General features: G+C 33.7%; 2 protein-coding genes and 1 long non-coding RNA gene across 6 annotated transcripts in view; 1 reads left to right on the forward strand and 2 right to left on the reverse strand.

Moving 5' to 3' along the window:
* On the forward strand, positions 337-32,550 carry LOC105158630. Its single transcript, XM_011075442.2, has 4 exons — positions 337-875; positions 27,266-27,370; positions 27,517-27,573; positions 31,938-32,550. Exons 1-4 carry the CDS (start codon positions 531-533, stop codon positions 32,265-32,267), a joined length of 837 nt encoding a protein of 278 aa, XP_011073744.1. The 5' UTR covers positions 337-530; the 3' UTR covers positions 32,268-32,550.
* LOC105158629 lies at positions 29,251-31,993 on the reverse strand. 4 transcript variants are annotated; one of them, XR_847528.2, is made up of 3 exons: positions 30,682-31,940; positions 30,348-30,593; positions 29,251-30,202 (listed from the first exon to the last, which is right to left on the reverse strand). It is a non-coding gene; the product is annotated as an uncharacterized LOC105158629 (long non-coding RNA). The 4 variants fall into 4 exon arrangements; XR_847526.2 differs by having other exon boundaries at positions 29,269-30,593; positions 30,682-31,607; positions 31,868-31,993; XR_847527.2 differs by having other exon boundaries at positions 29,272-30,593; positions 30,682-30,950; positions 31,389-31,940.
* LOC105158723 (probable leucine-rich repeat receptor-like protein kinase At2g33170) overlaps positions 47,752-51,067 on the reverse strand; it is a 5,300-nt gene continuing 1,984 nt past the window's right edge. The window contains exons 2-3 of the mRNA XM_020692465.1: positions 49,012-51,067; positions 47,752-48,359 (exon numbers count right to left, since the gene is read on the reverse strand). The exon at positions 49,012-51,067 is cut by the window's right edge and continues 1,116 nt beyond it. Of these exons, the coding sequence (XP_020548124.1) occupies positions 47,980-48,359; positions 49,012-51,067 (2,436 nt within the window). The 3' untranslated portion in view covers positions 47,752-47,979. The remainder of the gene's footprint in view (positions 48,360-49,011) is intronic.

The raw sequence follows: 51,067 nt of genomic DNA on the forward strand, positions 1-51,067 counted from the left end.
TTATTCTTTAATTAGTTTTTTAATAATATAAAATTAAATACTAGTTTTTTTCTTAAATGTTTAGAAATAATATTAGATAACAAATTTTAACCCGCGTAAAACAGAGAAACGGCCAAGTATTATCTACGATCGGCTCTCGTGGCGGATGGTGTGTAGGACACGTTTCGTTCTGTAGTTGGTCTTTGAGGAGCCAGCGCACACACATTGTCCATGTTTGGCTGCCACGGCATAAACTTTTGTGTGGCTAAGTTTCCTCTTACGTAAGGATGGGGTGGTGGGGTGCGTTGCATAGTAATACATGATACCTCGGAGATTCAAATGCAAGCTCACAGCTACCGGGGGGGCGGGGGTGGGGTATTTATATAGACGATGAAAATGGGCTTCTGTTGGTTGTTTCGTAAACTTTCTCCCTTAAGTTTCTCTCTCTAGCGTACAGAGACAAGAGTGGGGGCCAGTGAGATCAGATGAAAAGTCGTTAAAAAATTTCACAGCCACTTCTGCTGAACTCTGTTTTTGGTTTTTTGGGCTCGATGTCTGATGCCAAAATTCAAGAGTTGGGTAAACGTGGCAAGAGAAAGGCGAGCGGTGGGGAAGAGGAAGATGGGCCGTCGAGTTTTCTTTTGTTTTCCTCTTCTTCTGGAGGGAAATGGCGTACGGCTGGCGGGCATACTGATGACGACGAAACCAGACGCGAGGAGGAGGTGGAGATGGCGGAGGCGGAGGAGGAGGAGAAGCAGGACCCATTGGGGTTGTTTGGTTCAGGAATCATGACAATGATACTGAGCAAACTCGACGCACGCAGCGTGGCACTAGGTCGTTTGGTCTCGCGAGGATGGCTTGCTGTTGCTTCCAGTGATGACATTTGGGCTCCCAAGGTTCCTAATTCTATTGTTCTCCTCAATTGCTTATTTAATTTGTTTATATATATGTTCAGCAAATTAGTTTAGCATGCCTGTTTTCTTGTGGATTTCTTACTGCTTTGCAATTTGATGTTTGGAGTTCAACAGTTGTCTCTGTTCTGTTCTTGAATCAGTTCATTAACCATGATAAAACGTAGAAAATGAACAGGAAAAGAAGAAATCACTCCATTAGGCTGGAGATGTCCCATTTTTACTGAATGCTTGATCTCCGTCATGCGCTGTTTCTGCATTCTACTCATAAATATCAACATAGACATTTGCATATTTTTCATAACTTCTCCCTTGATCGTCATGTCTTAGTACCCTACAAGTTGGAGTTGCTATTACTAGGCAAATCTTCTCACCTTGAAGAGGTAGGATCTTGTCTCTATGAGAGTAGACATCCCCACCGAAGCGAACTTTTCTATTAATGAGGATGAGGATGGTGAGGATTATACCATTCATGTAATTGAATATTCCAATGAAATTATGCTTCAGAGCTTTGTGGCCAAGGTTTCGTTATTTATCTTACAAATAAATCTCAGATGGGAACTAGCACTTTTAATTATTTGCAGGCAACTTTTAAGTTCTAAGAAGCATGTGATCTTATTGGATATGTGATTGGAGGTATTGCATTTACATAGTAAGCTTTAGGGATATTCGTGCTAAACATGAGAGGCCGAGCAACTTCCCTAGTAACGCTTATGTGTCCTCTTCGATAAACATTTGTGTGAAGCAGTATTGAGACTACTAGTCTGAAGGATAACCTATGATTATTGGATGCTTTTTGACATCTTCTGGACTATTATATATGGTTCTTAACACTTCAACTTTAGCATGACATTAGGTATGCATCATTTGCATAGCAACAATTAATGTTGAGAGCGAAATGCACTATTTATGAATGAGGAAACTGTTGGACTAATCCAAACCAATGAATGGTCTTAGAAATATAAACACTTTTACTATGGATTAGATGATAAGGAGTTTTCTTATGCCTGGCAGATTCACAAACATCACAAAACATTAGTGTTTTCATTGTTGAAATAATCTTGGATTACTTTCTAACATAAAGAATTCAAGATTTTCTAATCCCTTATGACATGTAACTCTTTTGTTGGTAGACAGACGTAGGATCAACTAACAGTGTGTGACTCACAAGCAGAGATGAGATGATAACACTTCTTGCCAATGGTTATAGCCATATTTCATGGTACTGTAGCCAACGTTTTCCTAGTATGAACTGCAACTAGGAAAATTTGGAAATGAAGACTAGAAGGAAGAGAATAATGAAAATGCAATTTATCAATTTCTTTTTTTGGGTTTCTGAGATATCCTGTCTGCTGTATAGACACAAGGAAAATGAATCATGATAATTATTAGAGATCTATGCTCAATCGGGGTTCTCTTAAATAGTGGTGAAAGTTGTCTGTATTTGGACGTACATAAAATGCGGATGATGACGTGGGGAACCATAGAATATCCAGAATGAAATTTTGCCATAAGGCATATAAGAGATTGTAACTTCTCAGTGGTAAGTCTACCATGCATTGTAAATTTACAATGAAGTCAACCCATGGTAGTATTTTCTTTTAATAGATTGGTTTTATGGTTTTTGAGATACAAACCTGTAATTGAAAATGTTGTGTTCTTTTACTACTTCTTCGCCTTGATTGGTCAAGTACGGAGTTTCCAAAGAGTTTTTAATGTGACTTTTGACTTCATGCGTGCTTCATACTGTCTTTTTCTTTTATTGTAACTATTTTGATTTCCTTTCCATAATCGTAAGGGTGAGTCGGCCTTCAAGTCAACTTGTTAATGAGAATAGTATGCAACATAGCTTTTAAGGTATCTAGATCTCCTTATCGCATATGTAACATATAGTCACATATGTATAGTTGTGTTGGTGAGTTTTTGCAGGGAATAGAAATGCGCATCAGGTCAATGAGGCAAAGATGGATTTTGATTGCATTACTTGGTCTTGATGCTTGGAAAGCCTTAGAGCAATCGAGCTCATTATCTGTTGAGTTTTGGATATTTTGAACACTTTATCATCGTATCCCAAGTGGGAGCAAGTTCGCTAAAGACGTTTGAGATATGTGTAGCTGTGTTAAGAAGGAGGTATCCATAAGCGATCTTTGATTATTTTGGGACATGTAAGAGAATTCTCTATGCAATTGATTAAAAAATAGATCGAAGGTTCTGTAGTATATGTACTCCTTGGGCTTAAATAAACAACAAAAAGGATTGTGTCTTTGTAAAGTAGCTTGTCTCATCTGAACTTAGTAGTTCAAAATTGAAGGAATTATTACAATAATTACTAATGGAATGCTTTTACTAATGGCGCTAAAAAACAAGCCCTACATTTGTGGTTGGGTCGAGAGTAAAACAAGGGAAGTTAAGGTTATGTGACAGTCGAATCCAGGGTCTAGGGAGATGCCTCGTGAGTCTGGGCATGTGAAGGCTGCGCTAAAGAAAAAATGGGGAAGCGAAGTGAATGCTACAGTTGATCAAAGGATACATGAGCTACATAGTGATGCAAACAGAAGCACTGCATGGAATTTTGCGTGCGGCGCACTACACAAAGTGGTGTAGCAGGGAGATGAAGAGGTTTGTGGGTGTGTGTAATAAGGTAGTGGATGGGTGTGTAATAAGGTAGTGGATGGCAGAGGCTAGCAGTGGGAAGGGGTGGAAGTTAGTGGGGTGAGATGGGTACCATGTTGCAACGGTATAGATATGATTGATATATCTACAAAAAATGTCGAGTACAAATATACTGATATATACATATAGCTTAATCAATCTTTTAACAATATTTAATTGTTTTTGCATTATTGATGTTAAAAGATAATGATAAATAGAATATATGATTTATTTTTGTAAATATGAGTTGTGCTTTGAAAAGGCACGAACTGTATTGTGCACTTTAACAACTATGTTGCAAAAAGATGTGGCCCATGTGCTGCCACCATTTGACATTTAGAGGCCCAAACAAGTCTAGAGCCGAAGATTAGTTTTTTACTGAAGGCAGCATCGTAGAGACTAGCAAATAAAATGTATCTATGAGCTATGCCATTAAGATTACCTTGATCTAGACAATATAGCGGGGTTTTAGGTCATAACGTTCGTAGAATAATTAGTTTGTACTTATGATATGAACATTGTTAAAGAAATTCTAATATAGATAGACCTATAGTGCAACACCGCGTACAACATTATACCTAACTAGCACTAGTTATCATATACTCTCTTAAGATAATCATCAATATAATATATAATGTTTCATGAGATAATAGGCATATTTGAATTTACTTTCATCAGATGTCCTCCTTATAAAATCCCAACGGAAAATAACGCAACAATCAGTTGCACAAGATTTTAAATACAAACCGGCTCGAGATTGGCATATTGTTATTTTCATAACAAAAATATTGGCTTCAAATATCATTGTTGATCCACTTATTCATAATAATGGCATAGCCCAAATCCAATGACTAGTCGATATGATTTATTTCCTGAAAATTATGTCGCAAAGTGTAAGTGTCCTACTCAGTATATATGTAGTTGCAAATCAAATAACTCATATTAGCCAACCTATATTCAAATAATACCAATAAATATATGAAATCGCAAATGCGTATAATCATATATCTATTTCTAACATAATAGTGACATGTTAGTTTATTTAATTGGAGTACTTTACTCAATTGCTTTGCCGGCTATTATTTTCATCTTAGTCACAATATTTTTTTTATTTGATATCGCACGACATACAGTTTCTATGATATCCTCATTATCAGTTATATCATATAACAGTTTGCAGCTTGTATGATTATGTCACATCATCTCAACTGATCAATGACAACATATAGCTTGTCATTAATTATATCCTCATAAGATATAGCTATTTTTTACTCCAATTCACCACAACAATATCAATATCTTCATTGTCGAATTCTATTCAATAATTATCTTCTTGTCAATAACTTTCCCACTCGATTTCATTCATCAATCAACTATATGATCATATAATTATTTATGTAACGTCCTTATGATACAATCACATTTAACACGTGATAATAATTTCAGCGAGGTCAAGGTAATCCAATAAATAGTCTACAGTTAAATATATAAATAACCAATATATTATATTCACATATATAGATATAAGTATAAGTTCAATATCAAATATATAAAGAACCAATATAAATAATGCTACACATAACTAAGAATACATATACAATCAATTAGCTATATTTAGTTCAAATCTTAAAATGATTCAATAAACACAAGTAACTGTCTATTTTCTGGTCACGTCCTGTAATAAAATATTATACGAATAATAGATATATTGAGAATATCATAAATTCTAAATAAAATATTATATAATATTCGTAATACTGAAGTTAAAATGTATTTTTTATTTTCTTTTAAATAGCTACACTTTTTAAAATTATCAAGTATATATTTAATTTATCAATCAATTCATTAAAATTTATTAAATAGATCACTTGTATCTTTACAACTATCGTTCTTAATAACATTCATAAATCAAATTATTAGGAGAACCTCATTTTTCTTTTTAACATACCATAATATTTCTTGAATATAATTTTTTAATATTTCTTAAATATAATTTTTGAATATTTATATAATTCAACTAAACACTAATACATGTAATTATCTATTTGGTTAATAGGTTTCATGAAAATGAATAAATTAACTATAATAATGGTTAAATCTAGCAGATGTAATAATTTAATTAACCAACTATAACATATTTTTAAGTCAAATGGGATACTTATTTCAAAACCAATTAGATAGTCAAATTTATAAAATTCTCTGGTATATCGAGAAATATAAATAACATTTAGTTAGACTAATTTAGTTTTATAATTACATAAATAAATTAAAATCAAAATTTCATACTTGCTTTCAGTTCTGCAATTGTCTGTGTAGATGTGGATGGGCGTGTGTGTTTGAGTGTGAGTGTGAATTGTGTTTTTGTGTAAGGTGTGCGGTGTGGCGTGGGTGGCAGCATGTGCTGCCCCCTACCCCCCTACTATTTTAATTTTAATTTTTTTATTTTATTTAATTTTGTAGAGGACTATCATTACCTTTTGTCTAATTATTTAATTAATATAATTTATTTTTAAATATTATAATGTGCTCCGATTTACTCCATTTGAGTTTTATTATATTTCAATTGTGTCCTGTAATTTTATTTAAAGTTAAATTTAAATTTTTTTAATAGTTATCAATTAGTCTATGCTCCTAATAAATTTTATACCTGAAATTTAATTGACTTACCTGATTAATAGATAGTGATAGTTTTGTCATACACCTCAACCTCCCAAGTCGCTTCTCCAAGAATGACGATTCCATTCTATTTTTACTATTGGTGTTTTTTTATTTTTTAATTTTTTTATGCTTTTGTCCAAAATTTCTGTTGGCTCTCAAGATATACTCACTTCTTAGAGATCCCTATCTCTGCTTGACGGATAATATGACCAGGATCAAATTGATATCGTTGTAGCATCGAAACATGAGATATCATGTATTTATGACAACTCTGTTAATAATGCTAGTAGGTACACTAGTGGTATTCTTTCAATAATTTCATACGACTCAATAGGTCTCGGGTTCATTTTTTCTTACTTGCCAAATCTCATTTCTTTCATGGAGATACTTTCAGGAAAATCTTATCATATTCCATCTACTTATGGTGCTTATCAATATAACTTTTCGGTTGATCTTGGACTGCTTTCAAACACTTCTTAGCTACTTATATCTTCTCTATTGTTTGCGGCACCAATTTAGAAACCTTCTAGTTGACGAAATCCCTGAATATCCCAATGGGTTGAACTGCGACCTCTCTATATAAAGTTTCGTATGGGGCGATATTGACACTAGAATGAGAATTATTATTACATGCAAACTCCATTAGAGGTAAGTGATGATCCCAGTTGCCTTTAAACTCCATGATACAAGCTCTTATCTTATTTTTCGAGGTTTGATTCATTTTTTCTTGCTGCTCGTCTGTCTAAGGATGAAATGCAGATTTAAATGTAATTTTGTGCTATATGACACAATAGATATAGGCGCACATGTAATCCCACAATTTCGAAAACATACAACTCAGCTAATTTATCGAGAGAATCATAGTTGTGTGGGCAAGAAATGAGCAGATTTCGCCAATTTATCCACAATTATTCAAATAGCGTAATGCTTCTTGAGTGTACGTGGTAACCCTACACCAAAATCTGTAGTGATTTTTTCTCACTTTCATTCTATTTGTAGATAAAGGTCGAAGTTTACCTGTTGGTGCATAATGTTCTACTTTTACTTGCTGACATGTAATACATTTAGCTACAAATTCAACCACATTCTTCTTCATTGTCTGTCACTAGTAGTAAGGTCTTAAATTTTTAGACATCTTTACAGTATCAGGATGCATCACATATTATAAGCTTCTCGCAAAATCTCTTCTCGTAATACCATCGGGGAGTGAAATAGAACATGAAACCGTAAGCTCTCAAGCAGTGGGAGGATCTATGTTAATTGAGGACCGCGTGTCTGTTGAAGAATGAGGCTGCGACTCATAGGCAGTGGCTTAAGGGAACCCACCGGAGCCGTAGCGAAAGCGAGTCTTCATAGGGCAATTGTCACTGCTTATGGATCCAAACCTGGGTGATCTATCCATGACCAGGATGAAGCTTGGGTGAAACTAAGTGGAGTCGGGGATACAAACTCGTTTCCCATTTACCATCATTCCATTACCACTTGTTGGAAAATTTGATCTCTTACGCTGTTTCATTCTTTCCATCATTCGTAACAAGAAAGGATCTCAAGCCTGTGCTTATCTGATCTAATTTACAAAGTCTGACTTAAGTTGCAAGGCTGCTAACAAACCTGTTACCTGATCAATCTCCAATTTTTTATTCATAGATTTCATTTCCAATAGTAATATTTGATTGTTGACTCCTCAAATTGGAGAATATATTGAACTCTTTCTAGTCAAAGCATCTGTTATCACGTGTATTGTCTCCAGATGAAAATCAATAGTGTAACCATTATCCTTTAATAACTTCTATCCATCTCGTTTGTCTTAAATTCAATTCCTTCCTCATTAAGATATATTTCAAATTTTTATGGTGAGTGGAGATCTGAAATTTTTCTCCATACAAAATAATGTCTCTAAATCTTTAATACATGCATCGTCGACGACTCCAGATCATGTGTGGGATAGTTCTTAGCTTGCGAGATGCATAAGCAATTACCTTTCCATTTGCATTAATATACATTCCAAAGCCTGTTGAGAGGCATTTGTATAAACCACATATCCACTGCCACAGATGGCAAAAACAAACATTTAGTGGAGGTCAATCTTTTCTTCAAGTTATGAAAGCTTTGTTTTTGGCGTTGTTCAGTCCATTGAAATGATATTCCCTTCATCATTATTTTATCAAAGGACCAACAATTATGGAAAACCCCCTCAATAGAACTCGTGTAATATCGAGCCAATCCTAAGGTCACTAGGAGCTTATAGTGACCTTAATAGGTATGAAAAGCTGTATTGGCATATCTTTCTCTGCTATACTCAACTGCCAATACGTTGATCGCAAATCGATCTTTGAAAATGTTGTAGCTTCCTTTAAATGGTCAAGTAGGTCATTAATTCTTGGCAATGGATATTTATTCCTTACTGTACCTGATTTAATTGGCATTGATCGACTCAAAATCCTATACTATCATCTTTCGTTTTCAAAAATAGTAAAAGTGCTCGCCACAGTGAAGTAGTGATAAATCTTTTTTTCAACAATTCTTCTATTTGCTTTTTAAGCTTGTGTAATTCCACTGTGGTTATTCTATACAGTGCAATAGAAATCGGGGCACCTCTTAGGAGAGTTTTATAGGCGAAGTTTCAGGGAAGTCTCTCATTATAGGGATCTCTTCCCACGTGGAATTAACCTTTTCGGGATCTATCACAAGGGTTAGATATGCTTGATATCTTTTTGGTATCAATCGTCTGGTATCTACTGTTGGTATATACGAACCGTCATTACCTGACGATGCCTACAAACATTACTTTTGATTTTTTAGGAGACTCAATCATCATTTCCTTTTCATAACAGTCAACTTCACTAACGTCCTCAAAATTACACCAACTCCTTCATATCCATCACTTTCAATTCACACTAACCTCCTTTTCTAGCACTATGCACTACAAAAACGCTTCTCACAGAAAAATAACCATCAAATTATTTTCTAAAGGACTATTCTCGTCCGTATTTTAGATGCAAGTTCTGATGAGTAGAGCCAGGATCAATGGAAACATTAGCTTCAGTGTCAAATAACAAGATTGTACTTCATATCACGGAAGTTAGGGCTTCCTCCCTAGTCATGTTATATATCCTTGTTTAGGTATGCCCTTGAGTGACTTGTGCTCAGCCTCAGCCTCAGCCTCAGCCTCAGCCTCTGCCTGTATCAGCTCTTTTGCCACCTCTTCCAACACTACTTTGGCTTTAGGTTCCATTGAAAGCATTGCTACCTAAATTTGCAGTCTTAACTAGGACATCCATGGACATGTGTCCCCTACCTCCGCAATCATAATAAATTTTGGGTATAGGACCTGGTTCCCAATATTATCCCAAATGTCATTTCCTACAAATAGAATAACTCGAAGTGAAAGCTGACTTCCTGCTATAACGTTGTCCCACTCCTATGGTAGATGAACTGTGGTAAATTGAATCTCTAATGAAGCTCATTGGTCGCCTAAACCTTGGCTTGCTACTTCCTCGAAAGGCAGTCGAAAAGTTGCCACTTTTTGCAGAAAATGGACGATCGGTTCCTCTCTTAGTCGACCTACTCATCTCCCCTATTGTATGTGCTGACTTACTCTTTTCTTCCCATTTCTTCTTGTCTATGGTCACCTTATTCCCGTTCGTAGGGCTGACTCAACAAGAGTTTTGAAATTCATAGTTCTAACGTCAAGACCCTAGTATCTGGTCGTTGTCCCAGCTCAAAACAATAACAATGATCCTTCTGTGCCGCACTTGCTTCTGGTGCATAGTTGGCGAGCTTGTGTAGGTAGATGTTGCCTTGGTAGGGCCGATAGTAATACACTGTGTGGGACGGAGTAAGGGCCCTTCTCACCTCCTACGAGTCGTCCGACGGAAAAGACCTTTTGAATGGAGTAAAAGAACTTGGGATCGTCGATCTCTTCTTTAAAGTAATGCGACAAAATGATGTTGATATTCTGCCACTAATTAAATTTAGGAATTCCATCCTTCTTATCTCGGTACATCTTAGGTATGTATATGCCATCAAATTTTTATTGAAATTCAGCCAAGTTATCTCTCTTGGCTCATATCTCTTCTCTACTAACCTCCACCCAATCAGTGCATTCACCATAGATGAAGAGACTACATACTTAAGTCGATTCTTTGGGGTGCGATCTACTAAGTTCGTCGTGTTCTTGGCCTTTTTCCACCATACCTCAGTAATCTCTGAGTTTATGGTACTTTCAAATTTAATAGATCCCATCTTTCTGATTCTTTCGTAATTACGGCCAATCATAGAAATTACTGGTGCCAGCACTGGGGCTGGAGTAGGTTCATGCGCTTGTGCAAGTAACTGTGTTTGTGCCTGAAAGATCACTGCATACTTTGGTGGCATCCTCTCGGCCAACAAACCCCCCCTCCCCAACTGCATCCACAGGTGCCATTGAGCCTTTTATGGAATCTGTTGACTCTAAGTATTGGGTCAGCACTTGCACCTTGAGAATTCATTCTACATTAACCAATTTGTCATTAGACACATCTTATAGTCAACCCTAGAAACGTAGACTTGCTCTAGAACCACCTAATTGCAACATCCCCTACATCATTGTACCTAATTATCATATACTTTTCGTATTACAATCCCTTTTATAAGATAATTTTGATTATTAATGTAACATATAAACGTCTCATGAGATAATAGGTATATTCAAAAGATAATATTTATTGTCCCCAGACCTCCTCGTTTATAAAATCTTGGAAGAAAACAACGCAATAACCAGTTGTACAAGATTTTATTGCGAATCGATCCGAGATTAGCATATTTAATATTCTCATAGTATGGTTGACCCATCTATTCACAATAAGGGTACGGATCAAACTCCAAGAGCTAGTAAGAGTTATTTATTTCTTGAAAAGTGCGTGGCCAAGGGTGAGCTTCCTACTCTGTAAATAAAGCCAAGCAATCTATATATACAAATACATGTTGCGAGTCAAACATAATATGATCATATAGACTAACCAATATTCATCAAATAATACAAGTGGATATAAGAAATCACAAACGCTCATAATCATATATCAGTTTTTTGATATAATAGTGACATTTTAGTTTATTTTTTTAGGGTCCTGCTTAATAAAACTGGAGTGCATCACTCTGGCTTTATCGGTTGTCATTCTCATCTGAATCATAATACTTTTTCTTACTTGGTATCACACGACATAACTCGTATGATGCACCAACAATATTAATATTGCACAGGACACAACTTGTATGATGCCCCAGCAACATTAATATTACACAGGACACAGTTTGTATGATAAATTCCATCACCGATCATATTACATAACGTACAGCTTGTATGATATGCCAAATCGTTACTGATCAATGAAAACACGCAGCTTGTCATGGATCATATCATCATAAGCTATTGTAGTATACCTCCTTCCAGTTAGGTAAGCCATTTTTATTACGATTCACAACAATAATATTATTTGTTTTCACCATTCAATTCTATTTTAATAATTATTTTCTCATCAGTAAATTTTTCATTCGATTTCATTCACTAATTAATTATACGACCACTTAATCAATTATCTTACGTCCTTATAATATAACCACGTATAATACGTAATAACAATTTCATCGATATTAAGGTAACATAATAAATAGTCCATAATAAAATATATAAAAAATGACTATACTATATCCACATATATAGATATAATTTCAAATTCACTATCAAATATATAAGCAATCAATATATTTAATACCACAAATGTAAATATATTTATATGTATAAATCATTTAGTTATACTTTTCTCAAATATCAAAATGCTTCAATAGACATAAGGAACTATTTAACCCTCTATTTTGTCCGCATGTCCTATAATAAAATATTATATGTATAATCAATATGTTGAGAATATCATAAATTCTAAATAAAATATTATATAATATTTGTACGTTTATCACCAATGTTTTAACATTTCATTTCAAACCTTTGTTTCATTTTCTTTTAAATAGCCATACTTTCTAAAATTCTCAAGTATATATTTAATTTATCAACTAACTCATAAGAATTTATTAAATTAAACCCCATATATTTTTAAAACTATCATTTTTAATAACATTCCTAAATAAAATTATCACAATATCTCATTTTTTTTATTTTAACAACCATATTATTTGTCTAATATAATCTTCTAGTATTTCTTAAATATAATTTTTGAATATTTTTATTAATTTTTTATCAATCCTTGGCTGTTATATAATTTAAGTAAATACCAATTCATATAACTAAGCATTTGGTTAATAGGTTTGATGGAATTGAATAAATTGACCATAATAATGATTAAATCTAACAAATTTAATAATTTAATTAACCCACCATAACATTTTATTTAAGTCAAATGGGATACTTGATTCAACACCAATTTAAAATAATCAAACTCATAAAATTCTTCGGTTAAATATACATCGGACAATATAAATAGTATCTAGCAAATAGATTAATTTAATTATATAATTATATAAATTAAAATAAAAATTTCATACTTGCTTTCGGTTCCGCAATTCTCTATGTGTAAATGTGTGTGGGCGTGTGTGTTTGAGTGTGTTTGTGTAAAGTGTATGTGTGCGAGTGAATAGGTATAGGTAGATGAGATGGTGGGCGACAGAACGTGTTGCTTTCACAAAAAAATTTACAGTTTTAATCCTCATATATTGCTTCTAATTCGTTTTCAGTCTCTAAATATGAAGTTCTATGTTAGTCCTTCAATTTTTAAAAGATTAACAATTTTTGTCCTTAGGCCTGGTTGATGATCATTTTGCCATTTGAAAGAAAATATGTAGTCCAACTATCTTTTCTCAATACTTATAATCAAACCCAACATGCTTTTGAAAAAAAATATTATTGTCTACAATATTAATGGTCAGAGTAAATGACTACTATTAACTATTACTAAACAAAATTGAGCTTTTCCATCATTAATTATTTGTCATGATTGAGAACCGTGGTCAAAACATTCAGCCATGTTAAATGTTTTAGCCACTTTTGTAATAACCATGGCCAACAATCGTTGTGTGGCTAGTCAATAATTATTTATTTCAGCTATTGTGATTAACCATAATAATTACTCGTAGTTAAATATTATAATTCTTTTAGTGATATTTTTTCTTTGTTTCTGGGGTATTTCGAATTTTTGATTTTACGGACTTTTTTCAGCCATATTTTCGGGAGCATGTTGGGTCTGATCATGAGTATAGGCAAAAGATAGTTGAATGATATGTTTTTTTTGAAAGGGCAAAATGGTCATTAATTAGGTCTAAGGATCGAAGTTATTAATGTTTTAAAAGTTGAAAAATCAAAATAGAACTTCAATATGTTTAAGGATTGAAAACGGAATAGCGGCAATATATGAGGATCAAAATTGTATATGAGGATCACATATTTCACGCATAAATTTTATTTTAATTTCTTTTAAGGATGTCAACTTCTAAAGCTTCAAATTGGAAGAATCCATGATGGATTATACGTCTCTGTCTGATTTCAAATGAAATTTTTTGGAGAGATTTTAGAGGTGACAATTAGAGAGACGAGTAAAAACTTCAACAACATTGTCCTTGATCTCTTAAATGCATGAAGCAACTAGAAAGGAATGGAACATCAATGAATGTAATATTTCTTTTGGGTAAATAACAATTTGCGTCCATATGATATTGAAAATGAGCGAATAGCCCTTCTATGAAAAAAAAAACATAGCAACTTATTTCCTATACTTTTTAAATAGAAGCAATTTACCTTCCTACGTAGAAGTAGATTGCTTCATTTAAAAACAAAATAGAGGGAGGTAATTATTTAAACCCAGAAAGGTAAATTGCTATTTGTCTTTTCATAAAGGGGTAATTTGCTCATTTGCATATCACAGGGAGTTGCTTGCATTCTTCCATATTTCTTGTCACTGTAATTGTTGAAGAGTAGTAGTACTATAAACTTGAGCTCCAATTTAAAATAATGGCAAACATTATCCATGTCATTTTTTTATTGAGTTCTGACCTATTCTGCAAATTTCTAGTGTGAGAACACTCTCGAGTTCTAATTGATACAAAGATGGTAAAGAAGTCGTGAAAAAGATAGAAAACAAAGATGAAATGTTCCGTTAGAATGATGCAACATATGGTATGCAGATTTTTAAGTGGATTTATAATGTCCGCGTTTTATTCAATGTTGTAATCTATGGAATCATTGGGGCCAATAGTGAAGCCATCACGAAGTTAGGTTTATTTGTAGCATTCGATACAATTTTGAAAAAATGAATAAGATTGAGCCATATTGTTGTTAGGACCTAGGACGGAAGTATAGTTGACTGCCTTGGATGGGATGATTAATTTTTTTAGTCGATAGCTCGAGCATGAGCAAGTCCATTGGTTATGAGGATGGATTAGAATATTGCGACATTGGTGGGGAAAGATTGAGTTGCTTGATAAGTTGCCATCGTTTAAACAACCATCGTCCAGATTGTTTTTAGCGACGTCACCTTTGCCCTTCTGTACAAAGGGCGATGGTGAGGGCGCTGCAAAAGGGGAGCAGAAGGGGGCGCCGGCTAAATCCAGGGAGACATCCCCCCCGTCACCCAGGCCGTGACTGCCCCCAACATGCCACTGACGGAGAAGAAGACAAAAGAAAATTATTTTCTAAAAATAGAGTAAATATATTTTTTTTCAGATTTTAAATATTAAATAATTTAATTATTTAATTTAAATATTAATATTATTTGTTGCTTTTTTATATTTAATTAGTATATTTCATAAAAAAAATTATTAAAATATATTTCAGTTAATAACATATAATTATTATAACTAACTTTTTATCTCATGTAGAAGATTTTTTTTAATTTAAAAATTAATTTTAGTATATTAAATTTGTATTTTTTTTTTAAGTCTAGAATTTTAATTTTTAAAAGCTTTATGTACTGTTTAGTGTTTTTATATTTAAGTTAATATATTTTATAGATAAGTATAATTTATTGTAATATATTTGAACTCAATAAATAATTTAAATGAATTAAATATATTGTAAAATATATTTAAATAAAATACATTGTCCAATGCACAAACTTCCTATTGGTGTCAGAATGTCTACACAGCCCAAGTTGAGGTAATCTAAGAGTAATCTATAAGAAATCATCACACCTGAGTGTGATGAGGGGTTTTCTTAACAGGAAAGTGTTGTAGAGCCTACAAAATCTTGCTTTGCGATTGTCTTTCTAACTTTGAATTAGTCTCAAGTTCAAAAGACAAATTGAAAAGATGTTTGTTTGTCAATGATGGACCCAAACCCTGTATGCGAGAGAAACACAAGGGAAATTAATAGTAAATAATGTGAGGTTTTTAGCTATGTTAGGACATGTAAATGGATGAGGGTGCAGCATCTTGAATTTAGGTTGTGGGTAATGAGATCAAGCCACCAAATATATATTACAAGTACCAAAAAAATTTGGAGTTCATTAACACTAGTTGGGAAACGCACATGTACATACCCTTGCTTATAGTTGCTTTTTTCCCTCTACAACCAGAGTGTTTTGACATAAATCCAAATATATAGAGCAAGATGTGGAGTTGTGAAAGGCTTGTAATTTTCATAATGAGGTAAGTAGATATTGACTTCAAAGCGGGACATTTTGGAATGCTTATTACAATCTGACAAAGGACCTCAAGAGTATTAGGTAAAGAGCATTGTCTTTCAAAGAAATAATTGGGGTTCTATTTTTAATTTTGTTAAATCATTGTCTGAATGAGAGCTGGTTATTAGAATTTTGACCATAAATTAACATTTTCTATCACTAAGCTCACTTGTACTTCATCCGGTTGTTTAGGAACTTGAAGTGTATTTGAGCAATTAAGTAAATAAAATTTAGGTATGCGGTACAAAGACAGTTTTTTTCTTGCCAATTAGTATATTTGTGCATTGTATTCGAAAAGAAGAACTACGTTGGAGTAGAGATGATTGAGTGACCTTTCGAGGTAATGATATGGCATGATACATTGACCTTATCTTTTGGATGGGATAGATGAGACCAATGGATTGTTGTTAGAGAGATTGGGTCCATTAATGATGAAGGAAACATTCTTGTGGTTGAGGATAATGATTTTATTTTGGTGACTTACATGAGATTCTGGAGTCCTGAGTGGAGTGATGGGAATTGAGATAGAGAGTAGAAAGCGTTGCGATATTCATCTTCAAAAATTCAGGGGGTAATGTGTACAAAGTATCTTTCTAAAAATCCAACAAGAGAAGAATACTTTTCTCATCCAGATCTATCATGTACGTCCCATTAACTCATGAGCCATAATTAGGTCTAAAAGCGTGTCCGAGGCTTTGTGTTTTGGACCTGGACTCGACCTAGGTTTTTTAATAGTTTTATGTTTTCTATATGAATTTTTATAGAGAAAATTTATAAATATATGAAAGAAAATGTATATTTTGTTTATACTTATAGTACACAAAAAGAATAGTTTTACAAATTAAAATAATGATAGTTTTAAGTCTTAATGTAATACATAAATTATCTTCGCTTACAGGCTTTTTAACTGGGTTCTCACTCGCTAATGAATGGGTAGTTTGTTTACTCCATTCCTTCATAATCTCAGGAACGGTGGGGCGTGGAAGCTTCTTTTTCTTTTAATTCCTGAATGTGTTTTGAAAGTTCTAATATTCTAGAGTGTACATATCCATATATAAATTTATAAAAAATATGTTAATTTTTTCAATAATATTTTTGTCTCAAATTTATAAAGAAGGCAGTAATATTCTATAAACATATATTTTAAAAATTCTAGTCAGGTTTAGCGGTTTAGCCTGTTGAACTGGGTCCCAGGCAAGTTAGTTCTCGGGTTTTAGCTAAACTACACCAAACTTGATCTGTTGTCTTTCCTACTAACAACCACTTGAATAATAGATTGATGCGTTCATAATTGAACTAGTCTATGAGGTAGCATTCGTTATTATGGTGGAAAAGTTAAATTCATTGAGATAAAGCTACTTACAATAGTATATACAGAAACCTACCTAGCCAATGGCCACATGGTAGTGAAATTAGTTAGCCATAGTAACATTGGCAAGGCAATACCTTCGGGGGAATAAAAAAATAAGGAATTAGTGGGAGAATATGACAAAGTAAAGTAAGACAACATTGAAACCTGCTCCTATGCCCACGTCAAATTCTAATTTATGGAAGAGAAAAAAAGAAAATGAGGAGTGCCAACCACCAGAGAACCATCTAAAGAACTAAATGATGTTATCAAGAGAACTCTTTAGTTTTTTAATAACTAATAACTGCTTGATTCCTACTAGTAGTGTATCATATATGTTTTAACTTATAAGAAGTATTTTAAGGGTCATTTGAAATGTAGCTATGAGTTCATGCTAAATAGGTTGATAGTGGGATAGTCGTCGGCATAGCTACAAACTAGTGTGGCACCATCCTATAACAACATAAAGTTGAATGGATATTTCTCAATAGATCGTAGAACTCTCTCATGTCTAAGTAAGAAAATTTTAAATTCGAATCATAAGTAGAAAAAAATTTGAAAACTTATACATAAGGAAACACTATCCTCCATATATTTATGAGTAGCGGTTCACCATAATGACTTGCGCAATTTTCCATAAGTAATGAACACATTCTCAAAGTAAAAAACATGGCTTGATAATTTGGGTACGACTAATCTTTATTCTGTAACATTGTAGGATTCATTAACTTGTGTTGTTTATGATTTGTCACGGGTTGAATTTTGGCCTTTAAATGCAAACCTTGCACTTGTTGGCCTAAAACAAGGCTAGGGAGTGATATCTAATTATAATAGGCTCAACCACATACGATTATGCAAGTTGTTAGTGAAGCTTACTAAACCAACTTATAGACCCTTTTTAAAGATATGAAGTACCATTATATTTGGCTAGTTGTTTCGGTAAGAAGTGCAGGGGTATTGATTAGATTTGTGATAGTTGTCTTCATATGTGTGATTGCTAGAAATAAAAAAAGAAAAGGAAAAACAAGAAAAAAGTTGCAACATGGAAAGGTCTTTAATGTACCCCTAAGATTGTTCTATTTTTTCTACATTTTTGTAATGAAAGAGGTGTTAAGTGATTACTTGATTAGAGCCCCTTATTGCTTGGGTGCAACTTTTATGCAACAAGCATTTAGTGCTACAGTAAATATAGAATGCAACCACTCATTTTTTTGCAGGGTCATGATTCAAGTGTAGATGTATCTTCGGTGGTGATAAAGTTACTAGATGTCAAAATATAACAACATTATGAATATTTTATGAGGTGTACGAGATTAAATTGGTTGTATTTCAGATGCATAATATAACATACAAGTTCTTGCTGTGTATGTTTTGTGTATTTTGATGCACCTACATGGGTCTTAAGATTAATTTAGATGCGTATTATCTTATGCGTGTAAGTGTATAACAAAATCTAACCTATTACATTCACACTTTGTGCCATGTGTGCCTCTACTAGTAAAGAACTTATGAAATGGTTGCCAAATCCTATAAAGTTAATTGTGATAGATAAGATAATGGCCTATGACCTCCCTCAAGGAAAATAAGATCTATCCTTTATTATGCTTGCATGTTAAATAGTACATACATGTATGCCTCGTTGTTTTCATTCTTATGTATGATATAGAATGTCCAAAATTTTTATTATAGTAAATTTTATAAAGTGCAGTACTAAAACTTGAAGTAATTTAGGGAGTTAAATTATATATACGACATATGAGGTTTGTCGCAATTATAAAGAATTCATTATTAGATAAAAAGTTGCATTTATATTTCTTGAGGTTTGCTCAATTTTATATCTTTCTCCTTTAGGATTGCAACAAATAATTCATGTGAACTTTCAATTTTCTCTTTCTATTTGTGGTTATCCTGAATTTGATTATTCTTTACAAACGAAAGTGTATATTTTAAGTTTATTTGATATGTAGATGGAGGTACTTATAATTAATAAAAAAATGCAAGAGTTGTTTTTGTGATACTTAGTGATCTGCATTTTTGTTGACATAAACTAATTTTTTCAAGTTGGAATAATTTTTTGAATTTGATATCTCATACTTACATTATATATTTATGCATAAAATGTGTAATAAATAAAAATATATATAATGAATTATGAAATTATATGAACATCTATATCTACACAGTTAAAAAGATGATTATTTATACAAAATTAAATTTGAAAAATTTATAAAAATATATGAATGTATAGAATATAAAAATATAGATGCGCATATATGAAAGAACTTTATACACCACAAAAACATAATTCTCTAATACAAAATACAAAAACATATTTATGATATAAAATACATAACATAAAGAATATGAATAATAAGCAAAAAAAATCAATAAGATGCATACAAAAATACTTGAATATATATTGTATAAGAAGTATACTATATTAACAAGTAAAGCTATATATACACATATCGTATGAAGCACCTTTGATGTATGTTATACATAAAAATAACTATATATTCATGTCGAATTACTGCGTATATTTTCTCAACATATAGATGTTTCTAAGTTATATCTATATTTTATGTTGCATATAAACATGTGGTTTAATAAATGTCCTAGCCGATTATGATTTGAATTTTAAAGAGTTATTTTTGTATTAATTAAGATATGCATTGTTGGAAATATGACACTTTATTTTTCTTATGTATTACAAATATTGTTGTTAGATATAGGCGTACCTTTAGGTTTAAGGATGTTGTCGTTGTTCATAAGTGATAATATCTTACTTATTTTTCACCGAATTGGGGATTCATGCTTTTTCATAAGTTTCCGATTCGGAGTGTAAGCCTTTTGTAACCCCAGTGGTGTAAATATAATTCTTAATAGAATAAGGAGCATTTCATGAAACGTCTATCACACACACACACACACCCAACTATTTATACCAAACATAAAATATGACTTCCATGATACCATACCCTTATTTGAATACTTTGTAATAATGAATAAGAATTAGTTGCAACTAAAATACAGAGTTCCATTAGAGAAATAAATTACTTGGTAGTCTTAATTCCTCTAAATTAGCTAAATTTAAGTTTAAATCGAATGATAGCATCAAGTAAAATAAAATACAAAAGGAGAATAATTTTTCAAAGGATTGATATGCTGAAATATATTTTGGATATTTTTAAAAAAACTAAAACCTACTAGTACACATAGGATGTTTGACAAAACATTTTAAATGCACATGTAGTTAATAAGTCAAATATTAAGCTAGAATTTTGGAATAAATAGCAGACAATATCAAAACTAAAACCATAAAATTAAATAAAAAATTATAAATTTTATTAAATTAGAAGTACTTTTTGAGAAACTTAAAAGAGTTAGATTCTAATTGGCTTGATATTAATAGTATTATATAGGAATTTGAGAACAAAATGCACCATCCAACCTAAACAGGGAAAAAGAATTGATATTGTAATAAGAATGCAATGATGTAGGAGGTTGAATAAGAGTATGCACAATATTATACCATATAGACAAATTTATGATTCATATCAATTGGTATTAAAATTTAAGTAACAATAATTATAGTATCTTATGATACAAATAGAATTATTTTAATACAAGATCTTTCCAAAAAATTAATGTCCTCCCTAAAATTAACTAACCATTAGTATCACCAATCGATCAAGAAAATTAGAAAGAAAAATATATTGACAGAAGAATAGCAAGAGTGACAATGTAATGATTATAATCGATATTTACCAAAATAAGCAAAAAGGCTTTAAAAAATAGCGATGTATTGTAAACTAATTGCGTTACTAAAACATTAGCTATGAACTATTCCAAGGACAAAATAGAAGAATAAGCAAATCATAATTTGGAAATGCCTAAACTTGAAAATTAATACATGAAAAAAAGGACATTGTGGACTTTCGCTTAAAGTTGTGATTGGGGATCTAGCACCAAATGAATTATACTACATTTGACCCTCAGGTTGCATTTGATTGAAAAATGGCGAAACACATGCTATAATGGTAGGGTTGAATCCTTCAATTCTAATTTTAAACTATATTTTGTTGAATATTGATGGATTTTAAATTCTTGTCCACTGAAATTACTTCAAATTCTTTCTCCAAATTCTTCTCTAAACCTAAATCCATCAATCCAAATGCACCTCGAGAGAATTTGCGTGTATGATACCTCCTTTTTCTTAAGAAAATTCATAGTAGATATCTTTGGCAACTTTCTTCTCAAAGGGTGTGTCCCACTCTAATTGGTAATGGCGAATGGCCATAAGTTTCACTCATTCGTCTCCCATATGTCAGTTCCAATTAAAACACGAACTTTCAAATGTGACGGTAGGAATAAAATCTATTAACAGAATATAGAGTGTTAAAAACAAAACACATTTTTTAAGTTTGTTCAATTCAATTTAAAGTATGTAACCGGTTGAATTGGGAAATGTTAACTTCCTCCATGATCTTGATAAATGTGTGTGGTTAAGCATTTTATTTACTAGTAAACATCGTTTTCTTTGGTTTATGTTGCAAAAAGTGGTAAATCAAGTATAGTTGAGTTCATCTATTTATTACAAGAATATTCAAATTCTCAAATATCTTTATGAGGAAGTGGTATTAATTTCTTGAAAACTTTTGTATTAATCAACTTCAAGTATTGACAAATGTCCTACATGCTCCATCTCAATATAATTGCTCTCTTTCCGTGGTACAAAGTGACACTATTTGATACTTGAAACAAGCTCAATATGATTATAGCTTTAGATATTACTAAAACTTTACATCTTAACTGTATTAACCTGTTGAATTAGGTTGAAAAAAAATTGAGTTTGTGATTTTATTGCAAGTAGGGAAATAGTCAAGTTGACATGTTACTAGCCTATAATTTTGGAATAAAGGGACTATTTTTTAGGATTATTCAAATGTTTCTAAAAATAAAGTGGTTAATAGCACAAGAGGAGTACATTTTTTGGACAAAAGTAGTCCTAACATTAGTTTTGATGTCCGAAAGAAATGGAGATTAGTGTGTAGTGCCATTTAAATAGAGTTTGGATTGGTGATTGGGCATTTCTTTTAATATAGCAACCATACATGCACGATGACTTTCCACATAGCACTAAGAGTTAGCCCTTTTTTAGTATTTGTGAGAGAGCTTTAGCGCGCTACTTGGAATCACTTTGGTGTTACAAGAATGATATTTTGAAGTAATGCATTTTTAGGATATTGTACTACCGAACCCAAGATTAATGAAATGTGTTTGGATGGTGGCTAGGAAATGGTTGATGTGATATATTATGGGACAGATGCATTTGGGTGACCAATTTTTAGACCAATAGTCTACTTCAGGTGTCGGTTTTGTATTAATAATGGTGTCACTAGTTTTTTATTACTTGTTATTATATTAACATGGTATAATATTCACGTTAATAATGATAGTTGATTTAATTTAGATATATATTATTTACCTATAATAGAAAGATACATAAAGATGAAAGATAAGTTTTGGGTAAACTGAAAATCCTACGTTGTGTTTGGAGATGGGCCAAAACATGGACAATGTTTGTCTTGATTTGTTTTAGAAGTTTTTGTGGTGCTTTGAGATATTTTGAAACAGTGCCTCATTTATTTTTGGTCAGAATAAGTTTACACTAATTATAGGTCCTACAATTAAAAAAATTATATACATATTCATACATATATATAAATATATATAAAAAAAATATGATTAACAATGAACAGTAGTTTTTTTCTCCCACTACACAACATCAAACATACCATGCTTATTTTATATTATCTCCAAAAATAAATCCAAACATAAACACAATCTCTAACACGTACTTATTTATATTTGTTTTTCTCTCTCTATCTCCACAGAACACACCAAAACAAGTTAAAAATGAAACCAAACATAGTGCTAATATTTTGTTTTGGGAGAAGTAACATTCGTGTTTTAGGGGAAATTAGTAACAGATTTTTCATCTTTGGTTAATGAAAACAATTTAGAAAATACAATCAAATCTTTCCTCGTTTCTAAATAAATATCGGCTTGTACCACTATATTGAAATGAAGCACTGCCCTTACTATTTACAATATGGTACATAAACTTGCATACCAAATCTTGTGGGGATGCAACAACTTAACTTGATGCTAGAAGTGAGAGAAAATAACATGTAGCTTTCAAATGTAAAACTCATCCTAGTTATTACTTCTAGAAGTAAGTGCCTTGTTAATGGATTATAGATACAATATTTACTGTTATTGGTTTTTTTACCAACATTTCAACAAATAGAACTTGTAGCTAATGAATAAGACTTTTATTTATAAGAATTTGTTGAAATGAAATAGATAACATTGTTTCCCCTAAAATACATTCTCCATATTGATGTTTCCACGTTTCTTCATTCTAAGTAAATGTTATCCTTTACCACTATATGGAAATCAGACATTGTCCTTTACTATTTATAATATATTACGTAAATTTTGTGACGCACCAAATCTTGTGGGGATACAACCTAACTTGATGCTGGAAGTGAGGAAAGTAACATGTAGCTTTCAAATAAACTCATCCTAGTTACTACTTCTAGAAGTAAATGCTTTGTTAGTAGACTATAGATATAATGTTTATTGTTATTGGTTTTATACCAACATTTAAAAGAATTGAAGATTATGTTACAAATAAGACCTTTAGAATAAGAATTTGTTGAAATATTCTCCTACAACATTGGGTTGTCATGTAATTGATTATTATCAAAAGAGATATATCGTAAAAAAAACAAGTGATTTTGAAGGGATCTTTACATATTGAAAAAGGAAAAAAAAATGAGCATGAAGAGCACTTTCATGTGGCATTTCTTTTCTGACTTACCAATTAATAAACATTAAAATATACAAGATAGAGTGACCTTCACTATCCTCGAATTTTAAAGTAAGGGTTTTGGCTTATTTGAAGGATCCATCGGGGGAAGTTGAAAGAAAATTCTTTTATTGTTGGTATTACAATTGTTATTGTCGTTTATCTGAGGTTAACAATGGAAGCATATGCTGCTAAGTAACATTAAAGTGATTATTAGACATAAATTTAATGTTTATATTCTTTCTTATACAAATTAAGTTGCGCATTTTAAAACCATGGATAAGTAGTATAACACTTACGGTAATGACATCTTACGAAAGAGCAACTTGCTGTTAGTTTCTTAGCATTTGGTCTGAGGCATATTCTCATTAGGCTTCATTGGTGTTCATCACAAAGCCGAGATGAGTGGAACGGGTAGACACTTGAAATATGAGCAAAGTGCTAAGTAGTTATGATGTAATGTAGCAAAATCGTGGTTGAGGTTCCAATAAGCATTTTAATTTTTTTTGACATTGGCGTTGTGTAGCATGAGTCCTTCAAAATGTATCGTACCCAAAATTTAATTCAAGTTTAGCATGGTGCACAGTAGTCTCAGTTCGAGTGGATAATAGGCTGACACTAAAGTTTTAAAAGCTTTTTTACTTCCCCAATGTACAAATTAAATAAAATAAAGGGGACTTTTGTACAAGATCCTGTATGAACTTTGATGACAATGGTATGATATGAAGATGTCTTTTGGAGGTAGGCATGGTGAAATATGGAAATTCATAAAAACACAATTTCATATTATCCAAAATTGAAAGGTAAAGCTGGCCTAGTATTAGTTCAATTTAAGTTGGAGATCAAGTGTGAATATTTTTTAACCTTTTAGTTGGCCTAATATTGAGATATATCCTAGTTCTACTGTGTGGAGGGATTAAGATATATCATTAGGATGTGGTGCTAGGACTTTTGCATGGATTTTCTCTTATGTATTTTAAGTAATTACAGATAAGTACTTTTATGTGGTTGAGGTAAACTTCTCTACACAAATACCTAATAGAGCTCTCGGTCCTAATCTCTCATAGGTTGGTGTTTTCTTCGGATTTATAGGATAAATGCCATTTACCCTTGTATAAGGAACATATAACTCAAATTTTATCATTTATTAAGTTGAGAATGACAATCTTTCCTAACTACCTATGTTCATAAATCTTTTATTCCATACCTTTCATTGTTTGTATTATTTGAATACATGATAAATATGCTTATGCTAGTATACTACTAATAGCATGGACTTTGATTCAGAATATATAAAGCAATATAAATATTCCTTACTTTTATGCTTTATTCTTCAAAAAAAAATAATAAATTTACATATTGTTGTTAAAAAACTTTTGTTTAGTAGATAAATCTTTATATTTTTCTTAATATTTTTCAAGTGATATCAGATGGGATGAGACCATAGAATATACAAATTTATATTATTATATAATTATTCAAATTATTTAAAAAAAAAAATAGTAATAACATGTTAACTTTATATTACATGTATGCTATACTTAATAACATGGCCATATATGAAAAACCAAAGATAGGAAAAACAAATCAAGCATACGTTCTACTAATAATAGAATAAGTTGGTCATCTATAAGTCAATAAGAGATAGTCAAGTTGGGCCCTTCTCCTGAAAACACGAGCGATATATGCTACTCTGAAAACCCAAGGGTGTAGGTAATACTTAACTAAGCGTATCAAGACATCGAGTGACCATGACCTCTTTTATGTTTAATATTGATAATAAGCTAATGTTTTCTTGTAAGGTATGTGATTCCAAAAATCTATAAAGAAGATGCATCCATTCAGCATAATAGACACTTTCATGGGTATTTTTCACAATTTCTAGAGTGCCGCATCAACTTCCTATTTAGTTATTTTAAAATTTTACATGTGTATTGGGTAACTAAACTTCAAAGTTAGTTTCCCCTAAACAATTAAAAAACAAAAATAGGTAAGTACTTTGCCCTACTGAATTATTTTTTATGTAATATTTACCACTTTAAACTAACAAACGTACCACTTACGTCATTGGTAGGACAAAAAAATGACTTTCATGCCCTGAATATTATATGATTCTCAATATATTTAGTTTTTGCACATTAAATAATCACCAAATTATTTTCTAATTAAAAAATATTAATAAGTGAAGAATTTAAATTAAAAGTAGAGTAATAAGTTAATATATATCTAGACATTTAATAGGTACACTATATATATAATATAACCAAAGACTCGTATATCTTTTGAAAAGAAATTACTAATATATATGCTTAAACATTTTTAGGAAAAAAGATGAATAAATATATTTTATCATATTTTTTAACAAAACATATTCACAAACAAAATAAATAGTTAATAACTTAATTTTACTACCAAATTAAAAAATCTATACAAAAAGTTTTTTGGGTATGTATTGTATCTATTCATTACTTAACTTTGAATTTGTAAAATAAAACAAATTTGAACTGTTTAACTTACTAATTATATGTTACTTTATTATAGTTAAAAGATACTTTTTCAATTCTGAAAATGTTATTTAAATTTAAAGTGCAAAATAGTTAAGAAAAAGAAATCCTTTGAACCAAATATATATATATATATAATATATATAAGGGCAAAATTATGCAAATGTCTAGTTGTAGGGGGTAAGTGTAACATTTCTTAATTTAGAAAGGTAAATGTTACGTCAAGAATGGTTTAGGGGGCAAAGTCTATTAACCTTAGGTAAATTAAGAAAATGAATGATGTCAAAAATTACTTCTGATTCTATCTTTGTTTCTTACCATAAGATCTCCGACTCCTACTTCAGAACTACTCTTTTTGTTGCCTTCTTAAATTTTTATTCTCGTTATATTTGTCGCCCCGGAATGTTGCTTATTGATCTATAATGTTATTTCATTGGAAGCTTTCGTCATGAGCAATTCTTTGTGACTTATCTACAACATCATTCCATTAAATTCTTTTGTCATGAAGTGTTCTTCATATATATAGTTTCACTATGGTTTGCATGTATCGAGTTATGATTTGTGAATTTTTAATGCTTTTGCTAAAAAGTGATTTATCAATCAAATAATTTCTTTTGTTGTGCTCGGATTTATCAAGTTATATGACATAAAAAATTATTACCTATTTTCAGTGTGAGGAGTTATGGCAAGGGAAAGCACACATACCTCGAATATCAAAATTTCCAGGACTTACTAAGTTGGCTGCTTACTCGTTATCTGTGAAGGATGGTAAAAGGGTAAGGATCGCTCTCCTCTTCAAGCCACTCTGGCCTAATACATGTGGAGTTGGATACCACGCTGATTTTCTTCAAAATCAATCATAAACTATAGAAGCATATGAACTCTAGTTATTCCATCGTCTAATCAAAAGTTGTGATGGCAGACCAGAATAACTCGACAGGATCTGTGTGATCATATATGGGAATTTCACTTTACTGAGGTATGTTTACTACATCATCAGTCCTATTTATAATAACTTTGGCCTTTTGCTATGTGTGCTTCAACATGGTATAATGTTTCTTTAGCTTCAACGAGAATGATCCTTTGAGTTAGTAGTCATGTGAAAGCAAAAGACTACTGCATTGGTCTTTAGATTGGTGTATATGCTGTATCTGTTTTATTTTGTATCTTTGGTAAAATTTTATAAGGCTCTTCTTGTTTTTGTTTTCTTGAAGAAATAGACATTTTAACCTCCTTGGAGTTAAACAGTTGTCCTAATATAGCTTAGAATGATTTCCTGCTGGCTAGAAAATGCGACTAGAATATTTTGTCCTAACTATATCAAAATATCTGAAGAATTGTGTTAATTCAATCCAATTCTCTTGTTATGTCACGAGTTGTCATCTAAAGAGACTGAATGGATTTCTATTATTCATTAAATACTTGGCTCCAGATACTTCAGCCCAACCACAACCTTTGTAGTACCTTGCAATGGGTGTATATAATGGAACCACTTTAAACTAACTACAGCGGATAGGTGAAAATAAACCAAAACTTCGATTTAGTCTAGTCAATAAGTTGTGGGGGTGATTTTTAAGATGTGGTGCATAATAAATATACAATAACTAATATGCTCAAAATGTTGAAATGGATTTAGATAATAGGTGAAAATATGGTTGTGCTACAAGCAAAAGCTAAAGCTCTGGGAAAACTAACTGAAAAAAATTCTGAGTTAAAGTTTACTTTAATGACAAACATTATAGAGGTAAGATAGGAAATTTGGAGGCAAAAAGGTATGAGAAATAAAAGATAAGAATGCAAGTTTCAATTTCAAAGATGAGATATAATGTTGAATTGAAAAATAATTTCCTTGTGTCTTAGAGTTATATTTCTTGTTACTTTGTTCGGATGTACTTATTTTTCATAAATGAACTTTTGTTTGACAAAACAATTGTTTTGAGTTTATGAAACAAGGCGACATCATAGATACTTGTATGTTACTTTTCAGGTCGTTATATAAAATACAAATTTTTGCGATGTTTCAACTCTTATCTAAATTTATAAAGTGGGTTGAATTAGACAATTGATTTTGAGATAATGGGTAATCAAAATTATAAGTTGGAGCGAAATATCATGGAGGCAAATTGGTAAATTAAAACATAAATAATAGTGCAAGGATAGAAGATTCTATTTAGCACAATAAAAGAACAACAATAATATGAGGAATGCATCATAGATCGAAAGTGGAAAAGATCATTGTTAAAAATGAATTTTTAAAGATACAAATACACCTTAAAATACAATAAATATCAGGATTCAGAAGTTTGAAAATATTTCTTCTTTAAACATTTAATAATTTTTTCTTCTGCAACTCCCAACTTATATGTACTTTCAAGGATAATTTTTGAATAATTATCTTTTCTTAATTTGAAAAGCACCTCATAAGTTCAAATAAACTACCAAATGAATTATGTATATTCAAAATTATGTAGACCCTATTAGTGTCAAAATTTAGTGTTGACACACAAGTTCATTATAACTTAAATTTATTTGTTTCTATTTCTTCATAAATTCAATACCAAGATTGTATGAAATAAATGCAACCACACACAAATAAAAGGATAATATTCCAGTATCAAGATAATTATAGTTATGTCAATGTAGAGGAAATTTCTTTTGCAATGTTGGCAAAATGAATAAAATGTCTAAAATGCACAGAAGACGAGATAAAAAAAAACTTATATTAATCGACTAAAATCACATTGTTGGTTAGGATTATACCATTTCATGTGTTATAATTAGATTCAACAATCGTTAGACACTCGCTATAAGCCTTAGATGGAGTTAAGATCCTAGATGTTGGGAATAGTAACAACTGCTATATTCTCCTGTGAAGTCATGTTTTTACATGGGCAGTGCTGCAATGCAGCTGAAACTTTATAGTCTAGTGGGTAGCCTAAATAAATTGTCTCTACTTCTCATCAAAGTATGTGTAGAGCCCATGGTGGTTGTTGACTTTCATGATATTTGATATGTTCTTGTGACGTATGATCTGGGAAACAATCTGTGGACTAGAAAGAATCTGACAGGTTAAAATAAAAAAATGTCCTTTTCGAAATCTTACTGCATCCCTCTTCCCTATTTTAATGGAAAACAGGGTCAGAGCACAATGTGCATTCTGTTCAGTTTCTGTGCTAGACTCAGTTTCCCAAGTTAGCTTGCTCTGGTTCATTTTCTTTAACTAACAAGGAGCCTTAGCTATCTGTACGTAAATAATCCCATCATTTTCCCATTTGCCTTTTCTTGCTAGGTTTTCGTGAATTCCTTATTGCAACGTATCTTCTGTTTTTTAAGTCCCTCTATGCATTTTCAAGGAGCTGGATGTTTGTTATGCTATGTCTTGATTGATTACAGCAATGTATGAGAAGAATCTTTGCACGCATATATTCTTTAAGAGAAAGGGCCAGTTTTTTGTTTATATTTCTTCTTTTAACGTATTACTGTACCCTCTTATTGCCCCAAGGAATACTGAAAATATAAATCTGTAAAGCACACACACTTATGTAGATAAGTCATGCACATGTAGGAGAAACCCCCTTGCAGCGGATTCATGAGACAAAACATTCCGCCTGTGAACGGGGGAAAAAGAAAAATTAAGTGTACCATTCCTCCTCCGAGTCCCTAGTCCCTGAATGCTGGAGTGTCTTCTTAAGCAACACAGTGAAATACTGGTTTCGGAAGTATGGAAACATCTAAAAGTTAGAAAACACTTACATATAGTCGTGTTTCATCCATCTATCTTTTGGCACTTTGTAGCTAAAGCTCCTAGTAAGGAGGCTGCAGGTCTTTGCCTTGTCTGTTAGTTCTTGGACTGTGCTCAATTTTACTGTTGATGAGGCACCTTGCGTCCACCATATGCATCATTCTTTTGCTTGCTTCTGATAATTAAACCAGTATTCCATTAGAGTAGCCAATGATCATCACCTGTTGGAACCACATGATATGGATGCAATATGCCATCTACAGAAGAAAAGAAAGGAACTGTATTGTATAACCAGCTTAATGAATAAAATCATTAAACTAACAGCTCTGTAGTGATCAGTTTAACCTATGATCATCAGGATTCCTGCTCTTTTTCTTTTGGTCGCGTTGTGGCTGGGTTGGGGCGGTACCATAGCGCTGCATTTTATTGTTCCAGAACTCCAACTAGGGGTCCTGTAGCACAATGCTTCCTGTTTCATGCCTTCCAACTAGGAACTCATCATAGAGAGACTGGTAAGGGGTCCTCTAGCACAGCGCTTCCTTCATTCATGCCTTCATCACATAACTCTTAACTTCCCTAAATAGTGTTCCACAAATGTTTTCCCACCAGGTACTCTGTGGCCAATAATCAAATAAATATCATACATCCCTCTCAACCTACCAGTAAAATGAACAAGTAGAATTTGCAAAAACCACAGAGAAAACCAAGAAGTGAGAACACACAAAATTTGCATGTGGTCTGCAAATTGGTATGTGTTCTGTAGCAGAATGCTTCCCCCATTTGTGCTTCCAACTCGGAACTCATCATAGACACTGGTAATGGGTCATCCAGCACAGTGCTTCCCCCGTTCGTGCCTTCAAACTAGGAACTCATAACAAAGCTTGTGACTTTCTTAAATGGTATCACCAATGTTTTCACACCAGGTATATAGTCTTTCCAGATACTCATGGCCATTAATCAGATGAAGATCATACCTTCCTGTCAACCTACCCGAGAAATGAACAAGTAACATATGCAGAAACACGAGAGATAATCAAGAAGAGAGAGTTTACACAAATTTGTATATGGTCTGCAAATTTGGATGGAGTCCTGTAGCACAACGCTTCCCCCATTCGTGCTTCCAACTAGGAACTCATGATAGAGACCGGTAAGGGGGCCTCTAGCACAGAGCCTCTCTTCCCCCATTCATCCTTCAAACTAAGAACTAATCACAAAGTTTTTAACTTTCTTACAATCGATGTTTTCCACCAGGTATATAATCCATCCTGATACTGGTGATCGTTAATCAGATAAAGATCATACCTTCCTATCAACTTACCAATGAACAAGTAAAGTATGCAAAAACAAGAGAGAAGATCAAGAACTGAGAACACAAAAATTTGTATGTGGTCCGCAGATATTCTACTCATAGCACAGTTGCTCAAGTTGATTAATGATACAATGCAATAAACGGCCACCCGTCAATAATACATAACTAGTTGAGCAACTTACAATGCAATAAACGACCACCCCAAACGGTTGTGCAACTTACATAGTCGTGAGCTGATTCCCTGACAGGTCAATTATCAGACAAGTCCTGATTGCTTATCTTCTCTTGGCAGGCTGCTCCTGGATACTGGAGAAATCTCGACCCCTACTGGAACGGGACAGGACCGCCTATGCGCCGATACTTCCAGCCAGACGGGACCATAACCGCAGACGACAATGACAGGGTGTGGGGCGGCCACGAGTCTTGCTACACCGTGGTCACCGGCTTGCTGGCCGACGGCAAGATAAGGGAACATTACATGAGAATAAACAGGTGGCCTAAACTTTCTGTGCACAGAAAACAAGATTGGGGCTGGGAGCTCTCCAACCATCTCTACTGCTACACAAGCGTCCCTGACGCTGATAAGGAAGATGGCACCGGCCCTTTTTTTCCTGTTTTCTGATGATATCACGATATGCTGTTGTAACTACACACTACTGTGTGCGTTTTTACGCTTCAGTGCGTGTATTTCAGAGGTTCTGAGAGTCGTGGGTTGGAGATGAACAGATTTCTGTAATGGGTTTTCTTTCATTTCTTGTGTTTGTTTCAAATTGTGCCCCAGGCATCATCTATTTTAAGAAATCTTGCTATTTCTGGACAGGAATGTTGGATTTCGGGATATTTAACCCACGCTGGAACAGTCGAATGGATTTGAAAAAGAAAAAAAAAAAGAAACATTGAGGATCTGTGCTCAAAATTGGACAAGTGGCCTTTACCATCACTTTGCTGATTTAGACGGGACATCTGTCAGATTGTGGACAGTTGGCTGCCTCTAGTTTGTGCACGTCGCAGGCCAGTCAGACCTGGTCTTCATTTTAAGAGAGCCAGGGGTTGTGATTCGTTGCAGAAGATTTTCAAAGCCTTGGGTTGGGGAAATCTGGTTTGAATTTAAGTTATATATGTGGCTGGAGTAATCTAGATTTGAAGGGGGAGTTAAAGAAAAGACTCCAAATAATTTATATTTGGATTGATGCATGAAATAAGAACTTGAAAATTGATTTTAAATGGCTTTGTATTAGAAAACTTTTAAGTAAATTTATTTTTAACAAGATATAATTTAATATTATAGTTGAAAGATTTGAAATATTTTTAGTTACATTTATTCACATGATTTGAGTGGATTTGTTGGAGATTTGACATTCATAGTTCATAATTCATTAATTCACAAAGTTATATTTGAATGATGGATTTGGAATTCATAATTATAAATTTTAAAAAGTTGAAATTTGTTAACTTTAAATTTGAAATATATTTTAGTGTGTAAGTAGGCAGATTTTTAAATTCTTTTGATATGAAACCGTTTCAAATCGTTTTTCTATGAAAAATTTGCCCTTCAAATTGAAATTCATCAACCCCATAGTTTTATGTTGTAAGATTTTGAAATTCATCATAATTGTACAAAATACAGTTCCGGGACTCCCCATAGCACAAAGCGGCGTAAGAAGAAGAAGCCCTCTTGCACAGATACCACCTTCAGTAAGGGCATGCCATAAGCAAGCAGGAAAGAAACGGGATTTTTAAGGTTTGAAACACTTTTGTATCGAAAATATTCTAGTTGGTTTCTTAAGTTTGTATTTAAAATTATTTTATTATCTCGAGTTGATTTCTTGACGTCAGCATATTTTCAAATTTTAATTTTGATCTGATATTGGTCCATCTGATTATCTGATTATTTGGACAAAACATATAGGCGAGTTTTGATTTTTGAAAGGTTAAATGATCAATCTAAATTTTCCTGTCACTTTAGTCTCTTTAATTTGTAAATTATAAAATTATTTATTCTTTTAGAAGGACAAATACTAGCTTGTGTATTTGAATTTGTAGAGTGGGAAATGTAATAGGGTTGAAAATAAAAAAATGTTGTACTAATTGTTTAACTAATTATTGTAGCAAATGATATATGTGAAGTTATGAAATGAACTTGTTTTAGTTAAAACATTCTTTTCCTCAACTTGAAAAGTGTGTAAAATAATAATTGGAGAAGAATTTTAGTAAAAACAGGGCTTCAGGAGCAATGCATACTCTTAGAGGTGGACATGGCCTCGGCCCTCTTCTTTCTTAACAGGAACGTTGAAGTTCTAGTTTGAAGAATCGATGCAATTCTGTTTGGATGTTGAATGTTTGTGTGAAATATAGGCCCGTGTTCAAAATACAAATGGTGTTTTATTTTTTCAAAAAATTATTGCTCTTACAAACTAAGCCTTATGTCGGTTCATGACCATTTTACGATCACATTTTTGTTAAAAAGTAGTCAAAAGGACTAAATAGAAATAAAAACTAAGATATAAAAATATTAAAATTAAGAAATGAACTTGTGGAATTAAAATAACTCTAAATTTAAAATTTTTAGACCAACGACACTATCTGCCCTACTTTATAATATGAAACTATCCATATTGGAAAATTATATATGGCCCATGACCAAATTAAGAGAGGCCCATTTTAACTCACCTGGATGGCTCATGGTTTCTGGCCCAAGCCCACGACCCACCTACCCACAATCCAAGACCCGACCCGTCCATACCCGGTTTGATCACTACTTATTATCTAACCTAACCCTAATCTCTCATTCTCTCATTTCCCCTCTCTCTTTCTTTTATGCGCCAACTGTTATCTCTCTCTGTCTCCTCTTCTTCCCCCCTTCTCCTTAATTGCTACGGTTCCCAGTCTTGGGACTTAGCCTCTGCCTCCTTCCTCCATTATGCATCTGAGGACCGCCTTATAAATGATGGTCGGTTCTTAGTTGTGGATAACTGAAAAAAGTGCTTAATACTCTTCTCCTTCTTCCTCCTTCTGTCCGAACAAAATATAGGTTCTTTGTGAACCAAAAAGTAAGGATCTGTGTGATTTTATAGCCTTTGTGCCAAAGGGCTTTATGCCAAAACCGTGGGTTCTTAAGGCTACTGGTCTATATGACTGTGGGGAAAGCCTAAGATACAGATCTGGTTCTCTGAGCCTTAAATGTTCGACATTCTTTACTGCTTTATATTTGCTGTAATTTTTGCTTTATAATTTTGTATTATTCTGTAATTTAAGGGTTCAATACCCATTGGTCTGCAATGATAATTAGAGCCTATAACCAACAATCCAAACAAAGTGTTTGGGATCTAATATTCCTACTTTTATACCATTAATCCAAACACAATGTTAATAAAAATTTTAATATCTTTAATAGAAGTTCAATGTCATGTTTCCCTGACATAATTCAAAGTTTGATTTGAAATCTGAAATGAAATCAGCAAGAATGTTAAGATGAAACATTATTAAGTCCAAAAATATAAATGTTGATGTACAACGGGAAAGGGTAATTATGTTTGAACCCCCTCTACAAATGTACTAATATACTTTCCCTCAAAATTAATTTTAAAATTATACTTACACTGCTTTTGAAAATTCTTTATTTATAATTGACTACTTTTTATTAGAATTTAAATGAAAAATACTGAATAGTTTTATGCTACAAGTTTAATTTGGGAATAATTTTTATTATAATTATTTCCTCTGACTTCATATATAGAGATATTTACACCGCCTTTCCCTAAAATTTGATGTAATTACATGTGGACCCCCAGTGGTTTGGAAACACTACAAGAAAATAGCTAGCTCGATATATAGTTACGAAAAACTTTGATGCTAAAGTTAGCGTCGATTGAATTAGCAAATAAAATTTTCATTGCTAATGTACACTATTTAATATATATTGTAAATAATTTGTTGCTAATTTGTTAGCAAGTAAATTTTCGTTGCTAAAAGTTTGCAAGTAAATCCTTGTATTAAATAATATGATTTAACAACAAGAATTTTGCTTGCTAATTATCTCAATACTAACTATTTTTTGTTGCTATCAAACTATTTTCTTGTAGTGGAATTTACATTTAGTACTCTTGACGTTTCTTTTTATCTAATAAAGAGATCCATCTGTTAGTCATAATTCATTGAATTTGTTGATACTAGAAAAAAAAATTGAATGAAAATCATATATATGTGCTGCTGATAAACATATTATTGACTTACTGCAGGTCAAACAAATATTTTTCCAATCAAATCCTTATACATCCCCACATGTTAATGCATGCATGTGAGAGGTATACCTTTACCCTTATAAGGTTGGATGGTTTAGTCATAAAGATTTGTTTAACCTACAATAAGTAATAAGCCAATTAAGGTAAATATGAATTTTTATTTATTTTTTATTAATATTAATAAATTCAATGAATATTTGAAACAAAATGCATAAAACCGCTCTGTATTTTAAAAAGTCTGCAAAAAAAAAAAAAAAACCCTCATGTTATAAGAACAGGCTAAAACCCCCTTATGTTTTGTAAAACTCAGCAACAAACACCCCTTTCTTCAGTAATTAATGGAAAGTGCATTACACGAGCTTTTTGTGCATGTGGGGGTATTCTTTAATTGTTTTTTACCTTTTTTTTAGGTGTTTTTTACTAAAATGCCTTTTCTTATTTTTGTTTTGTTTTTGTATTTTTTTATAATTTAAATTAAAATATTAAATATATTTAATTTATTTAATATTAAATATTAAATTATATTATATTTAATCCAAATAATTTTATAATTATTAATTGTTGAGTCTAAATTTTGTTTTTAATTAATTAAAATATATATTTAATTATAATAATTATTATTATAATTATTCTTAATTAGCTAAAATATTTATTCTTATAATTATTTAAAATATTCTTAATTAAATAAAAATATTTTAATTATATAATTAAAAAATTAAAAAAAAAAAAAAGAAAAACCAAACAATTTTCGCCCCTTTTTTGGCCGGAAACTTGTTTCTAAGTTTATGGCGCCGTTAGGACGATTTTTCGACGATCAATGGTACCATTCGAATCCTCACTTCAAAATCAATGTTTCCATACCTTCAAGTTAAGTTTTCGTTAATCGTAGAGATTGGGCTCAAGCCACAACCGCCTTGCTGTCGATTCGTCGCTGTCCGATCAAATTTTGGTCTCAGACAACCACCATCAGATTCGCCTCTTCAAGAAGATTCTAACGAAACCGGCCTCACTCAATTTTGTAAAAAATTTACGGAGATAGAAAGATTTTAAAAAACTACACCGTCGTGCGATGATGGTGGTGGGGTGGGGGGCAGCGAGGGGTAAGGTGGGGGTGGGGGGGAAGCGGGGTAAAGGGCATGGCATGGGGTAGTTAGCTTTTTTTTTTTAAATATATAATAATAATATACTTTTTTAAAATTTAAATCATTTACAGTAAAACCTCTATAAATTAATACTCTATAAATTAATAACCTCTCCAAAATAATAAAATCTTCCGGTCCCGACTTGGGCCTTTGTAAAAAATCATCAAATTCGATAAGATAATAAAATAATAATTTTTAGAAAATTTCTTTATAAATATTAGGTCCTATTAAAACTCTAAATTAATAATTCATAAATATTACAATTATAAATATTATGGTAATTTACTAAAATGTGAAGTCTGTAATGCTTTACGCATTTGATCATTCATGGATGATTTTGCGATGTCTTTTAAATGAGAAGACATGGTTGGGTGTTATAATTTATTTTATTATCATATTGAGATTTATGTAATATATGTTTCATTCATCATGCATGAATATATTTAATTGGGTATAATAGTTATTTAAGTGCAACGAATTAATGTAAACATGTATATTTAAGTTATTCCAATGAATTGATACATGTGTCTATGAATATAATAGTTAATTATAAATAATGAATTAATATTATACATCAATATATTTAATTAGTTATAAAAAATTAATTGATGCATGAATATAATCAATGAAACATATATGAATTCATTTATTTTTAATACATATGTACTAAATTTGCTGAATTTAAAAAATCTCTCTTTTAATTAATAAAATATTAATTTATCGATAAATTAATATTTCTCTAAATTAATAAAATTTTATGGTCCCAAGATTATTAATTTATAGAGGTTTTACTGTATATATAATATAAGTTAAATAATTTGTTGAATCTAAACCTTTTATTTTTTAAAATCTAACGGCTGAGATTAATTGATTAGATCTAACGATCATTATTTGAGCAAAAAAAATCAACGGTCATTAAAATAAGAAATAATATATATTAAGTAAGGGTATAACGGTCATTTTTCTAAAAATTAACCCATTAGTTGGATTAACGGAGAGGGGCAATTGTGCTAAGTTTTACAAAATACAGGGGGGCTTTTAACCTGTTCACATAACAGGAAGATTTTTTTTGCAAAATTTTTAAAATATAAGAGGATTTTATATATTTTATCCGAATATTTGAATTAGATATTGGTATCAACATAACTTTTTGAAGAAAAAGTAAGTTGACTAAAAGATATAGTGAAAAAAAAAAAAAAAGGCAAATTTCAAGAGACTAGTTTTCATATTTGTGTAATTGAATTCATGATTGCCTAGCAAAAAACATTCTTGAAAAAAATATTATAAGAACACAAAAACAACAAAAGAAATTCTCAAATTTCAGACACAAAATCTTGATGTAGTCAAAATAAATGTTTATAAATCTATATATATATATGTAATCCATAATCATACTAAAAATGCGAAATCTATATATTGGGTACTTGAATTCAACAAAGTATCAAATTATTACCTGCACTCCTTGTCAAGATGTCTCATTTCATTATCAAAAAAACCCTTGTTATCTTGTTTGCCCTGTCAATTAATCTTGCGCAAATGATTTATGCTGATCATTTAACAAAACGATACGAGGTTAATGTCTACAATGTTCTTACGCAGGGCTCTTCGGAGTTGATAACTCACTGTCAATCAAAAGACGATGATTTTGGGAAGCACACACTTTATTTAAATCAATACCAGCGATGGAGCTTTTACACAAATATTTTTGGTACGACTCGTTTCTATTGTCACTTCTGGTGGGAAGGAAAACAACAAGATTTCGATGTGTTTTATGCTGGTTGGGCTGAACGTTGTGAAACTGGCTTTGCGAATGTATGCAGTTGGGTGGTAAAGGCGGATGGCTTTTATTTTAGCCCTAACAGGGCCATTACTGGAGATCTGAAAAGAGAATATACGTGGCAGTCAAACGTAACTGACTCAGTTTATGACTAAAATTACTTTAGAGGATGTGTATGCTATATTGATGTTTACGTTTATCGAAGAGAATTGGGGTGGGATTGGATCGAGTAATGCGGGATTCTGGTAGTTGGGTTAGGTACCCAAACTTTCAAGTAACTAGTTTTTAGCTACCCGAACTTTGTGCGGTAAATGATTTATTTTTTTTAAAAAAAAAAATTGTGAAGCCTTTGTTCATTGGCATGGGAAGTTGGGACAAGGCATCTTATAGCTTATTCTGATTCCCAAGTTATAGTCAAACAAATAGAAGAAATATATGAAGTCAAAGAAGATAGCATGGTGTAATACCTATAATAAATTAAAGAATTAAAAGCGAGATTCAAAAGTTTCACTCATACAAATTCCCGAAAAAGAAACACTACAGCCGACTACTTATCTAAGCTGGCTAGTGCTATTGAAGATTGCAAAACCAGACAAATCACCATAAAACACCTCCCCATGCTAGGTGTCCCATAGAAGTTCAATTGTCCTCCCTAGGGAAGGCTGGAGATTATCCATCCTATCCTGGTTAAAAGAAGGACTCATCCCGACAGGTCGTTGGGAGGCCGCCAGACTTAAGACTCGAGCTACCCATTTCCTACTCACGGGGATACACTCTATAAGGATTCCTTCACACATCCTCTTTTAGGATGCATGTCTCAAGAAGAATGATTATTGTCATAAAGGAAATTCATGCAGGACCCATGTGGGAATTTTAGTCTTTGCCAACAAGGCCATACAGGCAATGCCAGAAACATTTCACCCTCATTCACCAGCTAACAGAACCACTTACTACCTTACTTCCCTTTGTCCTTTCCCTTAGTAGGAGATGGAAATAATATGACCATTTTTCTTGGGCCCCCAACCAAAAAAGATTTTTGCTGGTGGGATTAATTACTTTACAAAATCGGTGGACGTAGAACCCCATGCCGGAATCACCAAGAGAAAAATCATGAAATCCATATGGAATAATATCATATGTTGTTTTGGTCTCCCTTGGGAAATTATTTTAGATAATGATCGACAATTTTAGGGTTATAAAATACAAGAATGATGCAAAAATTTACACATCAAGTAAAGATTCACCTCTGTGGCTCACACACAAGCTAATGGAAGAGTAGAAATCACCAATCTCATATTAGTATAGAGAATCAAGAGAAGACTAAAACAGGCTGGGGGGAGAACTGGGCATAATAACTAACTAGTGTCCTCTAATCCTACTAAGCCACCTAAGAACACTACAAGCGAAAGTATCTTTACATTAGGCTACGGAGCAGAAGTCCTCTTCCCCGTGGACATGGGAATGCCCTTTCATCGGGTGATGTATTACTTAGAGAAGAGTAACACCAACCTCCACAGGGAAAATTTGGACTTTGTCAAGGAACTTGGAAGAAGGTTTTCCTTCGAATGCAGCAATACAAACACATAATGATCAACATTAATAACAGGGGAGTAAAACCATGAAATTTCCAAGTAGCTAGGAGACTTAGTGCTCCAAAAGGGTTGGTACGTTAAAGCCACTAGGGAAATTAGACCCTAATCGGGAAGGACCTTATGAAGTCACAAAATATTGGGACACAGAGCTTATGAATTAGAAGATAGAGAAGGACAACTTTTGTTCCGACCATGGAACATACATAATCTTATGTGATTCTATGCTTAAAAAGGAGACATCTTCCAAAAAGTAAGACATATCCCTAGTAGGTATATTAATAGAATAAGTCCTGCCCCAAAGCAGACACCTTCTCAAAAATAAAACCTAGCCCTAGGTAGGTGCCTTCATAAAATAAGTCATGCCCTCAGGCAAACACCTTCTCAAAAATAAAATCCGCAACTAGGCAGGTGCTTTCATAAAATCTTCTAAAAAATATTGGGGCATGTGCATTCACATAATAAGTCATGCCCCCAAGCAACTGCCTTCATAGAATAAGACCTAACCACTAGGTGGGCTCTTTGTCCCTACAAGCCTTGTTCCTAGGTAGGTGCCTTCTCAAAATAAGTCCTCCTACCCCAATGGCATTTATTACCTACAAGTATAGCCATTCTGTACTATAGCTCAAATACATGTTTGCAAGTAAATAAGCCCTATTAATAAGTTTGCACAATCTCAAAAGACAAATTCTCACTCCCATCAGGCGCATTGCACTTAAAAAAAACCATGCTCATAAACAGGCATTATTACTAACGAAATCCATGTGCTCAGTAGGCACTCTCCTTCCTTAATACCTTCATCTCTGCCACAGGTACCCAACAAAAGCCAAAGAGAAATGAGACCAAAAGAGAAAAGGGAATTCAAATAATCAGGTACGTCTTCTTATAAATTTATCTAATGTTTAATTCTAGCTTATTTATCCTGCAAAAGATATTTCTCAAAAAACAGTATAAGGGTGGCATGCCCCCAAGCATAGTTCCGACCAACAAACATAGGCAGCAAGCCTCCAAACAGAGATTATGAAGAAAAGAAAATATATATGTATATACATATAAACTCGAACCAATCTAACTGATTGGACGGGGAAAAACTATCCAGAAAAAATAAGAAAATAAAAAAAATTCAATAAATAAGGGGCACCACAATGATCATTTTTAAAAGGGGGAAGTACATGTCATTCTTCCTACCACATAGGCGGGGATTTGTCTTCCTCCATCTCACGCTTTTGCTCTGAGCGGAGGGCAATTTGTTCTATGGCTGGCTCTTTCGAGAGGGCTATGAGTGCAGCTCATTCAGAGGAAGGCTTTAAGAGTTGTTCTGAGCATCCACTTCCATAATTGTTGGTGCACTAATAGGAAAAAACTTGCACCTCTTCCATAATGGTCGCCAGGAGATGGTCCAGATCTTCATCTGAAAAGAACTTTCCAGCTATGTCACTTGACAATTGGAAAATCTCAGTAAGGAGGAGTATGAGTCAGGCAGCCTTGTTACCTGAATCTACTAGAGGAGACGACTTAACAGTGGGTGGAAGGGGGACTAAGAAAGGATCTGGGGCACCATCCAAGTCTACCTCAAAATCCTATAATGTTGGTTCTACCTATGGGAAAGATAACCCCATGCAACAAATTACCCTCGATAAGCCTCAAAGCCTTACCTAAGGAAGCGCAAAGCTATTCTGGCTACTTCCATTTGAAAATCCTCCAATTTTTTATACTCCCACATGTGGCTTCACTAGTAGGACTCTAGAAACTGTTGACCCTTGTCAGAATTGGGGAATCCAGGCAAGCCTTTTCAGCAGCCCTCATCAGAGCCTCAAAATGACTCTTGGTCATGTCCAAGAGCTGCTATTGCATCCAATCCATCCTCCTTTTCATCAAGTCAGCACTTCCCTAAAATCTCTTTTTTAGCCTTCTTTAGTATTGCCATCTCCAACAACAGGCACTCCACCGGTCCTCCAATCTCTTTCTCTACCCATCCATTGGAGAGAAGGAGACGTAACCTGAAGGCTGGATAACATCTCCCCCAACACCACAATTGCCTAAGGGACACGCAAAAAAGTAAGACAAAGTGATTTAATATGCAAAGTTAATAACTCAACCAAAGATTGGAAGAAAAGCATGAAATATCTTAGTGACATGTAAGATAGTATACTAGTCAAATCCTCCCTGGGTCAGAAGGCAAGGTACGTTTATTCCCCAAAGCAAGCACCCTCTCACTCTTGCACAAGGGATAGGTCAGTATAAGACTCTAGTCAGGGGAGAAATGTTGGCATTTGGGTAGGAACCACCTGCAACCCGAGGAGAAGGAGGTAAGGAGGGGGAGGCATGGCTATGGATAAGGCATGGCTGGGAAGAACTTCCTCTCGCCCTCTTAGAGGACCTTTGGAGGGTAGAGGGTGGAGGTTGGGCATTTCCCTCGAGAGTGGCTGGAGGTAGGGGTCCCTCCAACTGCTCGTGGTGAAGGAGCTACCGTGAACGCCCACCAGGGTTGCCCTAGTGGCTCTGTCATAGTAGCTTGCTGAACATGATTCACTCTAAAAACAAAAAAATAAGAATGCCAAATAATAAACCAAAAGCCAAAAACATGTAAGAAAAATATTGAAAATGATACCTTTGGGCTCCTCCAAAAGGATCTCCTTAGGGTTCAGACAAAAGTGAGAGAGGAGTTTCTCATCCACCAACCCCCGATGGTCAACGTTCAAGTTCTCTAGGAGGAAAGAATGTCTTTCAGTGCTCTCTCTTATAGAGAAAGAGGTGATGGGATGCAGATCATAAGTCCACATGTGGAGAAATGCCCAGTGGGTGGGTGGGAAGAACATAGAAGAAAATGCCCTTCCAATTCTTGGGAACGTTGGGGGCAAGGAGAAACTAAAACCCTCGGCGAAGAAAAAAGAGGAAGATATGGGCTCAGAGTTCTTTAATTGGATACACGCAAGAAAACTTCTTCCAAAATGAGGGACACCATTAAAACAAAAGACCATGGCAAATCCGGCCAAACACAAAAGAGTTAGGCGCTAACTGATTCAGGGGAACTTGAAAAATTTAGGCAACATCCTCATAGAAACAAGGAATTAGAAAACTGAGACCTGCCTTAAACTGGGCAGCAAACAAACCTTAGCAGTTTCGAGGTGGAACATCGGGTTGACTGTCAAGGGAAGGAAGAAGGACAAATAACTCTCAGGAATATCGTATTCCTCTCTCAGGCGGCAAGCGGCAACATCCATGAAGGAGGAGGGTGCCTTATCTAATAAGATACGGCTTGTCGCCTTCTTCTCTTTTTCGCCTACGGCCAAAAGCTCATCTCTCTCCTCTTACCCCAGAGAAGTGCCCTCTTTATTTGCACTGGTGGCATCCCCTTCCATGACGGAAGATTCATCAACCAAATGGGGTTACACTGTGGTTGCATACCTTAGGCTCCATCTTCAAGCCCTTCCAAGAGAAGACGAGAGTTGCAACTCGTCCCTTTGAAGGTGGCCGTTGAAAGGTCATCGCCTGCTAGATGTTTATCGACGAACTTTACTGACTCATCTGAGGACGCCAACAAAAAAGTCAAATAGAATATGGAAGACGTGAAATTAAAGCAAAAAACTCGAAGAATAAGACAAGAAGAAGTTACATCACACCAAGAGAAGCATAAAATTTTATGGGGATAAAATAGGAGAAACGGAAGATTCAAAATATTCAATATTTCACTTCAAGATCGTGGGGGAGAAACAAAGAATGAAGAATGCAGTAGGAACGAAGGGGGTTAATGCTGAGAGTCACCCACGTCCTTGCCAACGAACTGCTTCTTATTAGAGCGATTACTTAGTAACTCTCACCAACCAATTATCCTTTAATCGCATGCCAGCATTAAAAGCCTGCACCTACATGCTTGGATATCAAGGTGGGCTAAGGGCTAGCTTTCAAATTATGATCATGAGGTTGTCTCACCCTTTCTCTGGAGGAGGACTACCCTAGGAAGGTGTCCTCTAAAAAGGAAGGGTACTCCTTGGCTAAAAGTCCCGATGAGGAAGACTACTACTCTGAGGAGTAAGATGGCCTTCGTCCTCAGAGTGAGGGGATTGAATGATGCCCAAAAATATGCTAAACTCAAGAGTAGGCCCAACTGATGAAAAGCCCAGGGAAGACCTCCTCAAGTCTCACGAGGCGCCTTCCGCAATGTGGGGAAAGGGGCACCGTGTGACTAGCAATCCGCAGACTACTTCCGCCAATAGCAACACACAACCGAACACCTGAGGGGCACTAGCACAGCACACCGACAGGAATAGCAACACGAATAGCAACAGCAACAACAACAGTAAGCAAGGTGAAGTACGAAAGCAGTAAATTGAGCATGTGATTCAGAAAGTGGATTTCACTGCATTGAAGATTGCATATACATTGTACAACGATGCTAGCGCAAGGGGATCGCCTTGAGGGGGATACTAGTGCGCACACTATACCAAGCTTCGAGAACCCATTTCCCCCATAATAGGCTTAAAAAAGTTTTTCCTATTTACAGCAGTAGACACTAGAAAGGCTTAACAACGCACCTAAGGAGGCCTAACGTCCCCCTGAGCAAACAAAGTATTTACAAGAGTACACCAAGTACAAGACAAAAGACCAACGCCTAAAACTCTAAAATTGCGGAAATCCAGCGTCTTTCGGCGAAGGTTGTTGGTCAGCCAAGTAGAGCGGTTGAGTGGCCGAATGTGCGTCAAGAGTGCCGAGTATGCGGCGGCCCTTGACACCAAGGCACGAGGTCGAAAAGAGCAAGGCCCTAGGACCTAACATTTATTGCTTGCTTCAAGAAGAGGTAAGCTGCAGACAAGGGCCCCGGTCTACAAAGAAGACCCTTCTCATCCTGGCCAGCCAAGCAATGTGGCAACCTATACATGTCGCAGAAGGTCATCCGCCTACCCAAAAAAGGAGACTGCCACGTAAGAGGTGACAAAGCTCGTAGGCTGGATTGGGCCTCCCTCACAACCTAACAACCCCCAAGGAATGTGAACTTTATTCTCTTAGAGGCTTACCCATACATGTCACAAAAAGTCATTTGCCTATCCAAAATAAGCTCATAAGATCTCAAAATAAGATGTTTTGAAGAGTTTATAAAATTTCAAAATAAGATGTTTTCGATTTTATAAACTCCTTTTAATAGGTTAAAACTTTCCTAACTTTTTTATAAAGATCTTATAAAATTAATGTCATAAAACAAAAGCATCTCCACTCATACACTTACACTCTCTCTCACGCACTCACCTAGGCCTTCTTCAGTTCAGTTCGCCGAATATCGAAATCAAAACGAACCCAAAGTCTTGGTTCGGTTAGGTTAAAATCGAATTTAATTCGGTTTTTTTGGTTCAGAAAACTGAAAATTTTGATTTTTTTTAAATATATATATATATAAATGATTTTAGTGTTTCTTCAAATTTGTCCAAAGATACCTGTACAAAAATATCAAAATCTAAAAAATAAAATGTACAATGAATAAATATTTGCGAATGCAATTCAAAATTTCAAATCAAAATTCATAAGAATACAATAACAATCCATTCATTTAATCCAAAATCAAAATAAAAATTTAGATATAATAGTACAATATTCAATATTTAAATAATACATATAGCGAATAACATCAACGTGTTCTTTCAATTGACATTTGACTCAATTCTTACATTACATGTTTTCTTTTCTATTTCTAAGTTTAATTTAGTAAATTACTTGATTGATTGATTTATTTAATAAATACATAGAAAACTAATATATTTATTTATATTGTATACATTAAATAAATATATTAGTTATGAATATTCATTTAATTAATAAATATAGAGATAACTAAAATTCATATGCATTATATTAAATATTTATTTACAGAAAAATATGAAAATATTGATTAAGCTTATTTTTAGATAATATAAATTAAAATACCATATTTTAATATCATCTAAAACTAAAATATGAGATATTGACTAATAACTCTAATATATAGTAAATAAATACATTTTATCGTAATGGATTGAAATTGTAATGATAAAATTCATATGCATTATATTAAATATTTATTTGCGAAAAAATTATTAAAATATACTAAATTATTAATTAAGCTTGATAATAGATAATATAAACAAAAATACTATATTTTAAATATTTAAAGAATGAAGAATTGAAGATTGAGGACTAGTCAGAAGAAGAGAAAGAGGAGAAAGAGTAACGTTAAAAGTAAAATATATAATATATTATATAATAATATATTTTAATATAATTAATAATTAATAAAATAAAAATATATAAAAAAATCCGTCTTTCAGTTTGACTCGGTCCGGTCACCGAACGGGAGGAAAAAACCAACCAAAAAAACTGAATTGTTTTTTGTAATAAAACTGAACCGAACCGAAATTCTTTAAAAAAAAACCGAAGGGAGAGTAAAACACACAGAATTTAACTCATGATATCACAGTTTTCTCAACTTAATGAATTACACTTAAAAATGTTGTAAAAAATAAAACCAGTTACAACCTCCTCCAACAAGCATGCATGCGTGTGTGTGCATGAGAGAGAGATTGGTGCAAACTGCTGCAGCACCTCAATTCTGCAGTTGCGCTATCATTAGTCTCATTACTTATTGGCCGCTTTATATCTGAAGTTAAGCGCATTGCACTATATATAAAAGTACGGAAAAATGTAATTTACCCCATGTAATATGAGAAATTAGTAAAAATAAAATAGTATATTATCCCTTATATTTTAGAAAATAAAGTAAATTATCCCCTTATCTAAATCATTGACAAGGTCTAGTTTGCTTCAATTTTTGAAACACAGGGGGTAATTTGCTATTCTTGTTTTCTTCACAGAGCATATTTGCTCATTTCACATATCACAGAGATAAATTGCATTTAATCCGATAAAAGTATTATGCGAAAGTGGAAATAGCAGCAGAATTTATTACAATTTATATCTTGTTAAGTATTTTGAGTAAATTTTCCACAAAATTATAAGCAGAATGTTTACCTAAATCTCTTGCTGAGATTTTGGTGTGAAAGAGCTCTGAGAAATGCATCAACATAGACATTTGTAAAGTCCCAAAAGCTGCAGTTCGCTGTCTTCGCTGCTTATTTGTTAGATGCAAGATCCTACTTTGGACAATATATTCAGTTTAAGAAATCGACATTTCAGTCGATTATGCCATTTTTCCTCATCGCATTGAAGACAATGCAAACCTTGGAATGTCACGAGCGATATGAGGACGAAGGCTATGGTCGTCGATGTTGAGGAATAGATGAATCAAGTAGAGAAGACTAAATAATGATTCTGAACGGATTGTTCAAACAACTTTTGAACAGAAATGCCTCCGAACTAATGAGCGACAATATCGAAAAAGAACAACTAATCTTGCTCGCAATCAAATAAGCAGACATATCTGAATGTACAACTATTCTGCAGCAATGGGGTGCATGAAAGGGGTATGAGCACAATTAATCTCTTCGAAGGAAATTTACATAAATTTCTATGATTTGGAGTGGAGAATAATATAATCTAAGAAAGACTCTGCCGTAAAAAGCTGAATAGATTTAGAGCAAAATAGAAGTCATACGTACACTCATAAGGCATCGTCTTTCAAAGAAAGATCATAATCTGGAGGTGAAACGGCGTACCCTTCTCGCTCGTTGGATTCCATTAGCATTAGCACAACTTCCCGCATTGTTGGTCGATCAAATGGGGACATGCTTGTGCACAAAAGAGCAATTTTTAGTACAGTAATCATGTGATGAACAGTGATTTCATCTTTAAGATCCAAACGACTATCTAGTATCTCCGACGACAATGAACGGGCTCGAATGTAATTCCGCACCCATGTCACAAGATCACCTCCTTGTTCTAGGGGCTGAACAGGAGTTTTTCCCGTCAGCAACTCCAACAGGACCACGCCATAGCTGTAAATATCACATTTTTCTGTAACCTTCATTGTGTAGGCATACTCTGCACAGAGAGGAAAAGAAATCAATAACTCATAACTTAAAGGAATGAACTGTAGTTGTATTTATAAACTAAAGAATCGAAAAAGAGAGTTGAATTTGGGACACAAGGAAAGAATTAGCTTGGAGAAACGAGACATAATTTCGAAGGTTTCTTCATCAAAATATAAATGGTGTGAATATATATGCAACATGCTATTTTGAAGGTTCCCTTATCTACAAAGTTGACCATATGATGCTTATTTCTAACATGAAGATCTAATGCCAAAAGCAGTTCTTGGACACTAAATAGAAAACTGTACGGTGTATTTGGTATTCTACAGTCCATCCAGTTGAGGTCAGTTGACCAAGAACTCATTTGAATATAAATCAGTAGAATTCATAGTAGACAAATATAAATGTTCAGTATAGAACTGGCTCTCCTTGTTGGGGTGTGGAATCAGACCTATCTTTACATCTAAAGCCTACGCATTGTGGATTTTGGCACAATGCTTTCCAGGTGCCCTAGTATAAATGGTTTATGAGTGGTCATACAACTTCAAGAGCATGAACCTATATATTATATGGACAGTGTTGACTTAATAACCAGTAGACTGGTGTGCTTAAAATGATTGCAAAATTTGAGTCTTGACATGCAGAAGGCAAAGGGTGCTTACCGGGAGCTATGTAACCATATGATCCAGCAACAGCGGACATCGACTTGGATTGGGGCATGTCTATCACTTTTGCCAAGCCAAAATCGCCAACATGGGCTTCAAACTTCTCGTCAAGAAGTATATTATTTGACTTTATATCACGGTGGACGATCCTAGGTCTGCAGTCATGGTGTAGATAAGCAAGGCCTTCGGCGGCTCCAAGAGCAATTGTAAACCTCGTCGGCCAGTCTAGGTTGCAAGATGCCCCATGAAGCAGTTCGCCCAAGCTACCTCTTGCCATGTACTCATAGAGAAGAAGATTGGAACCTTGGTGATAGCAAAAGCCATATAGCTTCACAATATTACGATGCCTAATCTTTCCCAAAGTTAAAATCTCAGCTCGAAAGCTGTTCTCGATGTTATTACCCTCTCTATTGGAAGCTAGCTTCTTTACCGCAATTGTTTGAGTGGATTGCAGTACTGCTTTGTATACTGTCCCAACTGCCCCCCTTCCGATAACAAAAGTGTCGTGAAAATTGTTTGTAGCCTCAACCAGGTCTTGGAAAGTGAAACCTTCTTTTGGAGGAAAATAGATATCAGAATCGAGGGATGATATGTCCTTATCTGGCGAAGATGCAACCATATCAACTGGATGACACTTCATCACATATAAAATAACTGCAATTAAAACAAGAGAGACTCCACCTATCACAGCAGCTACTATAGTGATGATCTTTCCTCGAGGGGCATCCATACTCCCAACTGGAGAAGGAAATGTGTCAAACGGTGTAGATCCAGTACAATTACCAAGAGGCCCACCACAAAGACCTTTGTTACCCATGAAGCTACTGACACTCATGTTCTGGAACAATTGCACAGAAGGCAGCGGCCCTGTTAAGTCATTGTACGAGAAGTTGCAACCAAGAAGGCTCGATAAATTTGCAAATGTGCTTGGAATCTCACCACTCAAATGATTGTTGTTGAGGAAAAGGTATTCTAACAGGATAAGATTTCCAAGCTGAGGGGGTATAGACCCAGACAAATTATTATAACTGAGATTCATTGCAATCTGCAGGCTGGCAAGATTACCTATCTCCTTTGGTATCTCGCCAGATAATAAATTTCCACCCATCTGCAGTTCAGTCAAATGAGAGAGGTTGCCTAATTCTGCTGGTATATTTCCAGAAAACATATTCTCCGATATAATAAGACGTTCAAGCAGAGAAAGAGTACCTAACTCATTGGGTATCGTATCTATAAACCTATTCCGGCTAAGATCAAGCCTTTGCAGAGCCTTGCACTTGAGAATTTCTAGCGGTATCTGTCCAGTGAAGAAATTCGAAGAAACATTGAAAGCCACAAGCTGTAACAGATTGCCTATCTCCGTAGGCAACTCAGATGTAAAATAATTCCCAGAGACATCAAGCCGCTGCAACTTTCGGCAGTTTCCCACCTCTTGAGGTATTGGTCCACTAAACTTATTCTGACCCAATTCTAGAGCAGAGAGGTTTTTCAGTTTGCACACATCAGAAGGAAAGCTCCCGGTGAGCCTGTTACCACTGAGACGCAACTGTACCAAAGAACTACAATTGATGACACCAGGCGGAATGTTCCCATACAACTGATTGGACCCGAGATTAAGCAATATCAAGTTCGAATGCCAACAAATATGAGGAGGAATTCTACCTGTGAGGTGATTGTCAGAAAAATCAACTACCCATAGTCGACTGTATAGCCCGAGACGTTGGGGTATGGCACCACTTAAAAAATTATCAAAAAGCTGTAACTGACTCATTCGAGGAAGATATTGAAAGCCAAATGGGATAGGACCAGTTAGGTAGTTAATTGACAAGTCTAGCTTCGTCAGGTTCCTCAAATTACTGAGCTCAGTTGGGATAACACCAGTAAGCTCATTCTGGAACAAGTACAATAAATATAGATCCTTTATTTGAGTCAGTTCTGTTGGAATTTCTCCAGACAAATAATTCTCTGAGAAATCAATTTCTAATCCATAACTGAGGTTTCCAATCTCCCTTGGTATAGTACCATTCAATCCATTTCTGTACAGGTATAACCT

Source organism: Sesamum indicum, linkage group LG3 (genome assembly GCF_000512975.1).
Source record: "Sesamum indicum cultivar Zhongzhi No. 13 linkage group LG3, S_indicum_v1.0, whole genome shotgun sequence".
NCBI lineage: Eukaryota > Viridiplantae > Streptophyta > Magnoliopsida > Lamiales > Pedaliaceae > Sesamum > Sesamum indicum.

Coding starts and splice junctions, on each gene's coding strand:
- LOC105158630 (XM_011075442.2), top strand. CDS start 531: ATGTCTGATGCCAAAATTCAAGAGTTGGGTAAACGTGGCAAGAGAAAG. Junction 876..27,265: donor ATGACATTTGGGCTCCCAAG/GTTCCTAATTCT, acceptor ACCTATTTTCAG/TGTGAGGAGTTATGGCAAGG. Junction 27,371..27,516: donor CTGTGAAGGATGGTAAAAGG/GTAAGGATCGCT, acceptor TTGTGATGGCAG/ACCAGAATAACTCGACAGGA.